Source organism: Argopecten irradians, chromosome 2, assembly GCF_041381155.1.
Source record: "Argopecten irradians isolate NY chromosome 2, Ai_NY, whole genome shotgun sequence".
In the NCBI taxonomy this organism is placed as follows: Eukaryota; Metazoa; Mollusca; class Bivalvia; order Pectinida; family Pectinidae; genus Argopecten; species Argopecten irradians.
This window is the reverse complement of record NC_091135.1, coordinates 71,702,564-71,774,652: the sequence shown is the minus strand read 5'-3', so window position 1 is coordinate 71,774,652 and position 72,089 is coordinate 71,702,564. Positions and strand designations below refer to the sequence as shown.

At 38.9% G+C, this 72,089-nt stretch overlaps 1 protein-coding gene across 1 annotated transcript; it reads right to left on the bottom strand.

The window, feature by feature from the left end:
* Positions 1-17,964: 17,964 nt before the first annotated feature.
* LOC138316834 (protein virilizer homolog) lies at positions 17,965-65,481 on the bottom strand (the record flags this gene model as incomplete). The annotated part of the gene is given in 7 exon segments (XM_069258489.1): positions 17,965-17,987; positions 18,325-18,427; positions 18,610-18,865; positions 33,903-34,063; positions 41,811-41,882; positions 52,145-52,250; positions 65,281-65,481. Coding segments are annotated over 7 exon segments (922 nt in total), but the record flags the coding sequence as incomplete, so codon positions are not given.
* Positions 65,482-72,089: the final 6,608 nt, after the last annotated feature.

The window sequence follows — 72,089 nt, the reverse complement described above, 5'->3', positions numbered from 1 at the left end:
TCCTGCCCCTCTGGTCCCCCAGGGGGTCATCGAGGACGGATATGGATGTTAAAATGCTATATCTTAGGCTAATAATTCTAATCAAGTTTGACTAATTTCCTACGAAAATTGGGCAAATAATGTTCACAAATATGTTTTTCCTATATAAACTAAAGTAAACTTGACCCCTCCCCAGGGGGTAACGTGAGACCCCAAGGTCATTTAATTCACAGTTTTTATAAAACACCTGAAGACCTTTCCATCTATAATTATTTGATTCTACTATATCCAGAATTTTAGAAGATTTTTTTAGTTTTAGCCTATTTGACCCTTTTTTAGCCCCCTCCCCCTCTGCCCCCAGGGGGTCGGCCAGGACCAATGTGGATATGATAATAAAATGCTATCTCAGGCTAATAATTCTAACCAAGGTTGACTCATTTCCTATGAAAATTGAGCAAAAAATGCTCATAAATGTGTTTTCCCTATATAAACTATAGTAAACTTGACCCCCTCCCAAGGGGGAAACGTGAGACCCCAGGATCATATAATTAACAATTTTTGTAAAGGACCTTAAGACCTTTCTATTTATGAAAAGTATTTGTTTCTACCATTTCCAGAATTTCAGAAGAAGATTTTTGAAGTTTTAGCCTATTTGACCCTTTTTTAGCCCCGCCCCTCTGCCCCCAGGGGGTCGGCCAGAACCAATGTGGATATGATATTAAAATCCTATCTCAGGCTAATAATTCTAACCAAGTTTGACTCGTTTCCAATGAAAATTGAGCAAAAAATGCTCATAAATGTGTTTTCCCTATATAAACTATAGTAAACTTGACCCCCTCCCCAGGGGGAAACGTGAGACCCCAGGGTCATATAATTCACAATTTTTGTAAAGGACCTTAAGACCTTTCTATTTATGAAAAGTATTTGATTCTACCATTTCCAGAATTTCAGAAGAAGATTTTTGAAGTTTTAGCCTATTTGACCCCTTTTGACCCCGCCCCTAATGCCCCCTGGGGGTCAGTTATAGAAAATTTGTTAATAGGATTAAATGGCCATCTCATACTGATAATTCTGACAACATTTGACTCATTTCCTATTACAAATGACCAAATAATGCGCAAAAATGTGTTTTCTCAATATAAAGTATAGTAAACTTAACCCCCTCCCCAGGGGGAAACTAGAGACCCCAGGTTCATATAATTCACAATTTTTGTAAAGGACCTTAAGAACTTTCTATCTATGAAGAGTATTTGATTCTACCACATCTGTGAGTAGAGAAGAAGATTTTTGAAATTTTACTCAATTTTACCCCTTTTGGCCCCTCCCACAGCCCCCTGGGGGGTGGGGACCATATAATTCACAATTTTGATTGGCCTTATGCCTTAGAAGGTTTGTGCAAAATTTCATTGAAATTGCTTCAGTAGTTTTGGAGAAGAAGTCGAAAATGTAAATTGTTTACGGACGGACGGCGGACGACGCACGACGGACGACGATGGACAAAAGGCGATTAGAATAGGTAACTTGACCTAAAAATATTGGTTCGGAGGTTTGGTGGGGGGGGGGGGGGGGGGGGGGGGGTGGGGGGGGGGGGGGGTGGATGTGGGACCCTCCTAGCCCATGGCCTATCTTGTATACCTAGCCCATCATCCTTCACTAGCCTATTAAAATGGTCGCCATGGCAATTTAAAATTTTAATTTGTGACTTGTCCATGTGGATAAAGGCGTCAGATTTGTGACTGTCAAAATTTACTAAAATGCAGATAATTCTGTCAGTCATCAGTATTATTTCTTAAGACTTTGTAATCGAACAACTCAAAAATTGTGGCCATGACAGGCGAGTCGGCTGGCCGAGAACCAATCGCAATTTGCCGAGAATGCAGCTAAACTTACCGAGGTACTGATGTAAAACGTCCACCAGGCATGACGTTGGATTATGAATGGCAATCACCAATTAATTAACACCTCAGGCACAATATCTTGGGTCCAGTCAGTGGGTATTTTTGGCATATGGCCCACTTTCAGCTTAGTATGGTTAGCATTTTAGTGTCAGTACTACAGTGAGTGACAGTGCAACAATAGTGTTCATGTCGTTTTGTCTGCTATCTAATCATTTAATTGCTCAGGTATTGGGGTAAGGAATTCCCTCCTCTCACCTACCTTGCCCATGTATTGTGTAAGGGACTGCTCCTCACCCTCCCTCCCTCCCTCCTCTCACCTACCTTGCCCATCATCCTTCTCTCAGGTATTGGGGTGAGGGACTGTGCACCCCGTCCTCTCACCTACCTTCTCTCAGGTATTGGAGTGAGGGACTGCTCCCCACCCTCCCTCCCTCCTATCACCTACCTTACCCATGTATTGTGTAAGGGACTGCTCCACACCCTCCCTCCCTCCTCTCACCTACCTTACCCATGTATTGTGTAAGGGACTGCTCCCCACCCTCCCTCCCTCCTCTCACCTACCTTACCCATGTATTGTGTAAGGGACTGCTCCCCACCCTCGCTCCCTCCTATCACCTACCTTGCCCATCATCCTTCTCTCAGGTATTAGGGTGAGGGACTGCTCCCCACCCTCCCTCCCTCCTCTCACCTACCTTGCCCATGTATTGTGTAAGGCACTGCTCCCCACCCTCCCTCCGTCCTCTCACCTACCTTGCCCATCATCCTTCTCTCAGGTATTGGGGTGAGGGACTGTGCACCCCGTCCTCTCACCTACCTTCTCTCAGGTATTGGAGTGAGGGACTGCTCCCCACCCTCCCTCCCTCCCTCCTCTCACCTACCTTGCCCATGTATTGTGTAAGGGACTGCTCCTCACCCTCCCTCCCTCCTCTCACCTACCTTGCCCATCATCCTTCTCTCAGGTATTGGGGTGAGGGACTGTGCACCCCGTCCTCTCACCTACCTTCTCTCAGGTATTGGAGTGAGGGACTGCTCCCCACCCTCCCTCCATCCTCTCACCTACCTTACCCATGTATTGTGTAAGGGACTGCTCCCCACCGTCGCTCCCTCCTATCACCTACCTTGCCCATCATCCTTCTCTCAGGTATTGGGGTGAGGGACTGTGCACCCCGTCCTCTCACCTACCTTCTCTCAGGTATTGGAGTGAGGGACTGCTCCCCACCCTCCCTCCCTCCTATCACCTACCTTGCCCATGTATTGTGTAAGGCACTGCTCCTCACCCTCCCTCCCTCCTCTCACCTACCTTACCCATGTATTGTGTAAGGCACTGCTCCCCACCCTCCCTCCCTCCTCTCACCTACCTTACCCATCATCCTTCTCTCAGGTATTAGGGTGAGGGACTGCTCCCCACCCTCCCTCCGTCCTCTCACCTACCTTACCCATGTATTGTGTAAGGGACTGCTCCTCACCCTCCCTCCCTCCTTTCACCTACCTTGCCCATCATCCTTCTCTCAGGTATTAGGGTGAGGGACTGCTCCCCAACCTCCCTCCGTCCTCTCACCTACCTTACCCATGTATTGTGTAAGGGACTGCTCCTCACCCTCCCTCCCTCCTTTCACCTACCTTGCCCATCATCCTTCTCTCAGGTATTGAGGTAAGGGACTGTGCACCCCGTCCTCTCACCTACCTTCTCTCAGGTATTAGGGTGAGGGACTGCTCCTCACCCTCCCTCCGTCCTCTCACCTACCTTGCCCATCATCCTTCTCTCAGGTATTGGGGTGAGGGACTGCTCCTCACCCTCCCTCCGTCCTCTCACCTACCTTGCCCATCATCCTTCTCTCAGGTATTGGGGTGAGGGACTGCTCCCCACCCTCCCTCCCTCCTCTCACCTACCTTGCCCATCATCCTTCTCTCAGGTATTGGGGTGAGGGACTGCTCCCCACCCTCCCTCCCTCCTCTCACCTACCTTGCCCATCATCCTTCTCTCAGGTATTGGGGTGAGGGACTGAGCTGGAGCCTGCTGTCCCTGGGATCCTTTCTCTAACTTCATGAAGTCGTCCACATGCATTGAGGGAGGTCGGCTTGTGTTGGGAGGTCGAGATCGGAAGGAGTCTACACGGCCACTGTTGTTGATCATACCTCTGGCTATACCACGCCCTCTCATCGGAGCAACTGAAGGATAATCACTCACATCAGAAAATATATTTGGTAGTAACTTCACAAACAAATATAATCAAGCATTCATTAAAAACAGACTAGAAATATGTCTGTTAAACATAGGCCATGGGTTAGGAAAGTTCCACATGCAACCCCCTCCCCCCTCAAATCTTTTCTGAACCTTTAGGACCCACTGATGACAAATCAAAATGTAAAACATTGCATAAATAGTTTGCAGTTGCTGGGTCAAGCCAAATATGAAAAATTTGCTAAAAAATTACTATTTTTGAGCTAAAAATATTTTTTTTTTTCACTTCCTTCGTACAAATCCTTACATATATTGGATTGTTTGGTCTTGGTATGTATTTGTTGTTCTATTGTGGTCATTTTGGTACCTCATTTGTCTGCTTCGGTTGAAAAATGTCAATGTTATAATTATTTTTTCACTTTTTAGTCAAATTCGAGATGGCAACCATCTTGATGACATCATAATCGGAAATTATACAATGTTAACATAGTTTTTTTCTGTTGTTTTTGTTGTTTTTACTGATTGATAAGAGGTCAAATACCTGATTGGAAATAACAGTTTGCTGTCGGGAAACATTTTCCCTGCGTCAAGCCAAAATATGAAAAAGTTTTGAGCTTAAAATATGATTTTTTTAATTTCCTGCATAGAAATCACTACATATTGGATTATTTGGTCCTGATATGTATTTGTTGTTCTATTGTGGTCATTTTGATACCTCATTTGTCTAATTTGGTTAAAAAAGGTCAATGTTATGACTATATTTCACTTTTTAGTCAAGACGACAGCAATCTTGATGACGTCATAACCGTAAGTTCATTCCAACTTATGCAATGTTAATATATTGATTTATGATCAGTGGGTCATAAGAGTTCAGAAAAATATTGGGTCGGAGGTTTGGGGGTGTGGTTGTGTGCATGTGGGGACCCTCCTAGCCTATTGCCTAACATTAAGTGCTCGCAAACTACTTCCTTAAACCTTAATTTCCAGTACAATGTTCATCTATAAGGCCACTGCTCTTAGATATTTTGCACTTACATAACTATAACAAATATATATACCCACAAGCCTATATGAAATCTATAACCCTTGGGACTATTACAAGGAGATGGTTTATGGCTTATGGTTCCAGGGGTTAGTAAGCGATAGCGCAACATACACCTAGGACCTAAGATGATGTGAAATAAATTAAATATGATCCAGACAGCTGTTAAATAACGCTGTAAATGTCTTTGGCTGTACTTAAATCGGTTTTGTCACCTTATTTTATTGACTACATAAACCTGATTTGTATTGCATTGTTCCGGAAGCTTCCAAAGTCGATCAGATGCTTAGGTTATTGTGACTGATGCAAGAGTTTGTATTAGGATATGCCGCTTGAAGTTTACACAAAACGAATATGTTTGGTACTGTCTAATTTTGTTAATTTATAGTAGAACATCGCTGACAGGTATCTCTTAGTATATGTTTTTATAAAGGTTGGGGCCACTAAATCACTGCGGAATCTATTAAACGGTATAAGACAGTGACTCCACACCCAACAATGAAAACATTAGTACGCTCGCACTAAAACCCACAAAGATTGGTATAACAATAAGATAAATCATATTAAGTATGATAAGTGTTTCTGGTCTGGACAATTAAACTTCTGTGCAATGTTAAACTCTTCAAAGAAGTCAATGTGGTAATGTTTCAGTACATGATACAGACTATATTCAGGGATATTACAAAGTTTGTCAGAATGCAGAATGTAAAATGAGATAAAAGTCTGTGTGGTAATATTTCAGTACACGATACAGACTACATTCAGGGATATTACACGGTTTGTAAGAATGCAGAATGTAAAATGAGATAAAAGTCAGTGTGGTAATATTTCAGTACACGATACAGAGACTATATTCAGGGATATTACACAGTTTGTCAGAATGCAGAACGTAAAATGAGATAAAAGTCAGTGTGGTAATATTTCAGTACACGATACAGACTATATACAGGGATATTACACGGTTTGGCAGAATGCAGTATGTAAAATGAGATAAAAGTCAGTGTGGTAATATTTCAGTACACGATACAGACTATATACAGGGATATTACACGGTTTGGCAGAATGCAGTATGTAAAATGAGATAAAAGCCAGTGTGGTAATATTTCAGTACACGATACAGACTATATACAGGGATATTACACGGTTTGGCAGAATGCAGTATGTAAAATGAGATAAAAGCCAGTGTGGTAATATTTCAGTACACGATACAGACTATATACAGGGATATTACACGGTTTGGCAGAATGCAGTATGTAAAATGAGATAAAAGCCAGTGTGGTAATATTTCAGTACACGATACAGACTATATACAGGGATATTACACGGTTTGGCAGAATGCAGAATGTAAAATGAGATAAAAGCTAGTGTGGTAATATTTCAGTACACGATACAGACTATATACAGGGATATTACACGGTTTGGCAGAATGCAGTATGTAAAATGAGATAAAAGCCAGTGTGGTAATATTTCAGTACACGATACAGACTATATACAGGGATATTACACGGTTTGGCAGAATGCAGTATGTAAAATGAGATAAAAGCCAGTGTGGTAATATTTCAGTACACGATACAGACTATATACAGGGATATTACACGGTTTGGCAGAATGCAGTATGTAAAATGAGATAAAAGCTAGTGTGGTAATATTTCAGTACACGATACAGACTATATACAGGGATATTACACGGTTTGGCAGAATGCAGTATGTAAAATGAGATAAAAGCCAGTGTGGTAATATTTCAGTACACGATACAGACTATATACAGGGATATTACACGGTTTGGCAGAATGCAGAATGTAAAATGAGATAAAAGTCAGTATGGTAATATTATACAGTTGTTTCATGCCTTTCAGTCAACAGCCTCGGTGTTGGGACCAACCCTATAAACTGTTTCCCTCGGTGTTTGGACCAACCCTATAAACTGTTTCCCTCGGTGTTGGGACCAACCCTATAAACTGTTTCCCTCGGTGTTGGGACCAACCCTATAAACTGTTTCCCTCGGTGTTGGGACCAACCCTATAAACTGTTTCCCTCGGTGTTGGGACCAACCCTATAAACTGTTTCCCTCGGTGTTGGGACCAACCCTATAAACTGTTTCCCTCGGTGTTGGGACCAACCCTATAAACTGTTTCCCTCGGTGTTGGGACCAACCCTATAAACTGTTTCCCTCGGTGTTGGGACCAACCCTATAAACTGTTTCCCTCGGTGTTGGGACCAACCCTATAAACTGTTTCCCTCGGTGTTGGGACCAACCCTATAAACTGTTTCCCTCGGTGTTGGGACCAACCCTATAAACTGTTTCCCTCGGTGTTGGGACCAACCCTATAAACCCTCGGTGTTGGGACCAACCTATAAACTGTTTCCTCGGTGTTGGGACCAACCCTATAAACTGTTTCCTCGGTGTTGGGACCAACCCTATAAACTGTTTCCCTCGGTGTTGGGACCAACCCTATAAACTGTTTCCCTCGGTGTTGGGACCAACCCTATAAACTGTTTCCCTCGGTGTTGGGACCAACCCTATAAACTGTTTCCCTCGGTGTTGGGACCAACCCTATAAACTGTTTCCCTCGGCCTCCGGCCATGGGAAACAGTTCATCAGGTTGGTCCAAACACCTCGGAAAAGAGTTTTGACTGTTGACTGAAAAGACATGAAACAACTGTTTGTTACCTGAACCGCAATCTTAAACTTATCACTGAGCTTCTTGTGAGAAAGACTTTCGCCGAAAGAACACCGGTATTTGGGTAGATCCGGCACGCCAGTGTTTATGACCTCAACATTGAACAATGACATCAACAATAAATCAAATGCATGCAAACGTTCCATCCCGGTCAACAGTCAAACTATTGACCGGTCAATAGGCGAAATTACTTCATTTAACATTTATATAGAGAGTCAGGTAACAATCAGGAATATTACACGGTTTGGCAGAATACAGTATGTAAAATGAGATACTTACCAAAAGGCCGTCTGAAACCCCGCCCTCTATTAATGCTGATCTCTTGGGACTTTCTCCTGTCACTGAGGGAAGAAACAAAAATACTCTTTTAAATAAGCCCCATTTTGTTTCTAACTACAAAAATAACAAGAGATCCCAGAGGGATCTTGGCGCCCACCAAAGAATGATCTATGTCTGACAATCGAAAGATGGATATTTTCTCTGCTTTTCAAACTTTTTCAAACATACTACATGGAAATGGGTATATATTACCCAAGGTAATGGGATGGACATGGGAATATATTACCCAAGGTAACAGGATGGACATGAGTATATATTACCCAAGGTTGCAGGATGGACATGGGTATATGTTACCCAAGGTAACAAGATGGACATGGGTATATGTTACCCAAGGTAACAGGATGGACATGGGTATATATTACCCAAGGTAACGGGATGGACATTGGTATATGTTACCCAAGGTAACAGGATGGACATGGGTATATATTACCTAAGGTAATGGGATGGACATGGGTATATATTAACCAAGGTAACAGGATGGACATGGGTATATATTACCCAAGGTAACAGGATGGTCATGGGTATATATTACCCAAGGTTATTGGATGTACATGGGTATATATTACCCTAGGTAACAGGATGGACATGGGTATGTATTACCCAAGGTAACAGGATGGACATGGGTATATATTACCCAAGGTTATTGGATGTACATGGGTATATATTACCCAAGGTAACAGGATGGACATGGGTATATATTACCCAAGGAAACAGAATGGACATGGGTATATATTACCCAAGTTAACAGGATGGACATTGGTATATGTTACCCAAGGTAACAGGATGGACATGGGTATATATTACCTAAGGTAATGGGATGGACATGGGTATATATTAACCAAGGTAACAGGATGGATATGGGTATATAATATCCAAGGTAACAGGATGGACATGGGTATATATTACCCAAGGTTATTGGATGTACATGGGTATATATTACCCAAGGTAACAGCATGGACATGGGTATATATTACCCAAGGTAACAGGATGGACATGGGTATATATTTCCCAAGGTAACAGGATGAACATGGGTATATATTACCCAAGGTAACAGGATGGACATGGGTATATAATATCCAAGGTAACAGGATGGACATGGGTATATATTACCCAAGGTTATTGGATGTACATGGGTATATATTACCCAAGGTAACAGCATGGACATGGGTATATATTACCCAAGGAAACAGGATGGACCTGGATATATATTACCCAAGGTAACAGGATGGACATGGGTATATATTACCCAAGGTAACAGGATGGATATGCGTATATATTACCCAAGGTAATGGGATGGACATGGGTATATATTTCCCAAGGTAACAGGATGGAAATGGGTATATATTACCCAAGGTAACAGGATGGACATGGGTATATATTACCCAAGGTAAAAGGATGGATATGGGTATATATTACCCAAGGTAATGGGATGGACATGGGTATATATTACCTAAGGTAACAGGATGGACATGGGTATATAATACCCAAGGTAATAGGATGGGCATGGGTATATATTACCCAAGGTTATTGGATGGACATGGGTATATATTACCTAAGGTAACAGGATGGACATGGGTATATATTACCCAAGGTAATTGGATGGACATGGGTATATGTTACCAAGGTAACAGGGTGGACATGGGTATATATTACCCAATGTAACAGAGTGGACATGGGTATATATTACCCAAGGTAACAGGATGGACATGGGTATATATTACCCAAGGTAACAGGATGGACATGGGTATATATTACCCAAGGTAACAGGATGGACATGGGTATATATTACCCAAGGTAACAGGATGGACATGGGTATATATTTACCCAAGGTCAAAAAGGATGGGATATGGGTATATATTACCCAAAGGTAATGGGATGGACATGGACAAAAAACCTAAGGTAATCAGGATGGACATGGGTATAATCTGTCACCCAAGTAAATTGGATGGACATGGGCATAAGTAACCAACAGGTAACAAGGTGACAGGGTATAATATTACAAGGTTCTGTAACAAGGTGGACATGGGTCATACCCAAGGAGCAACAGGATATTAATATTTTAACTTACCCTTCACGGCCGTGTGAGGTTGAGACATAATGTTCCGTCTCAAGATTGGATTCTGGACATGGACATACTCTCCCCAGGCTGTCCAAAACGAATCATATCTGTCTCAATGGACATGGCCTATCTACATCAGTGAATTTTATATTACAGTGCGGGCTCCACTACAGCTGAGGGGACAAATGATGAAACATCCATTAATTCTATATTACAGGGCGGGCTCAACTACAGCTAAGGGGACAAATGATGAAACATCGGTTAATTTTATATTACAGAGCAGGCTCCACTACCGCTGAGGGGACAAAAGTTGAAACATCAGTTAATTCTATATTACAGGGCGGGCTCCACTACAGCTGAGGGGACAAAGGTTGAAATATCGGTGAATTTTATATTACAGGGCAGGCTCCACTACAGCTGAGGGGACAAAGGATGAAACATCCATTAATTCAATATTACAGGGCAGGCTCCACTACAGCTGATGCGACAAAGGATGAAATATCGGTTCATTTTATATTACAGGGCAGGCTCCACTACAGCTGAGAGGACAAAGGATGAAACATCCATTAATTCAATATTACAGGGCAGGCTCCACTACAGCTGATGCGACAAAGGATGAAATATCGGTTCATTTTATATTACAGGGCAGGCTCCACTACAGCTGAGGGGACAAAGGATGAAACATCCATTAATTCTATATTACAGGGCGGGCTCAACTACAGCTAAGGGGACAAAGGATGAAACATCGGTTAATTTTATATTACAGGGCAGGCTCCACTACAGCTGAGGGGACAAAGGATGAAACATCGGTTAATTCTATATTACAGGGCGGGCTCCACTACAGCTGAGGGGACAAAGGATGAAACATCGGTTAATTTTACATTACAGTGCGGGCTCCACTACAGCTGAGGGGACAAAGGATGAAACATCGGTTAATTTTACATTACAGGGCGGGCTCCACTACAGCTGAGGGGACAAAGGATGAAACATCGGTTAATTTTACATTACAGGGCGGGCTCCACTACAGCTGAGGGGACAAAGGATGAAACATCCATTAATTCTATATTACAGGGCGGGCTCCACTACAGCTGAGGGGACAAAGGATGAAACATCCATTAATTTTATATTACAGGGCAGGCTCCACTACAGCTGAGGGGACAAAGGATGAAACATCCATTAATTTTATATTACAGGGCGGCTCCACTACAGCTGAGGGGACAAAGGATGAAACATCCATTAATTTTATATTACAGGGCAGGCTCCACTACAGCTGAGGGGACAAAGGATGAAACATCCATTAATTTTAATATTACAGGGCAGGCTCCACTACAGCTGAGGGGACAAAGGATGAAACATCATTAATTTTATATTACAGGGCAGGCTCCACTACAGCTGAGGGGACAAAGGATGAAACATCCATTAATTCTATATTACAGGGCAGGCTCCACTACAGCTGAGGGGGACAAAGGATGAAACATCAGTCAATTTCATATTACAGGGCAGGCTCCACTACAGCTGAGGGGACAAAGGATGAAACATCCATTAATTCTATATTACAGGGCGGGCTCCACTACAGCTGAGGGGACAAAGGATGAAACATCGGTTAATTTTATATTACAGGGCAGGCTCCACTACAGCTGAGGGGACAAAGGATGAAACATCCATTAATTCTATATATTACAGGGCAGGCTCCACTACAGCTGAGGGGACAAAGGATGAAACATCCATTAATTTTATATTACAGGGCGGGCTCCACTACAGCTGAGGGGACAAAGGATGAAACATCATTAATTTCTATATTACAGGGCGGCTCCACTACAGCTGAGGGGACAAAGGATGAAACATCGGTTAATTTTATATTACAGGGCGGGCTCCACTACAGCTGAGGGGACAAAGGATGAAACATCCATTAATTCTATATTACAGGGCGGGCTCCACTACAGCTGAGGGGACAAAGGATGAAACATCCATTAATTCTATATTACAGGGCAGGCTCCACTACAGCTGAGGGGACAAAGGATGAAACATCCATTAATTCTATATTACAGGGCAGGCTCCACTACAGCTAAGGGGACAAAGGATGAAACATCAGTTAATTTTACATTACAGGGCAGGCTCCACTACAGCTGAGGGGACAAAGGATGAAACATCCATTAATTCTATATTACAGTGCGGGCTCCACTACAGCTGAGGGGACAAAGGATGAAACATCGGTTAATTTTACATTACAGGGCGGGCTCCACTACAGCTGAGGGGACAAAGGATGAAACATCGTTAATTTTATATTACAGGGCGGGCTCCACTACAGCTGAGGGGACAAAGGATGAAACATCCATTAATTTTATATTACAGGGCAGGCTCCACTACAGCTGAGGGGACAAAGGATGAAACATCCATTAATTTTATATTACAGGGCAGGCTCCACTACAGCTGAGGGGACAAAGGATGAAACATCCATTAATTCTATATTACAGGGCGGCTCCACTACAGCTGAGGGGACAAAGGATGAAACATCCATTAATTCTATATTACAGGGCAGGCTCCACTACAGCTGAGTGGACAAAGGATGAAACATCCATTAATTCTATATTACAGGGCAGGCTCCACTACAGCTGAGGGGACAAAGGATGAAACATCCATTAATTCAATATTACAGGGCAGGCTCCACTACAGCTGAGGGGACAAAGGATGAAACATCAGTTAATTTTATATTACAGGGCAGGCTCCACTACCGCTGAGGGGACAAAGGATGAAACATCAGTTAATTCTATATAACAGTGCCGGCTCCACTACAGCTAAGGGGACAAAGGATGAAACATCGGTCAATTTCATATTACAGGGCAGGCTCCACTACAGCTGAGGGGGACAAAGGATGAAACATCGGTTAATTTTATATTACAGTGCGGGCTCCACTACAGCTGAGGGGACAAAGGATGAAACATCGGTTAATTCTATATTACAGTGCAGGCTCCACTACAGCTGAGGGGACAAAGGATGAAACATCCATTAATTCTATATTACAGGCAGGCTCCACTACAGCTGAGGGGACAAAGGATGAAACATCCATTAATTTATATTACAGGGCAGGCTCCACTACAGCTGAGGGGACAAAGATGAAACATCCATTAATTCTATATTACAGGGCAGGCTCCACTACAGCTGAGGGGACAAAGGATGAAACATCCATTAATTCTATATTACAGGGCAGGCTCCACTACAGCTGAGGGGACAAAGGATGAAACATCAGTGAATTTTATATTACAGTGCGGGCTCCACTACAGCTGAGGGGACAAATGATGAAACATCCATTAATTCTATATTACAGTGCGGGCTCCCCTACAGCTGAGGGGACAAAGGATGAAACATCGGTGAATTTTATATTACAGTGCGGGCTCCACTACAGCTGAGGGGACAAAGGTTGAAACATCAGTGAATTTTATATTACAGTGCGGGCTCCACTACAGCTGAGGGGACAAAGGATGAAACATCGGTGAATTTTATATTACAGTGCGGGCTCCACTACAGCTGAGGGGACAAAGGATGAAACATCAGTTAATTCTATATTACAGTGCAGGCTCCACTACAGCTGAGGGGACAAAGGTTGAAACATCAGTTAATTTTATATTACAGTGCGGGCTCCACTACAGCTGAGGGGACAAAGGATGAAACATCAGTTAATTTTATATTACAGGGCGGGCTCCACTACAGCTGAGGGGACAAAGGATGAAACATCCAGTTAATTTTATATTACAGGGCGGGCTCCACTACAGCTGAGGGGACAAAGGATGAAACATCGGTTAATTTTACATTACAGGGCGGGCTCCACTACAGCTGAGGGGACAAAGGATGAAACATCCATTAATTCTATATTACAGGGCAGGCTCCACTACAGCTGAGGGGACAAAGGATGAAACATCAGTTAATTTTATATTACAGGGCAGGCTCCACTACAGCTGAGGGGACAAAGGATGAAACATCCATTAATTCAATATTACAGGGCAGGCTCCACTACAGCTAAGGGGACAAAGGATGAAACATCGGTTAATTTTATATTACAGTGCGGGCTCCACTACAGCTGAGGGGACAAAGGATGAAACATCCATTAATTTCTATATTACAGGGCAGGCTCCACTACAGCTAAGGGGACAAAGGATGAAACATCAGTCAATTTCATATCACAGGGCAGGCTCCACTACAGCTGAGGGGAAAAAGGATGAAACATCCTTTAATTCTACATTACAGGGCAGGCTCCACTACAGCTAAGGGGACAAAGGATGAAACATCAGTTAATTTTATATTACAGTGCGGGCTCCACTACAGCTGAGGGGACAAAGGATGAAACATCCATTAATTCTATATTACAGTGCGGGCTCCACTACAGCTGAGGGGACAAAGGATGAAACATCGGTTAATTTTATATTACAGTGCAGGCTCCACTACAGCTGAGGGGACAAAGGATGAAACATCCATTAATTCTATATTACAGGGCAGGCTCCACTACAGCTGGAGGGGACAAAGGATGAAACATCGGTTAATTTATATTACAGTGCGGGCTCCACTACAGCTGAGGGGACAAAGGATGAAACATCCATTAATTCTATATTACAGGGCAGGCTCCACTACAGCTGAGGGGACAAAGGATGAAACATCAATTAATTCTATATTACAGGGCAGGCTCCACTACAGCTGAGGGGACAAAGGATGAAACATCGGTTAATTTTATATTACAGTGCGGGCTCCACTACAGCTGAGGGGACAAAGGATGAAACATCATTAATTCTATATTACAGTGCGGGCTCCACTACAGCTGAGGGGACAAAGGATGAAACATCAGTTAATTTATATTACAGGGCAGGCTCCACTACAGCTGAGGGGACAAAGGATGAAACATCCATTAATTTTATATTACAGGCGGGCTCCACTACAGCTGAGGGGACAAAGGATGAAACATCCAGTTAATTTTATATTACAGGCGGGCTCCACTACAGCTGAGGGGACAAAGGATGAAACATCAGTTAATTTATATTACAGGGCAGGCTCCACTACAGCTGAGGGGGACAAAGGATGAAACATCAGTTAATTTATATTAAGGGCGGGCTCCACTACAGCTGAGGGGACAAAGGATGAAACATCGGTTAATTTTACATTACAGGGCGGGCTCCACTACAGCTGAGGGGACAAAGGATGAAACATCGGTTAATTCTATATTACAGGGCAGGCTCCACTACAGCTGAGGGGACAAAGGATGAAACATCGGTTAATTTTATATTACAGGGCAGGCTCCACTACAGCTGAGGGGACAAAGGATGAAACATCGGTTAATTTTACATTACAGGGCGGGCTCCACTACAGCTGAGGGGACAAAGGATGAAACATCGGTTAATTTTATATTACAGGGCAGGCTCCACTACAGCTGAGGGGACAAAGGATGAAACATCCATTAATTCAATATTACAGGGCAGGCTCCACTACAGCTAAGGGGACAAAGGATGAAACATCAGTTAATTTTATATTACAGGGCAGGCTCCACTATAGCTGAGGGGAAAAAGGATGAAACATCCTTTAATTCTACATTACAGGGCAGGCTCCACTACAGCTGAGGGGACAAAGGATGAAACATCGGTTAATTTTATATTACAGGGCAGGCTCCACTACAGCTGAGGGGACAAAGGATGAAACATCCATTAATTCTATATTACAGGGCAGGCTCCACTACAGCTGAGGGGACAAAGGATGAAACATCAGTGAATTTTATATTACAGTGCGGGCTCCACTACAGCTGAGGGGACAAAGGATGAAACATCGGTTAATTTTATATTACAGGGCAGGCTCCACTACAGCTGAGGGGACAAATGATGAAACATCAGTTAATTCTATATTACAGGGCAGGCTCCACTACCGCTTAGGGGACAAAGGTTGAAATATCAGTGAATTTTATATTACAGTGCGGGCTCCCCTACAGCTGAGGGGACAAAGGATGAAACATCAGTTAATTTTATATTACAGGGCAGGCTCCACTACAGCTGAGGGGACAAAGGATGAAACATCAGTGAATTTTATATTACAGTGCGGGCTCCACTACAGCTGAGGGGACAAAGGATGAAACATCAGTTAATTCTATATTACAGTGCAGGCTCCACTACAGCTGAGGGGACAAAGGATGAAACATCAGTTAATTTTATATTACAGGGCGGGCTCCACTACAGCTGAGGGGACAAAGGATGAAACATCAGTTAATTTTATATTACAGGGCGGGCTCCACTACAGCTGAGGGGACAAAGGATGAAACATCGGTGAATTTTATATTACAGTGCGGGCTCCACTACAGCTGAGGGGACAAAGGATGAAACATCCATTAATTCTATATTACAGGGCAGGCTCCACTACAGCTGAGGGGACAAAGGATGAAACATCCATTAATTCTATATTACAGGGCAGGCTCCACTACAGCTGAGGGGACAAAGGATGAAACATCGGTTAATTTTATATTACAGTGCAGGCTCCACTACAGCTGAGGGGACAAAGGATGAAACATCGGTTAATTTTATATTACAGGGCAGGCTCCACTACAGCTGAGGGGACAAAGGATGAAACATCCATTAATTCTATATTACAGGGCGGGCTCCACTACAGCTGAGGGGACAAAGGATGAAACATCGGTTAATTTTATATTACAGGGCAGGCTCCACTACAGCTGAGGGGACAAAGGATGAAACATCGGTTAATTCTACATCGGTTAATTCTATATTACAGGGCAGGCTCCACTACAGCTGAGGGGACAAAGGATGAAACATCGGTTAATTTTATATTACAGGGCAGGCTCCACTACAGCTGAGGGGACAAAGGATGAAACATCCATTAATTCTATATTACAGGGCGGGCTCCACTACAGCTGAGGGGACAAAGGATGAAACATCGGTCAATTTCATATTACAGGGCAGGCTCCACTACAGCTGAGGGGACAAAGGATGAAACATCGGTTAATTTTATATTACAGTGCAGGCTCCACTACAGCTGAGGGGACAAAGGATGTAACATCGGTTAATTTTATATTACAGGGCGGGCTCCACTACAGCTGAGGGGACAAAGGATGAAACATCCATTAATTCTATATTACAGGGCAGGCTCCACTACAGCTGAGGGGACAAAGGATGAAACATCGGTTAATTTTATATTACAGGGCAGGCTCCACTACAGCTGAGGGGACAAAGGATGAAACATCGGTTAATTTTATATTACAGGGCAGGCTCCACTACAGCTGAGGGGACAAAGGATGAAACATCGGTTAATTTTATATTACAGGGCAGGCTCCACTACAGCTGAGGGGACAAAGGATGAAACATCCATTAATTCTATATTACAGGGCAGGCTCCACTACAGCTGAGGGGACAAAGGATGAAACATCCATTAATTCTATATTACAGGGCAGGCTCCACTACAGCTGAGGGGACAAAGGATGAAACATCCATTAATTTTACATTACAGGGCAGGCTCCACTACAGCTGAGGGGACAAAGGATGAAACATCGGTCAATTTCATATCACAGTGCAGGCTCCACTACAGCTGAGGGGACAAAGGATGAAACATCGGTTAATTTTATATTACAGTGCGGGCTCCACTACAGCTGAGGGGACAAAGGATGAAACATCCATTAATTCTATATTACAGGGCAGGCTCCACTACAGCTGAGGGGACAAAGGATGAAACATCGGTTAATTTTATATTACAGTGCGGGCTCCACTACAGCTGAGGGGACAAATGATGAAACATCCATTAATTCTATATTACAGGGCAGGCTCCACTACAGCTGAGGGGACAAAGGATGAAACAACCATTATATTTTATATTACAGATTGGCGGTTAGTCGGCCATCTTGTTAACTGAATGGTCCAAAAATGCAATATGCACAACTAGAGTCCTATAGGAACCTTCATATGAAATTTGAAAAAAGATCCCTTCAGTACTTTTTGAGAAATAGTTGTAATAAAAATTGTTAACAGACAGACGGACAAACGGACCACGGATGAAAGGCGATTTGAATAGCCCACCATCTGATGAAGATGGGTTAAAAATGCAGACTTAAGTCAAAATAAGTTAAACATTTTGACCAAAATGTGTTTTGAGAAATCGGGACCTGCAGTCACCTGACTTGTCTTGTGTGTCATGACTTGGTTCTCGCAGCATCTTCATCAGATTCACCATATTATCTAGTAGACTTTCCAAACTCTCCTCCTCCTTGGCACTGTCCTGTAACCATAAAAAAATAGAAATATTAATTATTCATTATTTCCAGTGTTGATAACTCTATATTATTGTTTCATTTTAGTGATTATTACTAGATACTAGGTATTATAAGAAATATAACCTTGAGAAGTTTAGAACTATAAATTGAGAATCCCCCCCCTGCTCAAAAAAAAAAGAAACATAACCTCAAGAAGTTTTTCCAAGTCCAGTAGAGGATGATTTTCCATGCTTGGATTCCATGAGAGTACTGCACGTAGTTCTGTTTGTGTGAGTGTATATGTGCGAGTCAGATCTGGTCCGTCTTGTGGAAGCTCCACCAGCAGGCGGAGAAACTCCAGGAGAGTGGAAAGTGTGGACAAACAATCAGAACTATCCTTACTAAATGTTGTGTTGATCCGCACCATCAGACGACCTAATGCTGTTGTCTTCTGCTCCAACAAGCTGTCATAATACAATAGGATAAAAATCTCTCCTTTCTTGTCATTTTTATTATGAATATGAATTGATACTCTAGTATTTTAATCTGGACACATTCACATCAGCTCATGACATTCCTATCATTGTAGCTAAACACTTATAACAAAACTATAACTGTCGCCAGAGTAGACGACTAATATCCCCTGCTGCACAAAGGAGAAGGTACGTTAAGACTCGAATATGGCCCCAAAATTAATTCTCCAGTAAAGACATTACATTCCGAAAATATCCCACATGTGCCAGTTATGTTCACTATGACGTCATCAACATGCAGTTTCCCGCCATTTTTCACAAAAATCCTTGAAAAATCATACTTTTTGAGTGGTTTTCTCTAAAAATGAATGTGGCCGCCTTCGTGGAGCAGAAAGAGATTTTCACATGTAGTGTATCATGTATTTACGCATATCGATGCAAAATATAAAGTTGCTCCAAGGTGGCGGCCAAATCCATTTCAAGCCTTTTCTAACCTTAAGATGATAAATTTCTAGCAAAATTTGGCCAGAAGAGGAAAATCATCAATTTGATGACGTCATAGGTGGAGCACATTGTGTACATGGTTATAAAAAGTTATGTTTTGATAAATGGCAAGTATGATAGTATTTATTGATGTGAAATTGATGTGGATCAGAGTTAATATTTTTCGGCATGAAAAATTAAGGCCAAATACTGGTCCTATCATATCTACTCCTTTAGTAATAACTTCATTAATAGGGGACCCCAATATAGTTTAATCAACTCCCCTTTATGTCAGGGTTCTGTGTACCAAAATATTTTCGTAATCTGTCAAGTGGTATAGGAGGAGACAAAGTTATGTCTACAGATAGACAGACAGACAGACAGAAAGACAGACAGACAGACAGACATTCTAGTATACTTCCCCCCTCCTTAACTTCGTTATGGGTATAATAACTACTGTTACAATATCAAGGGAAACATTAATTTTTTTTTTCTTCTGTAGTTTTAGACATTATTTAATTAATGACTTTGTAATAGACATTTTTTTTTCTTTTCTTTCTTTCTTTTAAACATATATTTTATTCAAGAAATGCATATTACGTATATTATTTTACAAATAAATACATAACTTCAGCAAATTTGATTCTCTCATACTGACATTCAAATCATTCATACATATGTTTATTCTTTATAATAAATATATTATATTAATTATGATTATAATCTCTCTGTTGAAAATAAAGACAGATAATATTAGTACAAGTTAATGTCATGATTTTGTCAAAAAAAAAGGGAAATAACTCGTATACTTGTTTTGACGTAAGGATCTTTAGAGGGGAGAGAACTCACAATCAGAACGTCTCTATCATCAAGAGTCTGACTGAAGGAGACTAAGTGACTAAAACAACATCCTGTAAGCTGCCACGTGTAGTGTATGTGGTACCTCGTGGCAAAGTTAGACGTATTTCGCAGCACATGTTTGTTTGTCTTGAGAGGATTTTTTTTTTATTACGTGTTATTAAACAATTACAGTACTGTAACTGTTATTTCTGAATTTTTAAAACACATATTCGGATATTCCATGCGTTGACTTATATTGATAAAGATTATGATATGACAACATAACATATTCTTTACATATGTCTGTGTAATTCGGTTTATTGCTATTATTATTATTACAAGCTAACCGATATTTACATAATATATAATTCATTTTTCGCAATTTTCAGTCATGTGGACATGACGTACATAGGAATTATTTTACATGATGAATAATTTGCGTGCCCCTGTGCTTGGGCTGAGGTGACCAATATTACATTTCACGGTCCCGGAATAGCAGTTGAGATGGGTTGTTTTTATCTTGTACATACGTTCCTTCCACATATTCATAATTCTAAATATAACTGTCGAAGACAGATATATCTGGATCGAATTATCAATTAAAAGTTACACAATACATATGTATAAGACCACGATCGAATGTATTGTGGATAGCGATAGGCCTAGGACGTCGCCTTGCAGGCGGTATATGAAATTTTCAAATTATTATTTGCCTAGATGAAATAAATGATTTGTTTTAATGTCCAGGAGACAGGAGTCATCTCGTCTTTCCCTGTCAACACCAAAATAAAACTAACAGGCCTAATCAAGGACATGTCCTTGGCCTAGCTACTATAAGATACTGACCGTGTATATATCTGATGTAAATCCTCAGTTATATAATTATTTATTCTGTAGTAATAGAGCTACATGTACATGTAGCCCTCGCCAGATATTGTGAATAGTTTGAATAGGCATGTTTGCATGATATATTAAAAAGAAAAAAAAAAAAATTGCCGCCGGTGGTGAAAATCGAAAGATCAGAAGATCTGCACGTTAACACTAAGCCAGATTTCTGCTTTTTTATAAACAGTGATTTTTTTTTATAAGAAGCAGATAACATTGATATTTTTTTGATTATGTTTGATTGAGTATTTCCTTATAGGAAAAATAAAAATTTGTAAATGTAATGTGCATGTAGCTGTTGTTTCAGCATGAAGAAAAGTGAAAAAATGATAATAACACTTTTATCACAAATCACGAAGTTTTTTGTTGTTCTTTAATATACCTGGTATACGATAATCTTTGTTTGTTATTTTATTAATTTTTTTTTTCTGATATGCTCGAACGTCGGTGAAGACACCCCCTGAGAGGAACGAGTTAGATTTCGCCGAGACGAAGCACAGGCTCGTGTTATGTTGATACGGAGAAACCGACAGTTTTTATTTTATACCATGGAATATCAAAGTTATATGCATTGAGAAATTGTACAATACAATCTTTTTTAGATCATATCTTTCTACTGCGTATGCATCGTACAATCTACTAAGTTGCATGAAAAATCACGATAACTGGAGGTACAGGTAGGCCTAATGTTATACAATGCACAGTCGATGTAGGGAACAGATCCGATTTGATGCATTCAACTCAAATATAAACAAGGGCCCAATGGGCCCGAATCGCGCACCTGCAATCTGGTAATCATACATGGTTCATACTTAACAAATAGAGTAAATAAGAATTTATATCATCCCTTAGCACATTAGAGGCCTCTTTGCCTCTTGGTTATTAAAAAGAAGTCTTTTAAAGATTTTAGCCTATTTGACCCCTGTGACCTTGAATGAAAGTCAAGGTCATTCATTTGAACAAACTTCGTAGTGCTTCATCCCAACATGTCACATGCCCAATATCAGGTCTCTAGCCTTCATGGTTATTAAGAAGAAGTTGTTTAAAGATTTTAGCCTATCTGACCCCTTTGACCTTGAATGAAGGTCAAGGTCATTCATTCAAACAAACTTGGTAGCCCTCTATCCCAGCATGCCACATGCCCAATATCAGGTCTCTAGCCCTCTTGGTTATTAAGAAGAAGTCTTTTAATGATTTTAGCCTATTTGACCCCTGTGACCTTGAATGAAGGTCAAGCTCATTTATCTGAACAAACTTGGTAGCCCTTGATCCCAGCATGCCACAGGCCCAATATCAGGTCCCTAGGCCTCTTGCTTATTAAGAAGAAGTTGTTTAAAGATTTTAGCCTTTTTGACCCCTGTGACCTTGAATGAAGGTCAACGTCAATTATTTGAACAAACTTGGTAGCCCTCTATCCCAGCATGACACATGCCCAATATCAGGTCGCTAGGCCTTTTGGTTATTAAGACGAAGTTGTTTAAAGATTTTAGCCTATTTGACGCCTGTGACCTTGAATGAAGGTTAAGGTCATACATTTGAACAAACTTGGTAGCCCTTGATTCCAGCATGCCTCAGGCCCAATATCAGGTCCCTAGACTGTTTGGTTATTAAGAAGAAGTCGTTTAAAGATTTTTGCCTTTTTAACCCCTGTGACCTTGAATGGAGATCAAGGTCATTCATTGGAACAAAATTGGTAGCCCTCTATCCCAGCATGCCACATGCCCAATATCAGGTCCCTAGGCCTCTTGGTTATTAAGAAGAAGTCGTTTAAAGATTTTAGCCTATTTGACTCCTGTGACCTTGAATGAAGGTCAAAATCATTGATTTGAAAAACTTGGTAGCCCTTGATTCCAGCATGCCTCAGGCCCAATATCAGGTCCCTAGGCTGTTTGGTTATTAAGAAGAATTTGTTTAAAGATTTTTGCCTTTTTGACCCCTGTGACCTTGAATGGAGATCAAGGTCATTCATTTGAACAAACTTGGTAGCCCTTTATCCCAGCATTTCATATGCCAATATCAGGTCTCTAGCCCTCTTGGCTATTAAGGAGAAGTCGTTTAATTTTTTTTTAGCCAATTTGACCCCTGTGACCTTGAATGAAGGTCAAGGTCATTCATTTGAACAAACTTGGTAGCCATTCATCCCAGCATGTCACAGGCCCAATATCAGGTCCCTAGGCTGTTTAGTTATTAAGAAGAAGTCGTTTAAAGATTCTAGCCTTTTTGACCCCTGTGACCTTGAATGGAGATCAAGGTCATTCATTTGAACAAACTTGGTAGCCCTCTTTCCCAGCATGCCACAGGCCCAATATAAGGTCCCTAGGCCTCTTGGTTATTAAGGAGAATTCGTTTAAAGATTTTAGCCTTTTTGACCCCTGTGACCTTGAATGAAGGTCAAGGTCATTCATTTGAACAAGCTTGGTAGTCCTTCATCCCAGAATGTTACAGGCCCACTTTCAGGTCTCTAGGCCTCTTGGTTATTAAGAAGAAGTCTGTTAAAAATTTTCACCTATTTGACCCCTGTGACCTTGAATGAAGGTCAAGGTCATTCATTTGAACAAACTTTGTAGCCCTTCATCCCAGCATGCTATAAGTCAAAGTTCCGGAGTCTAGGTCTCCAAGTTTTGGAGAAAATGTTGTTTAAATGGAAAAGTTGACACCGGACGGCCGGACAGACAGCCGGACGGACGACGGACGCTGCACCATAGAATAAGCTCACTTGCCCTTCGGGCAGGTGAGCTAAAAAAATGAATGCTATTGCCGAAACCTTTTGGACTCAGAGATAGTCTTAAGTCTTCAAAATGAATGAATAAGAGAAAAAAACACGAAAAAATCACGATAGCTGCTCGCAACCGAGTGGTACCGCGGTTTCATCGGTTTTCGATGGCGAAAGACCAAATTAGATTTTTTACACACAATGTCAAACATATTCAACTCAAATCATTAATTATATGCTTCAGAAGCATGTTAATGATGTTTTTGTGCAATATTTCATGAATTTCATCAACTAAATGAAGCATTGTATCCACAAACGCTGTAAGATTTACATTGTAGCCTACGTACAAAATGTAGGCCTACTGTTTCCTTTTGTCAAAGTGACGTTTAAATAATGAAATGTTCCAAGATAAAGTAACGCTATTATTTTAAACTATGTTAAGCTGTACATGAGTGCAAATTGCCACCATAATACCACAAATGAATGCTTATTCAATCCTTCAAAACGTCAGCTTGCAATGTCGAATCACCCGGGCTCATAGAGGACTAAAAAGTGACGTCATTGGAATGTTCGGGATCAAATCGTCAAATTTAGAAATGGTAATCAGAAAAAAGAAATTAATCATTTATTTACTCACATTGCAATATTTTCATATCGCAACTGTTATAGGAAATTCTTATTACCTGGTATCGAGTTCTATGCCCGATTAATCTCCATATTAGTTCTGAAAATATCTGGTTTATTGATATTGTTCCGCTACTTTTGTTGAGTTTGAATTTGCAAATTCGAAGGGCGTCAGAACGCTTGCTTTCAACTGGAATCAACACCGTAGTGACAAAGACCTTCCAAGTGAATTTTTGCATCTGGGGAACAGGGACATAAAAAGTTTATTTTCTCAAAAAGTAAGAAAAATAAAATACATGAATGTTGCTGGAACACTAAAAAAATCATTCTGATTTCGGAACAGTTGGAATCATGAAGATACCTCTAACAGTATTTTTTTTATTATTAGAATATATTATGTAAGCAATTATTATTTTTTTTTTTGAAGGTTTGCTGTTTAGGGTGAAGTGGATAGGATTATTTCTATTAAGGTGACAGTGTTATGGATTTTCAAGTTTTGGATTTATTTGTCATCAGCATGCACCTTATAAGATGTCAGAGGTTGGATTAATACCCAGAAAAGCACATACTGTTTTCATTACATTTGAAAGAGGTAAATTTTTACGTTTTTAGTTCTGCAAACAAAGTGTACTTCTTGTCTGAGTAGCTGTTCAATGTTTACATTTTTTTGCTTACAATCACTTGTGTAATATGCCTTATAAATAAAAAAAGAAATGTACGTGAGTATGAAATTTATATTTTCATATATCTCATAGTCTATTTTATAGCCCAGCACTATATTTTCTAATGTGATCATATTTTTACAGTATCCTAGTGTTCGAAACAATTCATTGATGCGAAGAATGAATGAGTTTATATATTTACATCTTACAAAAAAGTGTTCATAATTTTCCTCAATCCCACAAAGAATACATAGCGGATTGTTTTTTATTTTCCATTTGCAAAGGAGTGAGTTATTGACCAAAATTCTATTGATAAGCTTCCATTTAAACACTTTTATTCTGTTATCATCAATTTTATTGAAAGTAAACTCGAGCGATTTTTCTAATTTATGTTCTAAATCAGATTTACTAAGATGTATAAATGTTTTCTACCAGGCTATGTTGGCTATAGGCTGTTCAGGTGTCTTTTGAACCAAATTCTATATAGATTTTTATTTGTGATTTTTTCAATTGATAAACATTGTTTCGTATGGTATAGTGATACTTTTAAATGTTCATGTTTATCATTGAAATCATATTTTGATATGTCTGAATTCTTTAATTTTTCTGCCATGATTTTGGTATTGCCTTTTTAATCATATATATCTGTGATATCCAGTTGTGTTTATGTTGTGGTCTCCATGAAAGCTGGGTCCACGTCCCGAGACTGGGTGCACTGGTCTCTTGCGGATGCACACCACTTTTGGGGGTGTGATGTGCGTCCGCGTGATATCAGTGTAGCTGAAGGCTTTCACAGCAGCTCCAATTTGAGCCAACCTGTTTGCCGTGGGTTGCATCTCGTATCCGGGGGAAGAAGGTCCTGGTGGTTGAATAGGTTTTGCTCTTTTTTCTTCCTTTTTTTACTGCTACACACCACTTTGGCTTCAGACTCCGGTTAGACGAGAGGTAATATGGGCCCTGTATTATCAATCGGCTGGTCATGCCGAGCCCTTGGTTCGTAGATTTCCAAGAAGGCGGTGGCTTAGGGTCAATCGTGAGTTTAGTTTGGATTGTCTTGATTCTGATCGAGCTTGTGGGTGTACAATCTTGCGAGCGTGCTTTCGCAAGCTTGATTTGAATTATTTTCGTTCGAAATATCCTTCCGAGTATACTATCTGTGTAACCCTGGCACTTTGACACTGGACATCCATGTCATCATCAGTGTCCCCCTGTTGGGCTCCGAGGTGGGTGGGGGCACAGCTAGCGAATAGTATAAACTCTTAAAGATGGCTTCCCAAAACAAACAAAATGAACTACATCCAAAATCTCCCCAAAAGGAATCAACCACAAATCAACAAACAAAAAGCGATACAACAAACACATTCCCACAGTTTCTGGTCATGTCCTCTACACAGAGCGGCAAGACCACTGCAGGTTTATCACCCTTAATATTGCGAAAGGGCATCAAAGGCATTGCCGGCGATGTCAAATCTGTTAAGCCTTTGGGATCGGGTGATCTCCTAATAGAGGTTTTCCGCAAGCAACAGGCGGAGAACCTCCTTGGAACCACCAGTTTTGCCGGCCTCACTGTGTGTGTAAAACCACACTCATCATTGAATTGCAGCAAGGGGGTAATCAGGTGCCCAGCCTTGCGCAATGACAATGAGGCCGACATACTGTCATACTTCCAAGAGGAGAACATTCCGGTCTCTCATGTTAAACGCATCATGACGAGAAAAAGTGGGAGCTTGGTCCCAACACACACTTTTATCTTAACATTCGCTACACCAACATTACCACAGAGCGTAACTGTTGGATACCAACGTTACAATGTCACTGTCTACATCCCTAATCCATTGAGGTGCCGTAACTGCCAGAGGTACGGCCATCATGAGAGCAATTGTAGACGGAAAATGGTATGTCAGTACTGTGGCCGTGAAGGTCACGACGAAAAAGACGAATGTGACATTGTCAACCGTCACTGCGTCAATTGCGGGGGTGACCATGCTGCGTCTGCTCGCACCTGTCCTGCCTGGACTCGGGAGAGGGAGATATTACGGGTCAAATATACCCGAGGTGTCTCTTTCCCCGAGGCTAGGAGGATAGTCGAGCGTTCAGACCTGAATGTGGCAACCTATGCTCAGATCACCCGTGCATAGTGTCACCGTCAAACATGCATCGGTCCAGGCCTTGGTTGACAAGCCTAACTGGGACAATGATGTCCCAGATATCGCTGATGCTAAGACCTGCAAAATAATCATGGGGGACCCGAACAGGTTCAAGTCGGGTCCATCTAAACCACAACAAAATCCACCTGCTGGGCCACCTGGAGCTAAAACGCCAATCCCACCGGCGTCTCCAGGACTTACACAACACCAAATTCAAACACCGAACATCAGAAAAAAAGTTACCGCCGCTCGTCATAGACGTGCTACATCTTCACCGTCTATTGACGTTAAAAAACTCCCCGATAAAGCAAAGCGTCCAGCAAATACACCACCGCAGGAGCAACGCCAGACCAAAACCACCAAGGTAAAGCTGGCGAGGCTCCCTGCACTAAACAACAAACCCAGTAAGGGATCAGATGACCCTATCCTTGGACGGAACATCTATGATGTTCTATCGGACGACAGCGAGTTTGGTGACAACACATTTATCGCCACCAAACAACCTGCTTCAAGTAGTCCTGTCGGTCCGACAAACTATCCTCAAGGATCAATATAGAGACAAACACTATCATACAATGGAACATACGCGGATTTAAAGCGAACATAGAAGAATTAAAACATCTTATACAAACAAAAAACCCATCCATATTCTGCCTTCAAGAAATAATGCTGAAAGACACCATCAATCTCCGACAATTTACACTATACACCAAAACTCCAACAACAGGTGGCCGCCCATCAGGTGGTGTGGCGGTGGCGGTGCATAAAAACGTTCCTCACAGACACATTCAGCTAGATACCACCTTGCAAGCTGTTGCTATAAGCGCAACTCTTCACCGAACAGTCTGTTCTATATATTTGCCTCCAAATACTCCATTTAGTTGTGATGAACTGAGTAACATCGTATCACAACTACCAGTGCCATATATTATCATGGGTGACTTTAACGGTCATAATAGCCTCTGGGGCTCCCCAGGCACTGACGATAGAGGTAGACGTATCGAAGATTTTATTAATAAAAACAGCTTATGTCTTTATAACACCAATGCCCCAACATATTTGCACCCTGCCTCTGGCTCGCTTACCCACATTGATCTATCGTTGTGCCATCCATCAATTCTTCTGGATTATGATTGGAGGGTCAACGATGATCTTTGTGGAAGCGATCACTTTCCAATTATATTAAAAAACATAGGGTCACCAAAACTTGAGGAGCCGATTCCTCGTTGGAATTTACATAAGGCGGACTGGGTTCAATTTAAAAATTTGTGCGCAGAGGAGCTCATTGAGGATAAATTTTTGAACCTCGATGACCCCATTAAAATTTTCACAGAAGCGCTCACTTCTATCGCTACAAAAACCATACCAAAATCCGTGCCAAAACCAACAAAGTTTCGTCTCTCAAATGATTCATTTATCAATAGATCTGGTAGAAATTCCGCTCTGAGGCGGTACTTGGCTTCGCCAACCGTCTCAAACTATAACAATTTTAAAATTTGGAGAGCAAAAGCTCGAAGGTCTATCAAATCCGACAAGAAAAGTACTTGGAAAGAGTACGTCTCAAAAATTAATTCCAATACATCTTCGAAGAAAGTTTGGGAAATGATTGGTAAAATCAGTGGGAAAAGAAAAGCAACACCATCCTCCCACCTCATTAACAACAATAAAATATTTTCTTCAAAATCCGAAATAGCTGACGCCTTTGCCAAAAAATTTTGCTAAAAATTCATCCATCAAAAATCATTCCAAAAAATTTCAAAAATTTAAAAAGGAAAAGGAAAAGAGACATCTTAATTTTAAATCCTCCAATAGTGAAAGTTACAATAGGCCTTTCGAGATACCAGAATTGCTCGAGTCCCTTGAGAAATCAAAGGACTCGGCAGCTGGACCAGACGAAAATCCATATATGTTTTTAAAACAATTACCAGACTCTTCACTAAAATGTCTTTTAACTATATTTAATCAAGTTTACTCTTCTGGCAAAATTCCCGAGTCTTGGAAGGAATCTACTATTATACCCCTTCCGAAGCCCGGGAAAGATGCTACTGATGCCAATAACTATCGTCCTATTTCATTGACGAGTTGTATTTGTAAAACTCTAGAACGTATGATAAATACCAGATTAGTTTGGTTCCTGGAATCAAACAATATTTTAAGTCCTTTGCAAAGCGGCTTTAGAAACCGCAGGGGAACGGTAGACCACTTAGTTAGACTAGAAACATTTATACGAGAAGCATTTGCCAAGAAAGAACATCTTGTGGCCGTATTCTTTGACCTTGAAAAGGCATACGACACAACTTGGCAATATGGAATCATGAACGATCTCCATGATATCGGTATACGTGGTAATTTGCCAAAGTTTATATCAAATTTTATATCTGACAGGCATTTCAAAGTTCGAACGGGTTCAACTTATTCAGAAACAGAAACACAGGAGATGGGCGTCCCTCAGGGTGGTATCTTGTCCGTCACACTTTTTGGACTAAAAATTAACAGCATAACCAAATGTCTTGGCCAATCTACGGAAGGATCTCTATTTGTGGATGATTTCTTGATCTGTTACAGATCAAAAAACATGCACACTATAGAACGGCAACTACAACAATGTTTAGGCAAATTACAAAATTGGGCTGACGAAAATGGCTTTAGATTTTCAAGATCAAAAACTGTCTGTATGCACTTCTGTCAAAAACGAAAACCACACAATGATCCTGACCTCACACTCAATGGAATTAAAATTCCAGTAGTTGAACAAACTAAATTTCTTGGACTAATATTTGATTCGAAACTGTCCTTTGTTCCACATATCAAACATCTGAAGGATAAGTGCTCGAAGGCGCTGAACATTCTACGAGTTCTTTCCCATTCTGATTGGGGTGCAGACCGTGAAATGCTTCTACGTATCTATCGGGCACTTATAAGATCAAAACTTGACTACGGCTCTATTGTCTATGGATCGGCTCGAAGCTCCTATCTACAGATGCTTGACCCTATACAGAATCAGGGACTGCGTCTCGCACTTGGAGCTTTTCGAACAACACCTGTGAAGAGTCTCCATGTGGAAGCTAATGAGCCATCTCTAGACGATCGACGAAAGAAATTATCCTTACAGTATGCTGCTCAACTGAAATCCAACCCCAAAAATCCTGCATTTAACCTTTTATTCAATCCACAACATCAAGAAATATTTACACAAAATCAAAAGCTCATACCAACATTTGGCATCAGAATTTCAAAATTGTTGCTGGAACTTAATATAACTTTCGACACCATTGACGAGTACACCGTATCGGATGTACCACCATGGCTCATTCAAACACCTGATATCAATTTATCTTTGCATGAGAGGGCAGAATCCAGTGCATTACCCGAAGAACACAAATCCTCCTTTCGGGAGTGCATTAGGGCTTTCCCTGACCATGTTCAGATCTACACTGACGGATCAAAAGATGGTGATAATGTTGCGGCAGCATGCTGTACATCTAATCACTGCTCCTCTATCCGACTCTCGGATATTGCCTCCATTTTCTCTGCGGAAGCATGTGCTATCGGTCTGGCGCTTGACCATATCGAAGAACACCGCATTGAAAAGGCAATCATCTGTTCAGACTCTCTTTCGGTTCTTCAGGCTTTGAAATCAAGAAGCCCTAGAAATACTCTAATCCAAAATCTTTTAATACGAACATTTCGATTATCTTCTAAAACTCAAATTACTTATCTCTGGATTCCCAGTCATGTGGGTATAAAGGGGAATGAACAGGCTGATAAAGCAGCTAAGACTGCTCTTCGCCTAGCACAAACAGATTTGAAACTACCATACACCGACATCAAACCTTCAATTCAGTCAGCCATCAAACACCATTGGCAACAAAGGTGGTCTACAGAAACAAACAATAAACTGTTTAAAATTCAACCTACACTTAATCCTAAACTGTCCAGTCGGAGAGACCGCAGAGAGGAAGTTGTTCTCTCTCGGCTCCGAACTGGACACACATATTTTACACATTCCTATCTATTGAGAGGGGAGGATCCTCCTACATGCCATGCATGTGATTCTCCTCTCACAGTGGAGCATATTTTATTGCATTGTATTGATTTTAAACACATTCGAGATAAATACTACGATGTCTCCGACATGTACACTTTGTTTCATGCCGTGAGACATAATCGTATTTTTAATTATCTCAAAGAGATCGGTATTTTAAGCAAAATATGAACGCGTTTTCTCATCATACATCGTATCAACTCAACATTTCATCGTTTCATCAACATTGTGCATGAGTTTTCTCATGTGTTTTAGCCAAATTTATTTTATCCCATACAAACCTTTTTTTATCAAATTAACGTTTACAATCTGTGTTTTAGTCCTTACTTGCTTTTTCTTACCCTGAACTTTTATCCTGATATTAATGCATGACTTGTAGTTTGGCCCTAAATGACCTTAGTTGTCGATGGGCCGTAAAACTCAAACAAACAAACAAACAAAGTTTATGTTGAAGTTTGTTCAAAATTCTGTTTTCATTAATACATCCTTCAATATCTAGAATGTCTCTAATGGTAATAATGTCACTTTTTATCCAGTTGGTAAAGATTAGGTATTTTCTGTTAAGTGTGATAAATTTATTTCCCCATATCATTTGTTTTCCAATATCTGTAATAGTTTTTGGATTTTTCAGGTAACCACCACCTATATTCACCCAAGCATTTATTATATCTTGGTAAAATTTAGGTATATTTTTGAACATTTCTAAGCATTTTGTATCGGCTATGTTCATCGAGAAAATTAACATGTCTTTTCCAAATTGGTTTAGATAAAATTCAGGAATAACTTTTCATTGGTTTTCTTCATTGTTTTTTTAATTTTTTAACCCACCTTACAAGTATAGTTGTGATATGAGATTTAAGATCTAAATTGTTTAGTCCTCCTTCATTATAAGGTCTACATATAGAGTTTTACTTTTCACTTTTTCATTCTTACCTTCCCATATAAATTTATGGATAATACTTTCCACCTCCAGGGTTTTTGCCAGGCCTTTATAGGGTCCGGTAAACGGACCCATTCCCAATTGAAAAATAGCACTGTATTTTCCCAAATTCAGTCACTATTTTCCCAATCATAGCATTAAGTTAAAACCGCAAATGATGACTCAATATACCTCCGGTAACGGTTATTAATATCTAATGTCCTGTACAAGCCCATTTCACATGGGAAACATCATTTCTTAATAGTTTACGTTCGCGGAAGCGTCCCGATTTCAGTGGCGAAGTCCCACAACTTTTTGGACTTTGCAATCAAACGCACCCGAAAAATGGCGGCCATGACAGGTGAGTCGGCTGGCCGAGAGCGCAGGTAAACTAACTGGGGTACGGACGCAAAACATCAACCAGACATAAAAATAGGATTATAAATGGCAATCACCAATTAATCAACACCTCAGGCACAATATCTAGGGTCCTGTCAGTTGGTATTTTTGGCACGTGGCCCACTTTCAGTGTGGTAAGTGACAGTAGGAATGAGCCAGAGGTTTCGTCTGCTATTCAATTTGTTAAGTATCAGTTGTAAATAAAATTTTGTTTGAATCCATATATTGTGGTTTGTGTATACATGAAGTATATTTCGTTTTCAAATGTCTTTGACAATTTACATAGGCCTCATGTACTTGCATTTTGCCATAATCTCTGCATTGATCAGTTACATTTGTACGTTCCAAGTATTTTATTTTGAACGCTCTGGACATCGTCGACAGAGCATAAACAATATACTCATCATTTGAACTATAATTTGTGTTTTATCGTGTATGGATATGTCTAATTATCACAAAAAATAATATAGAAAATAATTTACTTTGCTTGTGGTGCATGCACTATCAGTACTTCATTCGATATGACATAGTGCCAAAGATATTTTTTGGAATGCAATTAATTATTTTCATATTTTTATCTTAAAATAAAAGAAGAAGCTCAAACTTTTTAATGGCGGTAATGGTGTACAGAAAGCAACTTTTGTAACTGTACAAAAATACTAGTTCATCTGCTCTTTTTTTTTTTGATAGAGAAAAAATACTGTTTGTCAGCGGTGGAATATCTTTAACATGCAATATAAATTACATACAACATCAAAAATAATTAAAATGATAAATTCATCATTTTTTTATTACTGAACATTGACTCAATAGTTAATGAATATTTTGAGTCAGACTTTAATTAAAATGATGATGATAATTTCCCAATTTTTTAAAAACACCGATAATATTTTCCCAATTTTTGCTCAGGGTCCTTTTCCCAAAATAGCTGGCAAAAACCCTGACCTCTATTATAATATTTTTTGGGATACTTAGTACAGATATAAGATAGGTTAACTGGGGTATAAGTAATGATTTAATAATTTGTATTCTTTCGATCATTGATAATTTCATAATTTTCCAAAAATTAATTAGTTTATTTATTTTTTTCGATTTTATTCTCCCAGTTGACTTGAGATGATTGGAAATTGTTAAGCCCAAAGTATACTCCTAATGCTTTTATAACACTTTGTGACCAGTCTATATTTTCAAAGTCATCTTTTATTTGTATTTTATTGTTTCCTAACTTTAGACCTAGAGACATTAAATTTTCTAGACTTTAATGAATAGATCAGTTTTGTACATTTCATGAAATTGACTTATGATGCTAACCTTTTCAGATGGAAGAATCCGTAGTTGTGGTCTGTGAACATGACTAAGGTTCGGACACAGGGCAAAATGGAAGCGTAATTGTGATCAGGATTACCCATGTGATCCAGTAAGGAGTTGGTAATCTGGGACATGTACTCCTTACAGGGCAGGGCCTGGGCTATCTGTAATGTATAATATATGACAATAAAGTTCCTGGGTAAGGCCTGTGCAATCTATAATGTAAATACAGGATAATGTAGTTCCTGGGCAGGGCCTGGGCAATCTGTAATGCATAATACAGGATAATATAGTTCCCGGGCAGGGCATGGGCTATCTGTAATGTATAATACAGGATAATATAGTTCCCGGGCAGGGCCTGGGCAATCTGTAATGCATAATACAGGATAATATAGTTCCCGGGCAGGGCCTGGGTAATCTGTAATGTATAATACAGGATAATATAGTTCCCTGGCAATCTGTAATGTATAATACAGGATAATATAGTTCCCGGGCTATCTGTAATGTATAATACAGGATAATATAGTTCCTGGGTAAGGCCTGGGTAATCTGTAATGTATAATACAGGATAACATAGTTCCTGGGCAGGGCCTGGGCTATCTGTAATGCATAATACAGGATAATATAGTTCCCGGGCAGGGCCTGGGTAATCTGTAATGTATAATACAGGAAAATATAGTTCCCTGGCAGGGCCTGGGTAATCTGTAATGTATAATACAGGATAATATAGTTCCCTGGCAATCTGTAATGTATAATACAGGATAATATAGTTCCCGGGCGATCTCTAATGTATAATACAGGATAATATAGTTCCTGGGCAGGGCCTGGGCTATCTGTAATGTATAATACAGGATAATATAGTTCCTGGGCAGGGCCTGGGCTATCTGTAATGTAAAATATAGGATAGCAATAATGTATAATAAAGGATAATATAGTTCCCGGGCAGGGCCTGGGCAATCTGTAATGTATAATACAGGATAATATAGTTCCTGGGCAGGGCCTGGGCTATCTGTAATGTATAATATAGGATAATATAGTTCCCGGGCAGGGCCTGGGCAATCTGTAATGTATAATACAGGATAATATAGTTCCCGGGCAGGGCCTGGGCAATCTGTAATGTATAATACAGGATAATATAGTTCCCGGGCAGGGCCTGGGCAATCTGTAATGTAAAATATAGGAAAATATAGTTCCCTGGCAATCTGTAATGTATAATACAGGATAATATAGTTCCCTGGCAGGGCCTGGGCAATCTGTAATGTATAATACAGGATAATATAGTTCCTGGGCAGGGCCTGGGCTATCTGTAATGTATAATATAGGATAATATAGTTCCCGGGCATGGCCTGGGCAATCTGTAATGTATAATACAGGATAATATAGTTCCCTGGCAGGGCCTGGGCAATCTGTAATGTATAATACAGGATAATATAGTTCCTGGGCAGGGCCTGGGCTATCTGTAATGTATAATACAGGATAATGTAGTTCCCGGGCAGGGCCTGGGCAATCTGTAATGTATAATACAGGATAATATAGTTCCTGGGCAGGGCCTGGGCTATCTGTAATGTATAATATAGGATAATATAGTTCCCGGGCAGGGCCTGGGCAATCTGTAATGTATAATACAGGATAATATAGTTCCCGGGCAGGGCCTGGGCTATCTGTAATGTATAATATAGGATAATATAGTTCCCGGGCAGGGCCTGGGCAATCTGTAATGTATAATACAGGATAATATAGTTCCCGGGCAGGGCCTGGGCAATCTGTAATGTATAATACAGGATAATATAGTTCCTGGGCAGGGCCTGGGCTATCTGTAATGTATAATACAGGATAATATAGTTCCCGGGCAGGGCCTGGGCAATCTGTAATGTAAAATATAGGATAATATAGTTCCCGGGCAGGGCCTGGGCAATCTGTAATGTATAATAAAGGATAATATAGTTCCCGGGCAGGGCCTTGGCAATCTGTAATGTATAATACAGGATAATATAGTTCCCGGGAGGGCCTGGGCTATCTGTAATGTAAAATATAGGATAATATAGTTCCCGGGCAGGGCCTTGGCAATCTGTAATGTATAATACAGGATAATGTAGTTCCTGGGCAGGGCCTGGGCTATCTGTAATGTATAATACAGGATAATATAGTTCCCGGGCAGGGCCTGGGCAATCTGTAATGTATAATACAGGATAATGTAGTTCCTGGGCAGGGCCTGGGCAATCTGTAATGTATAATACAGGATAATATAGTTCCTGGGCTTTCGACTCAAACATAATATCATTAGGTTTGATCAGAACGTGGTTTTTAGCGGTCCTTATCGTATGACTATTTCAGCTGGGTACATGTATATTACCGTGATCAGCATATTATCTTAATTTTTCAACTTATCAGGTTTGTATTAAATCATTTTGGTTATATGTTTTCAGATGTTTTTGGATTTTTTTTTAAATAAATAAAAAAAACTTGAATTACGATAATATGATTGTCATGAAAATGGGCACCCTGATTTCCCGTAGGTGGTATACTGACTTCAGTGGTTCATACAACAAACTTACCGGTATACGGAATTTAGTAGCTGAACAAATAAAAACAGGCATCTTTCTTACTTTAGAATTTAATGGTATTTCAAAATAATTACATAGCAAAATAAACAATAGTTTTCAGCTACCGTAAGCAGACTATACTCTCTGGATCCGTTTCTGGCTCTCACACACATGTCCACTCATACTGATAAATATAATTTACAGTAAATGAAACGAAAGATTTCTCTACCAACGAAGAAATACATTGTCTGACTAAGATACTAGTAAATATGCAACGACTGGTTAAACATTTAACATTGAGAGTTTGTTAAATTAATTTATGCTATCAACATTCCATACAAGCCTTAGAAAACACTTTTGTTTCTAATGATTCCTAAACAAGTACGCTTTCGGTCATGATCAGCCACGCTGATCGAGCCATGCAGTGTGTGATTTTGTAAACATGCGTCGTGTCTTTGTACAGGTCACAATTGTAAAGTGACACTAGTTAGGAAGCCAGACTTTGGAGGGTTATTAAACAATTCATAATTAGTAGTCATTGTTGTAGTATGTTCCTATAAGCCTGCGTATACCGATCGCGATATGTGCAGGTAAACCAATCATGTGTTACAACAAACCACAGGTGAATTTCAATTGTTTTTATACATGGTATATTTACGTATTCTAATTGATTTTTTTTTTAGAATTTGAAATTTTGACTGAAATTTGATTCCAGATAGCGACTCTTTTTTCCGCTGAATATCCATTCTAGGGACCAGGAATTGACTTTGACTCAACCGGAGTTTCGAGTCATCCGATCTCAAAATACATATACAAGGAAAGAAAAAAAAACAGGACTTCAAAAATAGTTCAACTCAACCAGAATTGCGAGTGAAGCGATTTTGAGATAACGAGTTTCGACTGTATATTGATAGTACAACACATGCGGCGATTCTGTTTTTACAGGAATAGATGCTGGCGTAGCAATATGGCGGGAAATTTGGGGTCATGACCAATTGGAACACCTCGGGCATTCTTTAAAGAATACATTTTGTTTTTCCGTGCTTGTCGGAAAGGCCCAAGGATGTCAGATTGGGGTCATGATCCCAATTTTGGTGGGAACATATGAATGACTCGATAACAATCAGCTGTTCAATCAAATTTGTTGAAGATGACTGGAGAAAAAAAAGAAAGTATTTAAACAAAAAAACAAGAGGCCCATGGGCCTTAACAGTCATCTGTCTATTAGCACAACACAATGTAGTTGTCTAAAGATTTTAGCATATTTGACCTCTGTGACCTTGAATGAAGATCAAGGTCATTCATTTGAACAAACTTGGTAGCCCCTCATCCCAGCATGTCACAGGCCAAATATCAGGTCTCTAGGCCTCATAGTTATTCTCAAGAAGTCATTTAAAGATATTAACCTTTTTGACCCCTGTGACCTCGAATGAAGGTAAATGTCATTCATTTGAACAAACTTGCTAGCATTTTATCCCAGCATGCTACAGGCCAAATATCAGTATCCTGGGCCTTTTGGGTCTTGAGAAGAAGTCGTTTAAAGATTTCAGCCTTTTTGACCCCTGTGACCTTGAATGAAGATCAAGGTCATTCATTTGAACAAACTTGATAGCCCTTCATCCTAGCATGTCACAGGCCCAATATCAGGCCTATATACCTCCTACTTATTTTAAAGAAGTCGTTTAAAATATTTTAGCCAATTTGACCCCTGTGACCTTGAATGAAGGTCAAGGTCATTTATTTTATCAAACTTGGTAGCCTTTCATCCAAGCATGCTGCAAGCCTAATATGAGTATCCTGGGCTTTTTGGTTCTTGAGAAGAAGTTGTTTAAAGATTTTAGCCTATTTGACCCCTGTGACCTTCAATGAAGATCAAGGTCATTCATTTGAACAAACTTGTTAGCCCTTCATCCCAGAAAACTAAATGCCCAATATCAGTACCCTGGACCTACTGGTTCATGAGAAGAAATTTTTTTAAAGATTTTAGCCTTTTTGACACCTGTGACCTTGAATGAAGATCAAGGTCATTCATTTGAACAAACTTGATAGCACTTCATCAAAGCATGTTAAGGGCCCAATATCAGGTCTCTAGGCCTCTTAGTTATTCACAAGAAGTTGTTTAAAGGATTTTTAGCCTATTTGACCCCTGTGACCTTGAATGAAGGTCAAGGTTATTTATTTGAACACACTTGGTAGCCCTTTTTCCCAGCATGCTACAGGCCAATATCAGTACCTTTGGCCTTCTGGGTCTTGAGAAGAAGTCGTTTAAAGATTTTAGCCTTTTTGACCCCTGTGACCTTGAATGAAGGTCAAGGTCATTCATTTGAACAAACTTGGTAGCCCTTTGTCCCAGCATGCTACAGGCCAAATATCAGTACCCTGGGCTTTTCGGTTATTGAGAAAAAGTCGTTTGAATGAAATTTATGCATGGCGCAAGGCGCACGGCGCACAACGACGGACGGTGCATGATGAAAAATGCAACTGTCGCGAGAATAAATATATATATATAAATAATATTTATGTGCGTGGAAAACTGTCAATAATTTACTGGGGTTACATAATTTACACATGCTCCATTATCATTATACCCTCATAACCTCAACAAATTAACAAGAGGCCCAGAGGGCATGTCTCGCTCACCTGGTTTGTAATGTCAAGTAATGTTCTGAATACAGGTTCATTGTTTCCTCCTGAAGGAATTTTAATATTTACCTCTTATGCCCCTATTGGGCCCCGCCCCTCCTGCCCCCAGCGGGTCAGAGGCAAAATTTATACAAGTTCTGTTCTCCTTCTCCCAAGCATGTTTGTGGCCAAATTTGGTTACAATCCATGCAAAACTCTAGGACAAGTAGCGTTTTATAGGAATTACTTCTATTTCCCCTATTGTGCCCCGCCCCTCTTGTCCCCAGGGGGGGGGGGGGGGTGTCAGAGCCAACATTTATACAAGTTCTGTTCCCCTTCCCCCAAGGATGTTATTGGCCAAATTTGGTTACAATCAATACAGAACTCTAGGACAATTAAGTAGCGATTTATAGAATTACCTCTATTTCCCAAATTGGGCCCCGCCCCTCCTGCCCCCAGCGGGTCAGAGGCAAAATTTATACAAGTTCTGTTCCCCTTCCCCCAAGGATGTTTGTGGCCAAATTTAGTTACAATCCATGTAGAACTCTAGGACAAGTAGCGATTTATAGGATTTACCTCTATTTCCCCTATTGGGCCACGCCCCTCCTGGCCTTGGAGGGTCAGAGCCAAAATTTATACAAGTTCTGTTCCCCTTCACCCAAGGATGTTTGTGGCCAAAGTTGGTTACAATCCATGGAGAACTCTATGACTAGTAGCAATTTACAGGAAATGTTGACGGACGGACGGACGACGGACACCGCGCCATGACATAAGCTCACCGGCCCTTTGGGCCAGGTGAGCTAACAAGAGGCTCAAGGGCCTTAACGGTCATCTGACTATCTTGGCAATAGCTTTATAGGAAAATAATTAGATATGGTGTCACGGTAGCCATCTTCAATCTGGGATCAACCAGAGATATAACAACACTTTGACAAGATCATATCAGCCGCATTTCATGTTTCAAGTTTCAGTTAAATTGCACTGGTAGAACTTGAGAAGATGTTCAAAATGTGTTTTCAAGATGGCATCTGTGGCAGCCATCTTGGATCATCTGTGGCAGCCATCTTGGATTTTGGATTGACATAAAATATAACAACACTTGGTCGGGACCATGTCAGGATCATTTCATGCAGGTTTCAGCTTAATCACACTGGTAGAACTTCAGAAGAAGTTCAAAATTCAAGATTTTGGAATATTTGACTCTCGTGACTTTGAAAGTAGGTCAAGGTCATTCATTTCCACAACTTTGATAGCCCTTTATCTCAGCATGCTACTGACTAAATATGAATACCCTGGACCTTTCGGCTAATTAAAAGGTGTAGTTAAAAGATTTTAGCTTAATTGACCCGTGACCTTGAAAGAAGGTCAAAGTCATTCATTTTTATAAATATGCATCCCAGCTTGCCACCAGCAAAATATGAGTACCCTGCATTTTGGGTTAGTTAACAAAAATCGTTCAAAGAATTTAGCCTATTTGACCCCTGTAACCTTGAAATAACGTCAAGGTCATTAATTTTCACAACTTTGGTAGCCCTTCATCCCATCATGCTACAGGCCAAATATGAGTACCCTGAACCTTTCGGTTAGTTAGAAGAAGTCATTCAAAGATTTTAGTCTATTTGACTCCTATGACCTTGAAAGTAGGCCAAGGTCATTCATTTTCACAACTATGGTAGCCATTCATCCCAGCATGCTACAGGCCAAATATGAGTACCCTGGACCTTTCGGTTAGTTAGAAGAAGTTGTTCAAAGATTTTAGCCTATTTGACCTCCGGTGACCTTGACAGTACGTCAAGGTCATTAATTTTCACAACTTTGGTAGCCCTTCATACCATCATGCTACAGGCCAAATATGAGTACCCTGGACCTTTTGGTTAGTTAGAAGAAGTCGTTCAAAGATTTTAGCCTATTTGACCCCTGTGACCTTGAAAGTAGATCAAGGTAATTTATTTTCACAACTTTGGTAGCCCTTCATCCCAGCCTGTTACAGGCCAAATTTGAGTACCCTGGACCTTTTGGTTAGTTAGAAGAAGTCGTTCAAAGATTTTAGCGTATTTGACCCCTGTGACCTTAAAAGTAGGTCAAGGTCATTTATTTTCACAACTTAGGTAGTTCTTCATCCCAGCATGCTACAGGCCAAATATGAGTACCCTGGATATTTCGGTTAGTCAGAAGAAGTCGTTCAAAGATTTTAGCCTATTTGACCCCTAGTGACCTTGACAATAAGTCAAGGTCATTAAGTTTCACAACTTTTGTATCCCTTCATCCCAGCATGCTACAGGCCAAATATGAGTACCCTGGACCTTTTGGTTAGTTAGAAGAAGTCGTTCAAAGATTTTAGCCTATTTGACCCCTGTGACCTTGAAAGTAGATCAAGGTCATTTATTTTCACAACTTTGGTAGCCCTTCATCCCAGCATGCTACAGGCCAAATATGAGTACTTTGGGCCTTACGGTTATTGAGAAGAAGTTGTTTGAATGAAAAGTTTACGCACGGCGCACGGCAGATGGCGGACGGCGCACGGCAGACGACGACGGACGGTGCATGATGACTATAGGTCCTAAAAATGCAAAATGAACCACCAAAGCCAATGGTGATAATCAAACTTAAAACATAATTTGTTAACAAAATATGTTTTTGTAATTATTTTGCATATTATATCTCTGACGCGCCGTGAAAAAATGCCGCATGCATTGCTACCGACAGGCAGAGAACTTCAATGTTATCGTGTGGAGTAATGACCTACCTGATCCTGAATGGTATAAGCCTCTCCCATCACTATCGCTACTTCCACATCACACATACTCTGGATAATCGACTGAAGAAGAGAAAAGAAGATTTTAACTTAAATCATATGCATTGTTCATTATATGGTGTTCTTTAACATTGTTAAATGAATTTCACATTTCTTCTTGCTTTGCTATCTTGCAGAGTGGAAATGCTTTTTAGTCTTATTGACAAAGACACGCTCAATGCAATACATTATGTCTACCACGATACATTCCTGTAACATTATACTGTACCTTACCACGATACATTCCTGTAACAGTATACTATACCTTACCACGATACATATACCTGTACCACGATACATTCCTGTAACAGTATACTATACCTTACCACGATACATTCCTGTAACAGTATACTATACCTTACCATGATACATTCCTGTAACAGTATACTATACCTTACCACGATACATTCCTGTAACAGTATACTATACCTTACCATGATACATTCCTGTAACAGTATACTATACCTTACCATGATACATTCCTGTAACAGTATACTATACCTTACCACGATACATTCCTGTAACAGTATACTATACCTTACCATGATACATTCCTGTAACAGTATACTATACCTTACCATGATACATTCCTGTAACAGTATACTATACCTTACCATGATACACTCCTGTAACAGTATACTATACCTTACCATGATACATTCCTGTAACAGTATACTATACCTTACCATGATACATTCCTGTAACAGTATACTATACCTTACCATGATACATTCCTGTAACAGTATACTATACCTTACCATGATACATCCTGTAACAGTATACTATACCTTACCATGATACACTCCTGTAACAGTATACTATACCTTACCATGATACATTCCTGTAACAGTATACTATACCTTACCATGATACACTCCTGTAACAGTATACTATACCTCACCATGATACATTCCTGTAACAGTATACTATACTACCATGATACATTCCTGTAACAGTATACTATACCTTACCATGATACATTCCTGTAACAGTATACTATACCTTACCATGATACATTCCTGTAACAGTATACTATACCTTACCATGATACACTCCTGTAACAGTATACTATACCTTACCATGATACACTCCTGTAACAGTATACTATACCTTACCATGATACATTCCTGTAACAGTATACTATACCTTACCATGATACATTCCTGTAACAGTATACTATACCTTACCATGATACATTCCTGTAACAGTATACTATACCTTACCATGATACATTCCTGTAACAGTATACTATACCTTACCATGATACATTCCTGTAACAGTATACTATACTTTACCTGTACTTACCATGATACATTCCTGTAACAGTATACTATACCTTACCATGATACATCCTGTAACAGTATACTATACCTTACCATGATACATTCCTGTAACAGTATACTATACCTTACCATGATACATTCCTGTAACAGTATACTATACCTTACCATGATACATTCCTGTAACAGTATACTATACCTTACCATGATACATTCCTGTAACAGTATACTATACCTTACCATGATACATTCCTGTAACAGTATACTATACCTTACCATGATACATTCCTGTAACAGTATACTATACCTTACCATGATACATTCCTGTAACAGTATACTATACCTTACCATGATACATTCCTGTAACAGTATACTATACCTTACCATGATACATTCCTGTAACAGTATACTATACCTTACCATGATACACTCCCTGTAACAGTATACTATACCTTACCATGATACATTCCTGTAACAGTATACTATACCTTACCATGATACATTCCTGTAACAGTATACTATACCTTACCATGATACATTCCTGTAACAGTATACTATACCTTACCATGATACATTCCTGTAACAGTATACTATACCTTACCATGATACACTCCTGTAACAGTATACTATACCTTACCATGATACATTCCTGTAACAGTATACTATATAACCTTACCATGATACACTCCTGTAACAGTATACTATACCTTACCATGATACATTCCTGTAACATTATACTATACCTTACCATGATACATTCCTGTAACAGTATACTATACCTTACCATGATACATTCCTGTAACAGTATACTATACCTTACCATGATACATTCCTGTAACAGTATACTATACCTTACCATGATACATTCCTGTAACAGTAACAGTATTATACTATACCTTACCATGATACATTCCTGTAACAGTATACTATACCTTACCATGATACATTCCTGTAACATTATACTATACCTTACCATGATACATTCCTGTAACAGTATACTATACCTTACCATGATACACTCCTGTAACAGTATACTATACCTTACCATGATACATTCCTGTAACAGTATACTATACCTTACCATGATACACTCCTGTAACAGTATACTATACCTTACCATGATACATTCCTGTAACAGTATACTATACCTTACCACGATACACTCCTGTAACAGTATACTATACCTTACCATGATACATTCCTGTAACAGTATACTATACATTACCATGATACATTCCTGTAACAGTATACTATACCTTACCATGATACATTCCTGTAACAGTATACTATACCTTACCATGATACATTCCTGTAACAGTATACTATACCTTACCATGATACATTCCTGTAACAGTATACTATACCTTACCATGATACATTCCTGTAACAGTATACTATACCTTACCATGATACATTCCTGTAACAGTATACTATACATTACCATGATACATTCCTGTAACAGTATACTATACCTTACCATGATACATTCCTGTAACAGTATACTATACCTTACCATGATACATTCCTGTAACAGTATACTATACCTTACCATGATACATTCCTGTAACAGTATACTATACCTTACCATGATACATTCCTGTAACAGTATACTATACCTACCATGATACATTCCTGTAACAGTATACTATACCTTACCATGATACATTCCTGTAACAGTATACTATACCTTACCATGATACATTCCTGTAACAGTATACTATACTTACCTACCATGATACATTCCTGTAACAGTATATACTATACCTTACCATGATACATTCCTGTAACAGTATACTATACCTTACCATGATACACTCCTGTAACAGTATACTATACCTTACCATGATACACTCCTGTAACAGTATACTATACCTTACCATGATACATTCCTGTAACAGTATACTATACCTTACCATGATACATTCCTGTAACAGTATACTATACCTTACCATGATACATTCCTGTAACAGTATACTATACCTTACCATGATACACTCCTGTAACAGTATACTATACCTTACCATGATACATTCCTGTAACAGTATACTATACCTTACCATGATACACTCCTGTAACAGTATACTATACCTTACCATGATACATTCCTGTAACAGTATACTATACCTTACCATGATACATTCCTGTAACATTATACTATACCTTACCATGATACATTCCTGTAACAGTATACTATACCTTACCATGATACACTCCTGTAACATTATACTATACCTTACCATGATACATTCCTGTAACAGTATACTATACCTTACCATGATACACTCCTGTAACAGTATACTATACCTTACCATGATACATCCTGTAACAGTATACTATACCTTACCATGATACATTCCTGTAACAGTATACTATACCTTACCATGATACATTCCTGTAACAGTATACTATACCTTACCATGATACATTCCTGTAACAGTATACTATACCTTACCATGATACATTCCTGTAACAGTATACTATACCTTACCATGATACATTCCTGTAACAGTATACTATACCTTACCATGATACATTCCTGTAACAGTATACTATACCTTACCATGATACATTCCTGTAACAGTATACTATACCTTACCATGATACATTCCTGTAACAGTATACTATACCTTACCATGATACACTCCTGTAACAGTATACTATACCTTACCATGATACACTCCTGTAACAGTATACTATACCTTACCATGATACATTCCTGTAACAGTATACTATACCTTACCATGATACATTCCTGTAACAGTATACTATACCTTACCATGATACATTCCTGTAACAGTATACTATACCTTACCATGATACATTCCTGTAACATTATACTATACCTTACCATGATACATTCCTGTAACAGTATACTATACCTTACCATGATACATTCCTGTAACAGTATACTATACCTTACCATGATACATTCCTGTAACAGTATACTATACCTTACCATGATACATTCCTGTAACAGTATACTATACCTTACCATGATACATTCCTGTAACATTATACTATACCTTACCATGATACATCCTGTAACAGTATACTATACCTTACCATGATACATTCCTGTAACAGTATACTATACCTTACCATGATACACTCCTGTAACAGTATACTATACCTTACCATGATACATTCCTGTAACAGTATACTATACCTTACCATGATACATTCCTGTAACAGTATACTATACCTTACCATGATACATTCCTGTAACAGTATACTATACCTTACCATGATACATTCCTGTAACAGTATACTATACCTTACCATGATACATTCCTGTAACAGTATACTATACCTTACCATGATACATTCCTGTAACAGTATACTATACCTTACCATGATACATTCCTGTAACAGTATACTATACCTTACCATGATACATTCCTGTAACAGTATACTATACCTTACCATGATACATTCCTGTAACAGTATACTATACCTTACCATGATACATTCCTGTAACAGTATACTATACCTTACCATGATACATTCCTGTAACAGTATACTATACCTTACCATGATACATTCCTGTAACAGTATACTATACCTTACCATGATACATTCCTGTAACATTATACTATACCTTACCATGATACATTCCTGTAAAAGTATACTATACCTTACCATGATACATTCCTGTAACAGTATACTATACCTTACCATGATACACTCCTGTAACAGTATACTATACCTTACCATGATACATTCCTGTAACAGTATACTATACCTTACCATGATACATTCCTGTAACAGTATACTATACCTTACCATGATACATTCCTGTAACAGTATACTATACATTACCATGATACATTCCTGTAACAGTATACTATACCTTACCATGATACATTCCTGTAACAGTATACTATACCTTACCATGATACATTCCTGTAACAGTATACTATACCTTACCATGATACATTCCTGTAACAGTATACTATACCTTACCATGATACACTCCTGTAACAGTATACTATACCTTACCATGATACATTCCTGTAACAGTATAAACTATACCTTACCATGATACATTCCTGTAACAGTATACTATACCTTACCATGATACATTCCTGTAACAGTATACTATACCTTACCATGATACATTCCTGTAACAGTATACTATACCTTACCATGATACATTCCTGTAACAGTATACTATACCTTACCATGATAACATTCCTGTAACATTATACTATACCTTACCATGATACATTCCTGTAACAGTATACTATACCTTACCATGATACACTCCTGTAACAGTATACTATACCTTACCATGATACATCCTGTAACAGTATACTATACCTTACCATGATACACTCCTGTAACAGTATACTATACCTTACCATGATACATTCCTGTAACAGTATACTATACCTTACCATGATACATTCCTGTAACAGTATACTATACCTTACCATGATACATTCCTGTAACAGTATACTATACCTTACCATGATACATTCCTGTAACAGTATACTATACCTTACCATGATACATTCCTGTAACAGTATACTATACCTTACCATGATACATTCCTGTAACAGTATACTATACCTTACCATGATACACTCCTGTAACAGTATACTATACCTTACCATGATACATTCCTGTAACAGTATACTATACCTTACCATGATACATTCCTGTAACAGTATACTATACCTTACCATGATACACTCCTGTAACATTATACTATACCTTACCATGATACATTCCTGTAACAGTATATACCTTAAGATACCATGTAACATATACTATCCTGTACCATGATAATCTGCATACCTTACCATGATACATTCCTGTAACAGTATACTATACCTTACCATGATACATTCCTGTAACAGTATACTATACCTTACCATGATACATTCCTGTAACAGTATACTATACCTTACCATGATACACTCCTGTAACAGTATACTATACCTTACCATGATACATTCCTGTAACAGTATACTATACCTTACCATGATACATTCCTGTAACAGTATACTATACCTTACCATGATACATTCCTGTAACAGTATACTATACCTTACATGATACATTCCTGTAACAGTATACTATACCTTACCATGATACATTCCTGTAACAGTATACTATACCTTACCATGATACATTCCTGTAACATTATACTATACCTTACCATGATACATTCCTGTAACAGTATACTATACCTTACCATGATACATTCCTGTAACAGTATACTATACCTTACCATGATACACTCCTGTAACAGTATACTATACCTTACCATGATACACTCCTGTAACAGTATACTATACCTTACCATGATACATTCCTGTAACAGTATACTATACCTTACCATGATACATTCCTGTAACAGTATACTATACCTTACCATGATACATTCCTGTAACAGTATACTATACCTTACCATGATACACTCCTGTAACAGTATACTATACCTTACCATGATACATTCCTGTAACAGTATACTATACCTTACCATGATACATTCCTGTAACAGTATACTATACCTTACCATGATACATTCCTGTAACAGTATACTATACCTTACCATGATACATTCCTGTAACAGTATACTATACCTTACCATGATACATTCCTGTAACAGTATACTATACCTTACCATGATACATTCCTGTAACAGTATACTATACCTCCATTACCATGATCATATACCATATACCTGTAACAGTATACTATACCTTACCATGATACATTCCTGTAACAGTATACTATACCTTACCATGATACATTCCTGTAACAGTATACTATACCTTACCATGATACACTCCTGTAACAGTATACTATACCTTACCATGATACATTCCTGTAACAGTATACTATACCTTACCATGATACATTCCTGTAACAGTATACTATACCTTACCATGATACATTCCTGTAACAGTATACTATACCTTACCATGATACATTCCTGTAACAGTATACTATACCTTACCATGATACATTCCTGTAACAGTGTAACAGTATACTATACCTTACCATGATACATTCCTGTAACAGTATACTATACCTTACCATGATACATTCCTGTAACAGTATACTATACCTTACCATGATACATTCCTGTAACAGTATACTATACCTTACCATGATACATTCCTGTAACAGTATACTATACCTTACCATGATACATTCCTGTAACAGTATACTATACCTTACCATGATACATTCCTGTAACAGTATACTATACCTTACCATGATACATTCCTGTAACACATATATACTATACTTACCTTACCATGATACATTCCTGTAACAGTATACTATACCTTACCATGATACATTCCTGTAACAGTATACTATACCTTACCATGATACAACATAACTCCTGATACACATGTAACATACTATACCTTACCATGATACATTCCTGTAACAGTATACTATACCTTACCATGATACATTCCTGTAACAGTATACTATACCTTACCATGATACATTCCTGTAACAGTATACTATACCTTACCATGATACATTCCTGTAACAGTATACTATACCTTACCATGATACACTCCTGTAACAGTATACTATACCTTACCATGATACATTCCTGTAACAGTATACTATACCTTACCATGATACATTCCTGTAACAGTATACTATACCTTACCATGATACATTCCTGTAACAGTATACTATACCTTACCATGATACATTCCTGTAACAGTATACTATACCTTACCATGATACATTCCTGTAACAGTATACTATACCTTACCATGATACATTCCTGTAACAGTATACTATACCTTACCATGATACACTCCTGTAACAGTATACTATACCTTACCATGATACATTCCTGTAACAGTATACTATACCTTACCATGATACATTCCTGTAACAGTATACTATACCTTACCATGATACATTCCTGTAACAGTATACTATACCTTACCATGATACATCCTGTAACAGTATACTATACCTTACCATGATACATTCCTGTAACAGTATACTATACCTTACCATGATACATTCCTGTAACAGTATACTATACCTTACCATGATACATTCCTGTAACAGTATACTATACCTTACCATGATACATTCCTGTAACAGTATACTATACCTTACCATGATACATTCCTGTAACAGTATACTATACCTTACCATGATACATTCTGTAACAGTATACTATACTTACCATGATAATCTGTAACAGTATACTATACCTTACCATGATACATTCCTGTAACAGTATACTATACCTTACCATGATACATTCCTGTAACAGTATACTATACCTTACCATGATACACTCCTGTAACAGTATACTATACCTTACCATGATACATTCCTGTAACAGTATACTATACCTTACCATGATACACTCCTGTAACAGTATACTATACCTTACCATGATACATTCCTGTAACAGTATACTATACCTTACCATGATACACTCCTGTAACAGTATACTATACCTTACCATGATACACTCCTGTAACAGTATACTATACCTTACCATGATACACATTACCTGTAACAGTATACTATACCTTACCATGATACACTTCCTGTAACAGTATACTATACCTTACCATGATACACTCCTGTAACAGTATACTATACCTTACCATGATACATTCCTGTAACAGTATACTATACCTTACCATGATACATTCCTGTAACAGTATACTATACCTTACCATGATACATTCCTGTAACAGTATACTATACCTTACCATGATACATTCCTGTAACAGTATACTATACCTTACCATGATACATTCCTGTAACAGTATACTATACCTTACCACGATACATTCCTGTAACAGTATACTATACCTTACCATGATACATTCCTGTAACAGTATACTATACCTTACCATGATACATTCCTGTAACAGTATACTATACCTTACCATGATACATTCCTGTAACATGTATACTATACCTTACCATGATACATCCTGTAACAGTATACTATACCTTACCATGATACACTCCTGTAACAGTATACTATACCTTACCATGATACATTCCTGTAACATTTCCATGATACATACTATATACCTTACCATGATACATTCCTGTAACAGTATACTATACCTTACCATGATACATTCCTGTAACAGTATACTATACCTTACCATGATACATTCCTGTAACAGTATACTATACCTTACCATGATACATTCCTGTAACAGTATACTATACCTTACCATGATACATTCCTGTAACAGTATACTATACCTTACCATGATACATTCCTGTAACAGTATACTATACCTTACCATGATACATTCCTGTAACAGTATACTATACCTTACCATGATACATTCCTGTAACAGTATACTATACCTTACCATGATAACATTCCTGTAACAGTATACTATACATTACCATGATACATTCCTGTAACAGTATACTATACCTTACCATGATACATTCCTGTAACAGTATACTATACCTTACCATGATACATTCCTGTAACAGTATACTATACCTTACCATGATACATTCCTGTAACAGTATACTATACCTTACCATGATACATTCCTGTAACAGTATACTATACCTTACCATGATACACTCCTGTAACAGTATACTATACCTCACCATGATACACTCCTGTAACAGTATACTATACTCCATTACACAAGATACATACTCACCATGTAACAACAGTATACTATACATCACCATGATACACTCCTGTAACAGTATACTATACATTACCATGACACATTCCTGTAACAGTATACTATACCTACCATGATACATTCCTGTAACAGTATACTATACCTTACCATGATACATTCCTGTAACAGTATACTATGCCTTACCATGATACACTCCTGTAAACAGTATACTATGCCTTACCATGATACACTCCTGTAACATTATACTATACCTTACCATGATACATTCCTGTAAGAGTATACTATACCTTACCATGATACATTCCTGTAACATTATACTATGCCTTACCACAATATATTCTGATAACAATACAAAACGCCTTACCACGATACATTCCTGTGCCTGGATGTGAGGCACACGGTCACACACTGTATTAAGTATCTGTAGAAGCTGTGGAAACAATTCCACATATTTCTCCTCTCCAGCTGATCTGTGAATATAAATAACTTAACATTACACATCTTCTAGCTAGCAGAATCCTTGAGAATCCTTAGAGAACCCCTACAGAAACCTTACAGAACCTTTAGAGAACCGCAACAGAACCCTTACAGAACACTTAGAAAACTGCTACAGAACCCTTAGAGAACCCCTACAGAACCCTTAGAGAACCCCTACAGAACCCTTACAGAACACTTAGAAAACCGCTACAGAACCCTTAGAGACCCCCTACAGAACCTTTACAGAACCCTTGAGAATCATTAGAGAACCCCTACAGAACCCATAAAGAACCGCTACAGAACCCTTGAGAACCCCTACAGAACTGCTACAGAACCCTTAAAGAACCCCTACAGAACCCTTAGAGAACCGCTACAGAACCGCTACAGAACCCTTAGAAAACCCCTACAGAACTGCTACAGAACTGCTACAGAACCCTTAGAGAACCGCTACAGAACCCTTAGAGAACCTCTTCAAAACTGCTACAGAACCCCTACAGAACCCTTACAGAACCCTTGAGAATCCTTAGAGAACCCTTAGAGAACCCATAAAGAACCGCTACAGAACCGCTACAATACCCTTAGAGAACCGCTACAGAACCCTCAGAGAACCCCTACAGAACTGTTACAGGACCCTTAAAAAATCTTTCGAGAACCCCTAAAGAACACTTAGAGACGCCTTACTGAACCCCTACAGAACCCTTAGAGAAGCTTACTGAACCCCTACAGAACCCTTAGAAAATCCTTAGAAACCCCTTATAGAACCTTTACAAGAGATCCGAGAGGGATCTTGGCGCCCACCAAAGAATGATCTATGTCTGACAAAGGAAAGAGGGATCTTATCTCTGCTTTTCAAACTTTTACTACATATTACTATATATGAAATTTGAGAAAGATCCTTTGAGTGCTTTCTGTAATATGTAACAGTAACAAACGAGATGGCTACCTGTCGGCCATCTTTTAGACCGATTAGTCCAAATATGCAATATGCACAACTAAGGTCCTAGGGGAACTTACATACAAAATTTGAGACAGATCCCTTAAGTACTTTCTGAGAAAAAATGGTAACAAGCTTCAACTATCAAAATCCAAGATGGCGGCCTGTCAACCATCTTGTTCATTGATCGGTCCCAAAATGCAAAATGCTCAACTAGACCCCTAGGGGAACCTGCACATGCAATTTGAGACAAATGCCTTCAGTACTTTCTGAGAAATAGCGGTAACAAACTTTAACTATTAAAATTCAAGATGGCCGTCTGTTGGCCATCTTGTTAACCGATTAGTCCCAAAATGCAATATGCACAACTAGACCCATAGGGGAACCTATATGTGAAATTTGAGAGGGATCCTCCTGTACTTTCTGAGAAATAGTGGTAACAAACTTTAACTATCAAAATCCAAGATGACTGCCTAGCGGCCAATTTGTTTACCGATTGGTCCCAAAATGAAATATGTTTAACTAGGGCCCTAGGGGAACCTACATATGAAATTTGAGAAAGATCCCTTCAGTGCTTTATGAGAAATAGCAATAACAAGAATTGTTAATGGACCATGGACAAAAATTGATTTGAATAGCCCACCATCTGATGATGGTGGGCAAATAAAACCCTTAAAAAACCTCTACAGAACACTTACTGAACCCTTTGAGAACCCCGACAAAACCTGTAGGGAACCTCTACAGAACCCTTAGAGAACCCCTACAATACCCATAGAGATCCCCTACAGAATCCTTATGGAACCTTTTGAGAACTCCTAAAAAAACTAGAGAAAACCCCTACAGAACACTTACAGAACTCTTAGAGAATCCCTACAGAACCCTTAAACAGCCCCTACAGATTCCTTAGAAAACCCTGAATTTTAAAGGAACATTAAGGCCATTTATTTGAACACGTGTACAGAACCCCTACAGCCCCATTAGAGAACCATTAGAGTCCCTACAGAACCCTAAGAAAACCCTTAGCAAGTGCCTACAGAACCCCTACAGAGCCCTTAATAAGAAAACCTCCTACAGAACCCTTAGAGAAACCTACAGAACCCTTAGAGAACCCCTACATAGAGAGTCCACACAGAACCCATACAGAGCCCTTAATAAGAAAACCTCCTACAGAACCCTTAGAGAAAACTACAGAACCCCTAGAGAACCCCTACATAGAGATTCCCTACAGAACCCGTACAGAGCCCTTAATAAGAAAACCTCCTACAGAACCCTTAGAGAAACCTACAGAACCATTAGAGAACCCCTACATAGAGAGTCCCTACAGAACCCCTACAGAGCCCTTAATAAGAAAACCTCCTACAGAACCCTAAGAGAAACCTACAGAACCCTTAGAGAACCCCTACATAGAGATTCCCTACAGAACCCGTACAGAGCCCTTAATAAGAAAACCTCCTACAGAACCCTTAGAGAAACCTACAGAACCCTTAGAGAACCTCTACATAGAGAGTCCCTACAGAGCCCTTAATAAGACAAGAATTCCACGGAAGTGGATGTGTCGCCTGCACAGCATCACAAAAAATAGTTATTTACAGTTGAAAATATTGATTATAATTTAGGTGAAGAAATCAAGTTCCATAACTCTTGCAAATATTGATGGATTTTGAAAAGTATCGAACCCATATAAGATCTCATTGATATAAAGCAATATACCAAATTGGTTGGAATCGGAAAATAAATACTAATGTTTTCAAGCGGAAGCCATGTTTCGACTATTTTAAGGTCCCGTAACTCTTGCAAATATTGACAAATTTTGACCAGTATCGAACCCATTTAAGATCTCATTAATATAAAGCAACATACCAAAGGAGTAGGTACAATAAGGGGCCATTATGGCCCCAGAATGTATAGAAATTCGAACAATGTCAAATCTCACAAACACAGCTTTCCAAAAGAGTTGAGTATCGATATTTTCGCAATCAAAGATGATTTTCCACATACAGTATTTGTAGATGGGTTAAAAGACGATATATTTAGGCCATTTCATGCATTTTTATACATTTTCTTGCAAAAATGGCTTGAAAAAGCGTAGTTTTCACATTGGCCGCAGCTTTGTCCAAACACCATTTTTTGTCAACAGAACCAACATAAAAATTTAAATCTTTATGCAAAATGTCGAATTTGGACACAAATGCGGCCAATCCGAAAAAAAGAAAATTCTATGAAATTAACGAACCAGAGATCGCAGCGGCGGTAATAATAACATAAAACGGTATCGGGCACGGCTATTATTTATCCGGAAAAAATAAATCGGAAACATATTCAGTGTACATATATGAACTAAGGAATAAAAATAATATTAGTAATTATTTTGATTAGTTTTATGACGATGTATAAAATTATTACTCCGTGCAGTAAGCGCATTTCTCAATTTTCTGTAGCGAAAACGTTGCGATAAAAATAGTGTCCGTATTCTTTTGCCCGGATTACGGTCCAGCTTTTATAATGTACTCAGTGTTTTGACACAGCGTAACTGGCGATCTTTACGCTGATTTTCTATATATATTGTCTTCCCGGTCGTTTCAACATGGATCGTGATGTTCAATTGAAGAATCAAGTATACTCTTCTTGATATATATAGTCTATAGATTTACTACTATATATCTCACGAGAGGTATTTTGATCATAGATGGGAACCCGTCAATGACCTGACATTTCGGTAGGCCTACGTCACTGAAAATTCGAAGCCATGTATCGTTGGTAGGCCAAGTACAGTAACGTTAACGTTCAGTTCAACATAGATCATTCCGTCATACAGTAAATCCTATTCATTGACACCATTTTCATGTATAAGCCTGTGTGTTTTATGTGAAAAATGTTCATTTTTTAATTTTGAAAATCTGAAAAGTTGGCGATTCTACAGTTAGGCCTACTAGCTAGCTAGGCTAGAGTAGTGCAATACGGTAGGACACTGGACATGGGTTTAACTACTGTAGTTATTTTATCTCTATATGTTATAGATGTATTTATATCATAAAGGCGTTATATACCTTTATATAATAAAATCTAATCTAGCAAAAAATTGTTTACATTAGCTATATAGAGTGCTACAGATCATTAAAGATGCTCCACCGCCGACAGAGCATAAATGATATTCATTATTTAAACAATAATTGGTCTTCAATCGTGTGTATATATGTCCAATTTACACAAAAAATAATATAAAATAACTCATGTTGCCTTTGGTGCATGCGCAATGAGTACTTTATTTCATATAGGATATAGTGCGACGGAATTTTTTCGGGATGCAATTAATTATTTTTCATATTTTTAACTTAAAGTAAAATAAGAACCTCAAACTTTTCAATGGTGGTAATGGTGCAAAGTAAGTGACTTTTGTAACTGAAGAAAAATACCAAATCGTCTGGTCCTGTTTTTGATAGTGAAAAAATACCATTTGTCAGCGGTGGAGCATCTTTAAGGATACATATCTTCATTTTTTCAACTAATTACGAAGCATGCGTGGCAGTCGTGACGTTCTGTCCCCTGTTCCGAAGGTAGTGAGTCCGAATCGACATTTATACATATATATATTTTTTTTTTAATTTCTGAACCCCAACTTTTAATGAAATTATCAATTCATCCTTTCCTAAAAAATATATATATTTATATATTAAAGACCAATTACCTTTCCGAAATAAAGAATTAATATTATTTCAATAACATTAATTGTATAAGAAAATTATATTTATCGATGACCTAACACAAGGCTTCAACACTTAACAAATGCAAGCTTTCCTTCGTAATCTATTTTAACAGTGAAGTACACTTCGCTGTTTTGCTGTCTGGCGCAGTCAGGACGACGGCTAAAACATAATACGACCCGCGTTATGAAAATAGCATTAGGGTTATTTTGAATAAATTGGTCAGAATGTGTTGCCAATTGAAGTATTAACAGAACGCTAATAACTTTTGCAAATCTACAAACTTATCAATCTCGTTTTACTTTCCAATTTTAAGAATAAAGAGCCCTTTCGGAAAGGTAGCGGGCCTTTCAGTAATAATATGTTAGGCCTATACCTACATGTGTTATTTTAGTAGGCCTATAGTTCCATTTACAATTCAAAATATTATATTTAGAAATATGGAACCAGGAACATTCTTAACCTATATAACCGTATGTGAATATGTTGTTCAATCTATTTTCTCCTTTATTCAAGTTGACATAATTAAAAAATAATAATAATAAGGACACCATTACCATAGTCAACATATGTACTATGTACATACTTCCCGGTAGTTATACATGTAACCATTGACTTTACTGTGATCAAATGTTAAAATGCATATACATATACATGTATACTACAACTTGTTGTTCGTGGTCTGAGCGTTGATTATATTTACATCTGTATGGTAGGATGCCTAGACGATTAATTTGATTTGATTGTGAAAAAGGGACACTTCTTAATGAAAGACTGTATGGTTGCCATGCTACCAGTATTAATACTAAATATTTAGGAATAAACCACTGCAAGGACACTGGCGTTGCTTGTCAAAAGTATTTTCTTACATTAAAAGATCATGCTTGAAAGTAAATAACATAAAAACAGCTTATTAATTGATAAGAAAGGGTAGATGTGACGTAACGTAATTCCCAGAACAGGATACAAACCTCTGGAACACATTAAAAAGGTGTAAGTCCGAAGTCACTTGCGCGGTTGAAAAATGCTTGTAAATTAAACATGACCTGTTGTACATGTATCTAAATCTATTATCTTTCATTTTTGCACTTGGGAATATTTACATGAATTAAAGTATTGTCGATTTTACTTTTGTAAATAGCTAGCGTATACATGTAATACATATCGTAAAGTAGTACCGTAGTGTACATATGTAGTAGTGCCATAAGATTGTGATTATATTACGTTGTTGCTATCCTTTTGGGACTTTGATATAAAATTCAAGAAATGTGAAGACTACCCTGCTGAAATACAGAAATGGAATGAACAGACGTAAAATTAGATTGATTAAATATCTTTAAAATCTCATTATTTTGTGTTTTTAGTGTCTAGAGTGTTGTTGCTATGGAGAGAAAATGGTTGCTATGGTGTAACTATGGGCTATAATATGGTTAAGTGTTATGAAACATGACATGGTTTCGATGATTTCTTATACACATCACAAAGTACTAACTTTCTTAAAGTTTCCATGTTAATCTACGCGTTAGAAATTTTTAAAAGCAATTCAAGTGTCTGTTTTAGCATCAATACTGTATGCTCGTTGCCAGGCCTGTTGCTAGGCAACAACATAACAGAATGTATTGAAAGTGTGCATTTTATAATTCCCATATATTGATGTATATATAGTATCAAAATAAAGGCAATCTCTGTTGGGGCCAAAATTGACCTTTATTGCACCTACTCCTTTGGTTGAAATCGGACTATAAATATTTAAGTTATCGAGCGGAAACCATGGATTTTTCTGTTTTGATGATTTCAAAGTCCCGTAACTCTTGAAAATATTGACGGAATTTGACCATTATTGAACTCATCCAAGGTCTCTTTGATATAAACAATATATGAAATTTGATTGAAATTGGACGATGAATATTTAAGTTATCGACCGGAAACAATGGATTTTTCTGTTTTGACGATTTTAAAGTTCCGTAGCTCTTGCAAATATTGACAGATTTCGACCATTATCGAACTCATCCGAGAACTCATTGATATAAAACAATTTATGAAATTTGGTTGAAATTGGATGATAAATATTTAAGTTATCGAGCGGAAACCATGGATTTTTCTGTTTTGACGATTTTAAAGTCCCGTAACTCTTGTAAATATTGACGGATATTGACCATTATCGAACTCATCTGAGATATCATTGATATAAAGCTATACACCAAATTTGGTTGAAATCGGACAATAAATACTTCAGTTATCGCATGGAAACCGTTTCCCGGACGCTGACAAATTGATACCTAAGTGTCACCCTTGCATTGCAGGCGACACAAAAACCTTCTACAGAACCCTAAGAGAAACCTACAGAACCCTTAGAGAATCCCTACATAGAGAGACCCTACAGAGCCCTTAGAAAACCCCCTACCAAACTCTTTGAGAACCCCCACATAGAGTCCCTACAGAACCCTTATAGAACCCCTTACAGAACCCTTAGAGAGTGCCTACAGAACCCCTACAGAGCCCTTAGAGAACCCCCTACAGAACCTTTAGAGAAACCTGCAGAACCCAAAGAGAACCCCTACATAGAGAGTCCCTACAGAACCCCTACAGAGCCCTTAGAGAACCCCCTACAGAACCCTTAGAGACCCCCTACAAAGAGAGTCCCTACAGAACCCCTATAGAGCTCTTAGAGAACCCCCTGAAGAACCCTTAGAGGACCCCTACATAGAGAGTCCCTACAGAACCCCTACAGAGCCCTTAGAGAACACCCTACAGAATTTTTAGAGACCCCCAACATAGAGAGTCCCTACAGAACTCCTACAGGGCCCTTAGAGAACCCCCTACAGAACACCTACATAGAGTCCCTACAAAACCTCCTACAGAGCTCTTAGAGAACCCCCTGCAGAACCCTTAGAGAACCCCTACATAGGGAGTCCCTACAGAACACCTACAGGGCCCTTAGAAAACCCCCTACAGATCCCTTAGAGAAACGTACAGAACCCTTAGAGAACCCTTAGAAAACCCCCTACAGAAGTCTTAGAGACCCCTACATAGAGGTCCCTACAGAACCACTACAGAGCCCTTTCAGCACACCCTACAGAGCCCTTAGAGTACCCCTTCATAGAGAGTCCCAACAGAACCCCTAGAGAGCCCTTAGAGCACACCCTACAGAACCCTAAGAGAACCCCTTCAAAATGAGTCCCAACAGAACCCTACAGAGCCCAACAGAACCCTACAGAGCCCTTTGAAAACCCCTACAGAACCCTTAGAGAAACCTACAGAACCCTTAGAGAAAGTCCCTACAGAGCCCCTATAGTACCCTATGAGAACCCCTACATACAGAGTCCATACAGAACCCCTACAGATCCTTAGAGAATACTACAGAACCCTTAGAGAACCCCTACATAGAGAGTCCCTACAGAACCCCTACACAGCCCTTAGAGGACCCCTACAGAACCCTTAGAGAAACCTGCAGAACCCTTAGAGAACCCCCTAAAGAAGTCTTAGAGACCCCTACATAGAAAGTCCCTACAGAACCCCTACATAACCGCCCTTCGAGAACCCTTCGAGAACCCTTAGAGAACCCTTACATAGAGAGTCCAAACAGAACCCCTAGAGAGCCCTTAGAGCACACCCTAATGAACCCTTAGAGAACCCTTTACAGAGAGTCCCAACAGAACCCCTACAGAGCCCTTAAAGAACCCCTGCAGCAGAACCCTTAGAGGAACCAACAGAACCCTAAGAGAAACCCTACATAGAGAGTCCCTACATAACTCCTACACGGCCCTTAGAAAAACCCCTGCAGAACCCCTAGAGGAACCTACAGAACCCTTAGAGAACCCCCACATAGAGTGCCCCTACAGAACTCCTACATAGAGAGTCCCTACAGAAATCCTACATAGAGAGTCCCTTCAGAACCCCAACATAGAGAGTCCCTACAGAAATCATACATAAAGAGTCTCTACAGAACTCCTACATAGAGAGTCCCTAGAGAACACCTACACAGCCCTAAGAGAACCCATTACAGACCCCTTAGAGAACCCCCATATAGAGAGTCCCTACAGAACCCCTACACAGCCCTTAGAGAACCCCCTACAGAACCCTTAGAGAACCCCTACATTGAGAGTCCCTTCAGAACCCCTACAGACGCCTTAGAGAACCCTACATAGAGATTCCCTACAGAACCCCTACAGAGCCCTTAATAACCCATAATGAAACCTGCAGAACCCTTAGAAAACCCCTACATAGAGAGTCCCTACAGAACCCTTAGAGAACCCCCACATAGAGAGTCCCTAGAGAACCCCTACACAGCCCTTAGAAAACCCCCTACAGAACCCTTAGAGAACCCCCACATAGAAAGTCCCTAGAGAACCACTAAACAGCCCTTAGAAAAACCCCTACAGAACCCCCACATAGAGAGTCCCTACAGAACCCCTACACAGCTCTTAGAAAAACCCCTTTTGAACCCCGACATAGAAACCCTTCACAGCCCTTAGAGAACCCCCTACAAAACCCTTAGAGAAACCTGCAGAACCCTTAGAGAGAGCCCTTAACAGCTCTTAGAAAAACCCCTACAGAACCCCCACATAGAGAGTCCCTACAGAACCCTACAGTACCTTTAGAGAACCCCTACATAGAGAGTCCCTACAGAACTCCTACACAGCCCTTAAAGGACCCCCTAGAGAACCCTTAAAGAAACCTGCAGAACCCTTAGAGAACCCCTTACAGAAGTCTTAGAGACCCCTACATAGAGAGTCCCTACAGAACCCCTACAGAGCCCTTAGAGCAAACCCTAGAGAGCTCTTAGAGAACCCCCTACAGAAGTCTTAGAGACCCCTACATAGAGAGTCCCTACAGAACCCCTACGGAGCGATTAGAGAAACCTGCAGAACTCTTAGAGAACCCCTTCATAGAGAGTTCCTACAGAACCCCTACACAGCCTTTAGAGAACCCCCTACAGAACCCTTAGAGGAACCTTAAGAACCCTTAGAGAAAGTCCCTACAGAACTCCTACATGGCCCTTAGAAAACCCCCTGCAGAACCCTTAGAGGAACCTACAGAACCCTTCGATAACCCCCACATAGTGAGTCCCTACAAAACTCCTACATATAAACCCTCACATAGAGTGTCCCTACAGAACTCCTGCATAAAGAGTCTATACAGAACTCCTACATAGAGAGTCCCTACAGGATCCCTACATAGAGAGTCCCTACAGAACCCCTACAGAGCCCTTAGAGAACCCCCAACAGAGCCCTTAGAGAACTCCCACATAGAGAGTCCCTACAGAACTCCTACATAGAAACCCCCACATACAGAGTCCCTACAGAACCCCTACATTAAGAGTCCCTACAGAACTCCTACATAGAGAGTCCCTACAGAACCCCTACAGAGCCCTTAGAGAACCCACACAGAACCCCTACACAGACCTTAGAGAACCCCCTGCAGAACCCTTATAGAAACCCCACATAGAGTCCCTAAAGAACCCCTACACAGCCCTTAGAGATTCCCTACAGAACCCCTACAGAGCCCTTAATAAGAAAACCTCCTACAGAACCATTTCAGAACCCCTACATAGAGAGTCCCTTCAAAACCCGTACAGACCCCTTAGAGAACCCCTACATAGAGATTCCCTACAGAGCCCTTAATAAGGAAACCTCCTACAGAAACCTTAGAGAAACCTGCAGAATCCTTAGAGAACCCCTACATAGAGAGTCCCTTCAGAACCCTTAGAGAACCCCCACATAGAGAGTCCCTACAGAACTCCTACTGAACCCTTAGAGAAATCTGCAGAACCCTTAGAGAATCCCTACACAGAGTCCCTAAAGAACCCCTACATAGCCCTTAGAGAACCCCTACAGAACCCTTAGAGAAACCTACAGAACCCTTAGAGAACCCCTACTTAGAGATTCCCTACAGAACTCCTACAGAGCCCTTAATAAGAAAACCTCCTACAGAACCCTTACAGGACCCCTACATAGAGAGTCCCTTCAGAACCCCTACAGACCCCTTAGAGAACCCCTACATAGCCCTTAATCAGAAAACCTCCTACAGAACCCTTAGAGAAACCTGCAGAATCCTTAGAGAACCCCTACATAGAGAGTCCCTACAGAACCCCTACACAGCCCTTAGAGAACCCCTACATAGAGTGTCCCTACAAAACCCTTAGAGAACCCCCACATAGAGAGTCCCTAGACAACCCCTACACAGCCCTTAGAGAACCCCCTGCAGAACCCCTACATAGAGAGTCCCTACAGAACCCCTACACAGCTTTTAAAAAAACCTACAGAACCCCCACATAGAGAGTCCCTACAGAACCCCTACACAGCCCTTAGAGAACCCCCTACAGAACCCTTAGAGAACCCCTACTTAGAGATTCCCTACAGAACCCCTACAGAGCCCTTAATAAGAAAGCCTCCTACAGAACCCTTAGAGAACCCCTACATAGAGTCCCTACAGAACCCTTAGAGAACCCCTACATAGAGATTCCCTACAGAGCCCTTAATAAAAAAAACCTCCTACTGAACCCTTAGAGAAATCTGCAGAACCCTTAGTGAACCCCTACATAGAGAGTCCCTACAGAACCCCTACATACTCTTAGAAAAATCCCTACAGAACCCCCACATAGAGAGTCCCTACAGAACTCCTACACAGCCCTTAGAGAACCCCCTGTAGAACCCTTAGAGAAACCTACAGAACCCTTAGAGAACCCCTACATAGAGATTCCCTACAGAACCCGTACAGAACCTTTGAACACATTATCTTCCATTCCTGACACAGGAAGCCAAACATCTGGTCACTGGAACTTTTCGTTACTAAGAAGAAATTGTTTAGAGATAATTAAAAAAGTTGAAGGTCATGGCCAGATCAAAGCACGTTAATGTACTGTAAAACTTGTTAATAACAAATTGCAAGAATTTATATCATCCCTAAGCACATTAGAGGCCTTTTTGCCTCTTGGTTATTAAAAAGAAGTTGTTTAAAGATTTTAGCCTTTTTGACCCCTGTGACCTTGAATGCAGGTCAAGGTCATTCATTTGAACAATCTTTGTAGCCCTCTATCCCAGTATGTCAAAGGCCTAATATCAGGCTCCTAGGCCTCTTGGTTATTAAAAAGAAGTCGTTAAAATTTTTTAGCCTATTTGACCCCCGTGACCTTGAATGAAAGTCAAGGTCATTCAATTTAACAAGCTTGGTAGTCCTTCATCCCAGCATGTTACATGCCAAGTATCGGGTCTCTAGGCCTCTTGGTTATTAAGCAGAAGTCTTAACAAGATATTTCAGCCTATTTGACCCCTGTGACCTTGAATGAAGGTCAAGGTCATTCATTTGAACAAACTTGGTAGCCCTTCATCCCAGCATGTCACAGGCCCAATTTCAGGTCTCTAGGCCTCTTGGTTATTTAGAAGAAGTCTGTTAAAGATTTTCACCTATTTGGCCCCTGTGACCTTGAATGATGGTCAAGGTCATTCATTTGAACAAACTTGGTAGCCCTTCATCCCAGCATGCTATAAGTCAAATTTCAGGACTCTAGGTCTCCAAGTTTTGGAGAAGAAGTTGTTTAAATGGAAAAGGTGACGCCGGACGGCCGGACACTGGACGGACGACGGATGCTGCACCATAGCATAAACTCACTTGCCCTTCGGGCAGGTGAGCTAAAAATCAATTAATTTCATACAATTTTGGTTCCAGATTGTGACGATTTGTCTTTGCAGATGTGATAAAATACTGTTTCATATCAGTCTCATGCTTAACATATATCTGATCATCTTGTATAAGCACTAAATATATAGCATTTGACAACTTAGGACATTTTTGCCAAGTGTTTACACAGAGAAACAGAGATAACGCCATGTTCGAAACAAAACATGTCACTTGAATGGCCGACACACGTGAATGAAGACTAACTGGCAACAAAATTTTAGCTATATATATACAGGTTTTATGAATACTTACTGCATATCTATGATAAAGGTTCCTAAATAACAGGAATGTTATCATTTCTAAACATTTTATTGTGTGCTCATTTCGGTATTTCCCATCTGCCACAAAACGAAAGTAGCAATCGAAAGCACCGTCTGCCATTTTGTGTAAGCATGGTAAACAAACAGTTTAAATACTTCTGGTGCATACATAATTTCAATACTTACTTGACTTCAAAACCTAAGTTGGTTATAGTAAGTTTCAGAAAAATATGAAACTAAATGAAAGATGTCTATAGTCTGTTTCAGAAAGAAACATCTAAAAATGGTCTCAAATTATGGCGCCCCCCTCAGCCATTTACCAGCGCCTGGCACCCTTATTAGGGAAAATACAGTACTTGGTTTATATTTACCCTGATTTGTTTGTGAGTTGAAGTGTTGAACATTTGATTGAGGGCTGGGAGAGAACATATACTTGGTTTATATTTACCCTGATTTGTTTGTGAGTTGAAGTGTTGCACATTTGATTGAGGGCTGAGAGAGAACATATGCTAGAAGGTTTAACATTTTGCTGGCATAGGGGGAGGCAACTCTTTCCTCAACCTCCTCTACTGTCTCTCCATCTCCCTTGTCCTCTGATCGGGTGACCTTCATCGTCTGGAAACTTTCTATGACAATGTCAAGGACAAACCTAAATAACAGAGATAATTAAATATAATTCAGTAAAAGACACTTAGATAAGGGAGACATAATTCAGTAAAAGACACTTAGATAAGGGAGACATAATTCAGTAAAAGACACTTAGATAAGGGAGACATAATTTAGTAAAAGACACTTGGATAAGGGAGACATAATTCAGTAAAAGACACTTAGATAAGGGAGACATCATTCAGTAAAAGACACTTAGATAACGGAGACATCATTCAGTAAAAGACACTTAGATAAGGGAGACATCATTCAGTAAAAGACACTTAGATAAGGGAGACATCATTCAGTAAAAGACACTTAGATAAGGGAGACATCATTCAGTAAAAGACACTTAGATAAGGGAGACATAATTCAGTAAAAGACAATTAGATAAGGGAGAACATCATTCAGTAAAAGACACTTAGAAAGGAGACATATTCAGTAAAAGACATTAGATAAGGGAGACATAATTCAGTAAAAGACACTTAGATAAGGGAGACATAATTCAGTAAACAGAATTAGATAAGAGACATAGATAAGGAGACATAATTCAGTAAAAGACATTTAGATAAGGGAGACATAATTCAGTAAAAGACACTTAGATAAGGGAGACATAATTCAGTAAAAGACATTTAGATAACGGAGACATCATTCAGTAAAAGACACTTAGATAACGGAGACATAATTCAGTAAAAGACAATTAGATAAGGGAGACATCATTCAGTAAAAGACAATTAGATAAGGGAGACATAATTCAGTAAAAGACACTTAGATAAGGGAGACATAATTCAGTAAAAGACACTTAGATAAGGGAGACATAATTCAGTAAAAGACACTTAGATAAGGGAGACATCATTCAGTAAAAGACAATTAGATAAGGGAGACATCATTCAGTAAAAGACACTTAGATAAGGGAGACATAATTCAGTAAAAGACACTTAGATAAGGGAGACATCATTCAGTAAAAGACACTTAGATAAGGGAGACATAATTCAGTAAAAGACACTTAGATAAGGGAGACATAATTCAGTAAAAGACACTTAGATAAGGGAGACATCATTCAGTAAAAGACACTTAGATAAGGGAGACATCATTCAGTAAAAGACACTTAGATAAGGGAGACATAATTCAGTAAAAGACACTTAGATAAGGGAGACATCATTCAGTAAAAGACACTTAGATAAGGGAGACATAATTCAGTAAAAGACACTTAGATAAGGGAGACATCATTCAGTAAAAGACACTTAGATAAGGGAGACATCATTCAGTAAAAGACACTTAGATAAGGGAGACATCATTCAGTAAAAGACACTTAGATAAGGGAGACATAATTAAGTAAAAGACAATTAGATAAGGGAGACATAATTCAGTAAAAGACACTTAGATAAGGGAGACATCATTCAGTAAAAGACACTTAGATAAGGGAGACATAATTCAGTAAAAGACACTTAGATAAGGGAGACATCATTCAGTAAAAGACACTTAGATAAGGGAGACATAATTAAGTAAAAGACACTTAGATAAGGGAGACATAATTCAGTAAAAGACACTTAGATAAGGGAGACATAATTCAGTAAAAGACACTTAGATAAGGGAGACATAATTCAGTAAAAGACACTTAGATAACGGAGACATAATTCAGTAAAAGACACTTAGATAAGGGAGACATAATTCAGTAAAAGACACTTAGATAAGGGAGACATCATTCAGTAAAAGACACTTAGATAAGGGAGACATCATTCAGTAAAAGACACTTAGATAAGGGAGACATAATTAAGTAAAAGACACTTAGATAAGGGAGACATAATTCAGTAAAAGACACTTAGATAAGGGAGACATCATTCAGTAAAAGACACTTAGATAAGGGAGACATAATTCAGTAAAAGACACTTAGATAAGGGAGACATCATTCAGTAAAAGACACTTAGATAAGGGAGACATAATTCAGTAAAAGACACTTAGATAAGGGAGACATCATTCAGTAAAAGACACTTAGATAAGGGAGACATCATTCAGTAAAAGACACTTAGATAAGGGAGACATCATTCAGTAAAAGACACTTAGATAAAGGAGACATCATTCAGTAAAAGACACTTAGATAAGGGAGACATCATTCAGTAAAAGACAATTAGATAAGGGAGACATCATTCAGTAAAAGACACTTAGATAAGGGAGACATAATTCAGTAAAAGACACTTAGATAAGGGAGACATAATTAAGTAAGACACTTAGATAAGGGAGACATCATTCAGTAAAAGACACTTAGATAAGGGAGACATCATTCAGTAAAAGACACTTAGATAAGGGAGACATCATTCAGTAAAAGACACTTAGATAAGGGAGACATAATTCAGTAAAAGACACTTAGATAAGGGAGACATAATTAAGTAAAAGACAATTAGATAAGGGAGACATAATTCAGTAAAAGACACTTAGATAAGGGAGACATCATTCAGTAAAAGACACTTAGATAAGGGAGACATAATTCAGTAAAAGACACTTAGATAAGGGAGACATCATTCAGTAAAAGACACTTAGATAAGGGAGACATAATTCAGTAAAAGACACTTAGATAAAGGGAGACATCATTCAGTAAAAGACACTTAGATAAGGGAGACATCATTCAGTAAAAGACACTTAGATAAGGGAGACATAATTCAGTAAAAGACACTTAGATAAGGGAGACATAATTCAGTAAAAGACACTTAGATAAGGGAGACATCATTCAGTAAAAGACACTTAGATAAGGGAGACATCATTCAGTAAAAGACACTTAGATAAGGGAGACATAATTCAGTAAAAGACACTTAGATAAGGGAGACATCATTCAGTAAAAGACACTTAGATAAGGGAGACATCATTCAGTAAAAGACACTTAGATAAGGGAGACATCATTCAGTAAAAGACACTTAGATAAGGGAGACATCATTCAGTAAAACACTTAGTAAAAGACATATTAGATAAGGGAGACATAATTCAGTAAAAGACACTTAGATAAGGGAGACATCATTCAGTAAAAGACACTTAGATAAGGGAGACATCATTCAGTAAAAGACACTTAGATAAGGGAGACATCATTCAGTAAAAGACACTTAGATAAGGGAGACATATTCAGTAAAAGACACTTAGATAAGGGAGACATAATTCAGTAAAAGACACTTAGATAAGGGAGACATCATTCAGTAAAAGACACTTAGATAAGGGAGACATAATTCAGTAAAAGACACTTAGATAAGGGAGACATCATTCAGTAAAAGACACTTAGATAAGGGAGACATAATTCAGTAAAAGACACTTAGATAAGGGAGACATATTCAGTAAAAGACACTTAGATAAGGGAGACATAATTCAGTAAAAGACACTTAGATAAGGGAGACATAATTCAGTAAAAGACACTTAGATAAGGGACATCATTAGTAAAGAATAGGGAGACATCATTCAGTAAAAGACACTTAGATAAGGGAGACATCATTCAGTAAAAGACACTTAGATAAGGGAGACATAATTCAGTAAAAGACACTTAGATAAGGGAGACATAATTCAGTAAAAGACACTTAGATAAGGGAGACATAATTAAGTAAAAGACACTTAGATAAGGGAGACATAATTCAGTAAAAGACACTTAGATAAGGGAGACATAATTCAGTAAAAGACACTTAGATAAGGGAGACATATTCAGTAAAAGACACTTAGATAAGGGAGACATCATTCAGTAAAAGACACTTAGATAAGGGAGACATCATTCAGTAAAAGACACTTAGATAAGGGAGACATCATTCAGTAAAAGACACTTAGATAAGGGAGACATAATTCAGTAAAAGAAATCTTAGATAAGGGAGACATAATTCAGTAAAAGACACTTAGATAAGGGAGACATAATTCAGTAAAAGACACTTAGATAAGGGAGACATCATTCAGTAAAAGACACTTAGATAAGGGAGACATAATTCAGTAAAAGACACTTAGATAAGGGAGACATCATTCAGTAAAAGACAATTAGATAAGGGAGACATAATTAAGTAAAAGACACTTAGATAAGGGAGACATAATTCAGTAAAAGACACTTAGATAAGGGAGACATCTTCAGTAAAAGACACTTAGATAAGGGAGACATCATTCAGTAAAAGACACTTAGATAAGGAGACATCATTAGTAAAAGACACTTAGATAAGGGAGACATCATTCAGTAAAAGACACTTAGATAAGGGAGACATAATTCAGTAAAAGACACTTAGATAAGGGAGACATAATTCAGTAAAAGACACTTAGATAAGGGAGACATCATTCAGTAAAAGACACTTAGATAAGGGAGACATAATTCAGTAAAAGACACTTAGATAAGGGAGACATAATTCAGTAAAAGACACTTAGATAAGGGAGACATAATTCAGTAAAAGACACTTAGATAAGGGAGACATAATTAGTAAAAGACACTTAGATAAGGGAGACATCATTCAGTAAAAGACACTTAGATAAGGGAGACATCATTCAGTAAAAGACACTTAGATAAGGGAGACATAATTCAGTAAAAGACACTTAGATAAGGGAGACATAATTCAGTAAAAGACACTTAGATAAGGGAGACATAATTCAGTAAAAGACACTTAGATAAGGGAGACATAATTCAGTAAAAGACACTTAGATAAGGGAGACATCATTCAGTAAAAGACACTTAGATAAGGGAGACATCATTCAGTAAAAGACACTTAGATAAGGGAGACATCATTCAGTAAAAGACACTTAGATAAGGGAGACATATTCAGTAAAAGACACTTAGATAAGGGAGACATCATTCAGTAAAAGACACTTAGATAAGGGAGACATATTCAGTAAAAGACACTTAGATAAGGGAGACATCATTCAGTAAAAGACACTTAGATAAGGGAGACATAATTCAGTAAAAGACACTTAGATAACGGAGACATCATTCAGTAAAAGACACTTAGATAAGGGAGACATCATTCAGTAAAAGACACTTAGATAAGGGAGACATAATTCAGTAAAAGACACTTAGATAAGGGAGACATCATTCAGTAAAAGACACTTAGATAAGGGAGACATAATTCAGTAAAAGACACTTAGATAAGGGAGACATCATTCAGTAAAAGACACTTAGATAAGGGAGACATAATTCAGTAAAAGACACTTAGATAAGGGACATCATTCAGTAAAAGACACTTAGATAAGGGAGACATATTCAGTAAAAGACACTTAGATAAGGGAGACATAATTCAGTAAAAGACACTTAGATAAGGGAGACATCATTCAGTAAAAGACACTTAGATAAGGGAGAAGACATAATTCAGTAAAAGACACTTAGATAAGGGAGACATAATTCAGTAAAAGACACTTAGATAAGGGAGACATCATTCAGTAAAAGACACTTAGATAAGGGAGACATAATTCAGTAAAAGACACTTAGATAAGGGAGACATAATTCAGTAAAAGACACTTAGATAAGGGAGACATAATTCAGTAAAAGACACTTAGATAAGGGAGACATCATTCAGTAAAAGACACTTAGATAAGGGAGACATCATTCAGTAAAAGACACTTAGAAGAATAATGAGACATAATTCAGTAAAAGACACTTAGATAAGGGAGACATAATTCAGTAAAAGACACTTAGATAAGGGAGACATCATTCAGTAAAAGACACTTAGATAAGGAGACATCATTCAGTAAAAGACACTTAGATAAGGGAGACATAATTCAGTAAAAGACACTTAGATAAGGGAGACATCATTCAGTAAAAGACACTTAGATAAGGAGACATCATTCAGTAAAAGACACTTAGATAAGGGAGACATCATTCAGTAAAAGACACTTAGATAAGGGAGACATATTCAGTAAAAGACACTTAGATAAGGGAGACATAATTCAGTAAAAGACACTTAGATAAGGGAGACATAATTCAGTAAAAGACACTTAGATAAGGGAGACATCATTCAGTAAAAGACACTTAGATAAGGGAGACATTTAGTTAATAAGGAGACATATTAGTAAACACTTAGATAAGGGAGACATAATTCAGTAAAGACACTTAGATAAGGGAGACATCATTCAGTAAAAGACACTTAGATAAGGGAGACATAATTAAGTAAAAGACACTTAGATAAGGGAGACATAATTCAGTAAAAGACACTTAGATAAGGGAGACATAATTCAGTAAAAGACACTTAGATAAGGGAGACATCATTCAGTAAAAGACACTTAGATAAGGGAGACATATTCAGTAAAAGACACTTAGATAAGGGAGACATCATTCAGTAAAAGACACTTAGATAAGGGAGACATCATTCAGTAAAAGACACTTAGATAAGGGAGACATCATTCAGTAAAAGACACTTAGATAAGGGAGACATCATTCAGTAAAAGACACTTAGATAAGGGAGACATCATTCAGTAAAGACACTTAGATAAGGGAGACATCATTCAGTAAAAGACACTTAGATAAGGGAGACATCATTCAGTAAAAGACACTTAGATAAGGGAGACATCATTCAGTAAAAGACACTTAGATAAGGAGACATAATTCAGTAAAAGACACTTAGATAAGGGAGACATAATTCAGTAAGACACTTAGATAAGGGAGACATCATTCAGTAAAAG